This window comes from Papaver somniferum, chromosome 1 (genome assembly GCF_003573695.1).
Source record: "Papaver somniferum cultivar HN1 chromosome 1, ASM357369v1, whole genome shotgun sequence".
Taxonomy (NCBI): domain Eukaryota; kingdom Viridiplantae; phylum Streptophyta; class Magnoliopsida; order Ranunculales; family Papaveraceae; genus Papaver; species Papaver somniferum.
The window spans coordinates 127610717-127682805 of record NC_039358.1 but is presented as its reverse complement, the minus strand read 5'-3'; the positions used below and the strand labels follow the sequence as shown (position 1 = coordinate 127682805).

The 72089-nt window shown below is 37.0% G+C and overlaps 2 protein-coding genes across 2 annotated transcripts; one reads left to right on the top strand and one right to left on the bottom strand.

Moving 5' to 3' along the window:
• The first annotated feature begins 45641 nt into the window (after nt 1–45641).
• On the top strand, nt 45642–47465 carry LOC113300024 (tyrosine/DOPA decarboxylase 1-like). Its single transcript, XM_026549157.1, has one exon. The coding sequence runs from the start codon at nt 45715–45717 to the stop codon at nt 47302–47304; it is 1590 nt and encodes a 529-aa protein (XP_026404942.1). The 5' UTR covers nt 45642–45714; the 3' UTR covers nt 47305–47465.
• A 138-nt stretch (nt 47466–47603) lies between these two features.
• On the bottom strand, nt 47604–52567 carry LOC113300015 (CSC1-like protein ERD4). The gene is made up of 6 exons (XM_026549149.1): nt 52140–52567; nt 51608–51753; nt 50733–51008; nt 49724–50565; nt 48824–49079; nt 47604–48238 (listed from the first exon to the last, which is right to left on the bottom strand). The coding sequence occupies exons 1-6, from the start codon at nt 52405–52407 to the stop codon at nt 47867–47869; spliced, it is 2160 nt and encodes a 719-aa protein (XP_026404934.1). The 5' UTR covers nt 52408–52567; the 3' UTR covers nt 47604–47866.
• Nucleotides 52568–72089: the final 19522 nt, after the last annotated feature.

Here is a 72089-nt window from a genome sequence, read left to right as displayed (position 1 = left end):
AAGATTATTGCTGAAATAGAAGAACCTGCTGATGTTGCGAAGACTGGTGATAAAGGTAAAGGTGCTCTTCGCAGAGAAAAATCAACTGCTTCTCCTTCAAAGAAAAGGAAAGTCCGTTCTTATTCCCCTTCAAATATTCCTCCTCAAGAAAATTCCGAAAGTGACAAGGATGATGAGGACAATGATGATCTTGCCGCAAGTGAAGATTTTCCACCTGAATCTTCTATGGCTAAGCTCTCTGGCCTCTTTTCTGATTCTCTGCAAGGAATGGGAGATAGCCAATTCGCTAACACCTGCAAGGCTCTCGCTACAATTTGCGATGTCCCTTTGCTGGATGGTGATAGTTCTCTTCGTGGAGTTTCTAGATCAGTGACTCCCGACTCTTGCATTCCCTCAATAGCTTGGTATATTTTTATCCTTTTATTTCTTCATTGTCATAACTCAAAATTTCTTTTTATATTAATATTTTTTATATTTTCTCGCAGGCTGGAAAAGCTTCTTTCACTTTTGCCTCGGATCTAGAGAGAAGACGCGAAAATCTTGAAAAGAAGAATCTTCAATTTCGCACAAAGAATGAAGAATTGGAAGTTGAAGTTAAAGGTCTTCGCGAGAAAAATAGACAACTAGAAATTGATTCTTTTTCGGATAAGAACAAAATCTCTAGTCTTCAGCAAGCTAATAATCAACTTTACGGTATGTTACTTTTCTCTTCATTCATTCATCCTGTTGTTTTATCTTATTTAAATGATCCTTTTTGCAAACATTTATGGTCTTTCTGATGAAGCTACTCTTCTTCGTTCATTTCCTAATGCCTTGGATAATGATACCCTTCTTGAGCGTCTTAACAATTCCTTAAATAGCTTCTCAAATGATATAATTTCATCTCTTTCTCTAAATGAGCTTAGATCTAAATTTCGCCTCTTAGAAATTGACCATAGATCTAGTTTAGGCTTATCCAACCGATTTAAGCGTCTCCTTCTTGATTCTAAAGAGAAAACCAATGAGTTAAGAACCAAAATTAGCGGTCTCATAGATGATAAGGATCACATCTCTGATCAAGGTGCTAAGGCTTTGGCGAAATTCCAAGAGACTCTTCTTGAAGTTCAACTTGAACGAGATGAAGCTAACCGCAAGAACATCGAACTCTGCGAAAGGGAAAATCAAATTCGTTTTCGTCTTCTTATAAGTAATGAGGATGAAATTGTTTGGGCTGCGAAAATATTAGATGATGCTAGAAAAGATTTAGGTGTAAATGTTAGTCTCCAAGTTGAGCATACAGCCTTGATTAGAGATATGATTTCTGACAGAGAAGGTTACTAACTGCTCTTCTTTACTAATCTTTTGCTTCTTATGAATTTTCATCAAGTTAATAATTGATTGTCTTTTGCTCGCAGATTCTGAAAATAGATATCGTGAAAATATTGAGGAACTCGAAGCTGAAAAGGAGGAACTCTCAAAGAATCTTTCTTCTCGCAACGACAAGTATTCTAGATTAAAGAATCAAATCAAGATCACTGTTGCGAATTTTAAGAATGATGCCATGCATTTTCAAAATCAAACTATCCAAATGGTTTGTGATGATCATAATATTCCTCATTCTGATTATCCTTGTCTTTTGGAAGAGATCCCACAGAATACTCCCAGTCTGATTATTTCTGATAGCGGAGATGATGATGAAGAATCTGATGGTGATGAAAGTTCTAATGGTGATGAAGATTCTAACGCAGACGAAGAATGGAACAAGTCTGATGAAGATAATTAAGGATCAACTAAGAAGTAGTCTTTGTTTCTTTCTTTGATTCTCTGTAATACTTGTACATTTATTCCTTCTTTCTGTATATTTGTGTTTCTTTCATTTTGACATGCATTCATTAAAACAATTCTTCCTTGCAATACAGTTAATCAATATAATCACTAATTTTTGAATCTTTGAGTAAATATATCATATGGAGTCAAATAACATTTTTTAATTTCATTCATTCCCATACTTGCCTCTGTTATTAGTATCCAAATGAGAGATTTTATTTTATGCCTCAATTTCGCAGTTAATTATGTATAATTTCGCTATCTTATACGAAGTGAATTTTGATTCTTTTCAAAATCTCATTCCCGTGTGGTCTTATTTTGCCTTCCTAATTAAAGGTCTTATTATGCCACCTCTTCTCATTGCGACAAAATCGCAGGACGTCCTTGCACTTTCATGCAAAAACCCATTGATCTTGCCTTAAATTTTTCTTTTGTATTATGGCCTCTTCAGGAATGTTGCAACAATATGACAGGTCTAAATATTCTTGCGAAAATAAAGCCCCATGACATTGCCGTCTTGTGACGAAATCGCAGGACGTCTTCGCACTTTCATGCGAAAACCCATTGATCTCGTCTTATCTTTTTCTTTTATATTATTTCCTCTTCAGGATTGTTGCACAAATATGACAAGCCTTAATACCCTTGTGAAAATAAAGCTCCATGACATTGCCGTCTTGTGACGAAATCGCAGGACGTCTTCGCACTTTCATGCGAAAACCCATTGATCTCGTCTTATCTTTTTTTTTTGTATTATTTCCTCTTCAGGATTGTTGCACAAATATTAAAAGCCTTAATACCCTTGCGAATAAAAAGCCTCATGACATTTGCGTCTTACGACACTTATCAGCTCCCTAATGGAGGGTGCTGCCCTTATCTCCCCCTGGTTGCCCCTTCAAGGAGGCGTACTTCTACCGTACAAGGTTAGCTCCTCCCATCCAGTCTTAACAACAACCAGTTGTTTTCGCATCCTCTTATCCCTTTTACCTATAGGGCTTATGGTTACGAGACTGCACCCTAAGTGGGGTTTTCTTCAGGCCGAGTGCAGTATAAGCCAAGACTTGTCAAGAATGGCAAAGTACGCTTCAAACGTCCCTGGCACTATTGACTCAACCGTGTACCTCGGCGCCTTGATCAGATATGCACTCCTTGGGAGAGTCCTTATTACCTTAGTCGCCCAACCTAAGTCATATGCTTAAGCTGAGAATCCAAGGTGCCTCTCCCGGATGGGCTTTATTGACCCCAAATCTCCATGACTCATGTTCTGGTGGCGGTGTAGCCTTTCCTTGAGCCATGCAACAGGTACCCCCTTATATGACGTACTTTAGGTCTTACATTTGCCTCTTGCGAAATTGTATTCGCGAACTAGGGTGTACGCCATAAAGGTTCGCCTCTTTCTCTTTTGTCATTTTTCTCTGATTATTTTCTATAAAATTCTTTATCTCTGCGAGAGTCTCGCATATCATCATATTGTATTTGGATTTCGCAATCTCAATTTTGTCATTCAATCAAATGTATTTTTGAGAATTTCACTTATTGCGAGAGTGTCGCAACAACTTAATCATTCATACATTTCTTGTTTTTATTACCTTTGTCATCCTCTGCTTCTTCATTATTTTCTGCTACTGCTTCTTTGGTAGTGGTATGTTCATCATTTTTATTCTGAGCTAGCATTAGTTTCGCAATACCTCTTCTTATTTTCTTTCGATTGAATCCACCATCAACCTCTCACTTCTCTGTGTATCTTTGATTTTGTGTCGCCAATTTTCCTTCTTGTTTTCTCTTCCTTCGCAAGATTCTATCTCTGTTTCGTAACACCTCTTTCCTTCAACCCAATCTCCCTTTATGATTCCTACACCACTGGGGTGAGGGAATTTGATGCACTGGTGGAAAGTTGAAGCTACACCTAGAATCCCATGTAGCCAAGGTCGACCAATTAACGCATTGTAGGGTGATTCTACATCAACGACACAGAATAAGATTTCAGAAGATATTCCCTTCAATGGATTTCGCATAGTAACCTCCCATTTAGGCTTGTTAGCAGTACCATTAAAACCATATATCGTATATGTTGATGGTATAAGATCATCATCTCTTCCTCCCATAGTTTTATAAGTATGATAAAATAAGATGTTCACAGAGCTTCCAGTATCGATTAGAATTCTATTAATTGCCCATGAATCTTCAGCTTCATCATCCTCATCTTCTTTCAATTTTGGATTAATTTCTAATTTTACCTCCAATGGATTATCATGCACCACATACAATAGGTTTGTTGCAAACATGGCATTGATAAATGATAATATAAGATATCTCTCATCTACACGGCCAGCCATTTATCTACACATAGTTCTCCATCTTTTAGTCAGGTGTTTCAAACTTTAGCCAATCCTCTGTTTTAATCCAAACACATCTTCTATACCAGGTCGCGAAGAATTATTACTTATATATGCCCCTAAGAATGTAGTCTGCAAATGATTGAAGGATGTTATTGTGTTCTTTGGTAGACCTTCAAACCATTTTAACGCCTCTCCTGTTACTGGATGCGAAATATTTGCACATATGACATCATGATTTTCCTATTGTAACATGCACCTCACATAGGCTTTAATGTGTTGAATTGCACAAGTTGTTCCATCAAAAATGCTGGTTAATGCGGGCAAATTGCATTTCGATGGTATTCCTCCTAATTGTACTTCCCTTGTAAATGGAGTTTTCGCAGCTTCTTCTATTGCTTCATCCAATTGTCTTCTGCCTACTTCTCCTCTATTATTTAGCTTTCCTCTCATTTCTTCTAATTCTTTCAAGATTTGTTTATTTACACCTGAATTTTGATCCATTGGTTTTTTTAATTTCGCCTCTCTTCTTCTGCGTTCATGTCTTTCTTCTCTCGCGAAATTTTGCATTTCTTCTTCATTATCCTCATCTCGTCTTCTTCTGCGATTCTCTTCCTCATCTATATCTTGAATTCGCATATGATGATGCCTTTTATTTTCCCCTCCACGATTTTGTTCATTTCTTATCAATTCCATTCGCTGTCTTTCAGCCATCCTATGTACTCTATCATACTCTTCATTGAGATTACCGTTATTCCGATTTAGTTTACGCTTTCTTTCTCGATTGTCGTGATTGTTCTGGAGAATTGTCTCCTGAAGCTCTTGTTCTTCCATTTCCGCTCTCAATCTTTCACGTTCGCAGATTAAACGTGCTTGTTCAGCATAATGTCTTTCAATTTCTTCTTCAATCGTCTGTTGATTTCTTTGAGTTTCTCTTTCATGTAAAATTCTTCTTCATTCCTCTCGATTTCCTTCGCCATCTTGGTCATTTCGTCCCTGACGTTGTCCGTTCTCTTGATTTCCACCATTTTCCCATCATCAAAAGTTTCATTTTTTGGAACGTAACGATCATCAGCTCTTTCTCTATTTTCGCGATATTCTTCATTAAGATTTGATATTTCTTCTTCAATATTTTTTCTAGCATTGATTGTGGTTGAGTTTCTCCTCATTTCTCTTCTAGTCGATCTTGAATATGATTTTTTAATACTTCTCGATCTTCTATTTTGTAGTCTTATATTCTCCATCCTTAATTCGTGATTTTGCCTTGTTAGATTTGCACGTTCTTCTGCCTCAGCTCTTCTTTATTCATGTATTCTTCGTCTCAACGTTTCTAACGCTCCAATTTTCTCATCTCCATGAATTATTCCTTCATATGCTTCTTGATTTCTCTCTACCTGTCTATGGTTTCTGTTTTGTTGCTCTTCTTCTACTTCTTCTGCCGAATTTGATTGCCAAGTGTGTATACTCACCCTATCATAATATGTATTCCTCTCTTGTACTAGTGTTTGTTGAATTGGTGGTTGAATTTTATTTTCTCTATTACTTCTCATTATAGTATATTCTCCCATTCACTTGTTTCTCTCCCAGCAATTCTCTTGCTTCTTCTAACAGTAGTCGGTTGTTCGGATGTATTTCTTCTTCTAGCCATTTCTTCAATGTTAACAATATTGCAAGAAATTATGTAAAATTCTTAATCAATCACTCTAAATCTTCACAAATCTCAATATTAATCTTCAGCTTTTTCTAGTATAATCTTCAATCCGTCCCTGTTTCTAGCGCCATTATGTAGTTACAGGAAACCCTACACTACACCCCTCATATGATTTCGTTATTACTCAACTCATTTTTAGATTTACACTCTTAATTTTATTCATCAATCTTTGAATGTTCTTACAAGAAAAGATAAAGGAATCAAGAATGACCTCTGCTCTAGACTTTCTCTCTCCTATTTACTTGTTTCTTACTCAAAAAGATCTCTCTCTATTCTTTACAACTTGAACGACTATTTATAGGGAAATACATAGTGGATGACAGTTAATTTGTCCTTTATTTTCGGGTATGGTCTGCGACATTCTCGCAATCTTACAAATGTTAATTTCATAAGCTCTCTAATTTTCGCAGGACTATCACATCTTTCTCGTGATCCTAGCTGACGTCGTTTATCGTATCATTTCTGAAATTGTTCTGCGACGCTGTTGTGTTGTGTTGTTGATAATTTCACTGAGACATTATCGTTGCGAGATTCTGATCCTACAGTATACTTGCGACATTCTATTTCGAGGTTGAAAGTGGATTCAGGACCGATCCTAAATATAAGACCGATCCCAAGTCAGAAGCGATCCTGACAGAGTTCAAGTTCGGTTATACATTTTTCGAAATGTTAATTATCTTTGGGTTTCTGCAAACATCAAGATGTACACTATAAGAACCCGTAAGTTCGTCAACATTATTTGACCGGTTAAGGGGCGATTAAACCGCTAATGACTTGGTTAATTAAACATGAATATTAATTAATAAAAATTAATCATACACTAATCTAGAGATAATATTAGTGTTATTGGATAAATCTTCAAAAGTTGTGCAAAATGAACTACTTGAACGTGTTATTAGGCTACCGGGAGAAGAAGAAAATCATCTAATTATATGAAGACCAAAATGACTATTACACGAACAAACGTGTTCAAGGAAGCCGAGTTATCTACTATGGGAACCCAACTTCCCATAACCAAATCATGAGTTCCTTAATAGGTTTTATTCTCAAAACCAACTCGATCTAGAAGACCAATTCATTTTTTTTATCTTCTTCTGTTCTTCATCTCCTTCTCTCTGTGGCATGATCAGTGGATTACACTCCCTTCGTTCCACTTTAGATGATTGCTTAGGGTTGTTTTTTTGTTCCACAGTACTTGATAGTTTTCATATTTTTCTCACAAAACTACCAACAATAGCTTAATATTTTGTCCTGGAACCATAACTTTATTTTTAAATACACTAATAGCAATTGATGTTTGAATATTTTTCTTAAAGAAATCTTTTATATCTCACTTCATTTCTTAATCTGCGTGAAAACTCCCAAAACATCATCTAAACTGGAACGGAGCGAGTACATGTTATTTCTGAAGAAAATTAGTGAAATGGATGAATCATAAAAGGGTTGATGAGATTGTAGACTTGATTTGATTAAAGCCTCTTATGGTTAAGGTTTGCGGAGTTAATTTCGAGTTTGTGTGAAATTGATTATGGGTTTTCTATTTTGAGGGAAATGTAGAAGAATTAACGATTGAATCTCAATCTACAATGAAGGAAAGGTTTTTCTTAATTCGAAGATCGAGTGTGTGAATTTGATTGGTAAGATGAATAAATTGTGATGGGTTTTAATTAAGTATGCAATAATATATTTACATGAATTTTAATTTTGATTTCAAATGCCACAACCAGAAATTATGTTCTATGAGGTGATTAAGTTGTTATAGAAATTAGAAGAGGGGTTTGTGTGATTTTATTTCTGCAAATTAGGGTTTTGAAGCTGAAATTGAGATGAGTATGGTATGAAGGTGTGAATTGTAGTTTAAGGTAATATAAAAACACATGGAAAAGGAATTGAGACTGGAGGTAATAGTTGTGGCATGATAGATGAGGAATTGGTTGGTGACTGTGTATGGGATTGGATAATTGTACTTGGTGGTTGAAAGAGCATTGCAGATGTTGTTGAATTTGCAGTTGTTGTTTTGTTGAGTTAAATTATAGATGAATGTTAGGATATTGCAGTTGGAATGAATGTTAGGATATTGTAGTGATGATGCAGGTTATGAAAGCAGTTGCAGACCTGAGAATGAATTGATAAAGAAGAAGATGATGGTTAGGTCTAAATGTACATTGAAATAAGGAATTTATAGAGGAGCATATTTGTTGGTGGCTTAGTATGGAGGTAGATGGTGAATGACAAGGAATGCTTTTGTATAAAGCAAGGGTGAATAACATCTGGTGAGTGTGGAAGTTCAACTTGAGGTTGAATGTGCTACCTGTGTTGAATTTTGCAGGAGGCTTGAATGAATGGTAATGTCTCTAATTGCTGGTGGCGATATTTTGATGACTACATAGATTTGGGGATGGTAATGGAGGTGAACTGTCAGTATTGATAGGATGAATAGTAATAGAGGTGATGATGGGATTTCTGGTGGAATAGCTGTGATGATGTGTAGCAACATGGAGCAAGGAATGCGTCACAATAATGCTGATGATGAGGATAATGATGATATTGAAAAGGGATAGGAACTTGTAGATTAAATATCTTGATGTTGGCGTGATTTGTCATCAAATCATGTAAGAACTCTTGTAAACTTCTTGTAATCAGTGAGTTTCATTTTCTCTGCCAGCATCATGAGTTTTTACTATGTATGTTCATGTTTGCGTATATCTTAATATGTGTGTGTGTATGTAGTATACGTTGTGTGATTGTCCTGCGAGAAATGTCTGTGTTTTCCCACGACTCTTAGCTAAGTTGAGTAGGCCGGAACAACCGGTCAAATAATATTAGTAGGTCGAGAACATACGGTCGAATATTATTATACATTATTTTTCTTAGTAGGATGGGAACATCCGGTTGAATATTATCTTATCTATTTTGTTTATTAAGATAGTAGTGTGGGAACAACCAGTTGGATATTATTAGAAAGCCGGGAACATTCGGTTGAGTATTAGTAATATGCCAGGACAACCGGTTGAATATTGTATATACTATTTTATTTTGGGGGAATCGCATGTGTGCACATTATACTTATTTTTTTAACTATCTGATCTTGATGGTATTATTATTATTGATTGGGATTGTTTTAGTATCGTCTTCTCCAATGAGTATGGCGAGGTTAGGGTAACACTTTTTTATTTGATGCATGAGTTGCAGAATGCCTTATTTCATTATTGTGTTTTCACTTGTTATTCTTTTAGAACTGTGAAGCATGTTAGTGGTTACTTGAGAGTTGTATGTTTCCATTGAGCACTCCTTGGGATGATAAGATCACTCATTTTCGCTTCAATTTCAGTTAGAAGAAGAGATAGTGTACGGGAAGACATGCGCTTTCATAGCTTAAAGCTAAATTGACTTTTAAATTATTGTGTATCTTTTTATATATGTACTATTTCTATATCTGTCAAACAACACATTCATATCACTTCATTTATATAGTATCAAAGAGTTTGGGTTTGTTTTTAGTTTACTTTATGTAAGTATGATTCTCAAAATCGATAATATAGATTTGATGTTTCAATTAGGTTGTAATCTTATTAGATACGCAACCAGGTTATTTATTTGGGTCATCATATACACGGATTGAACTTGGAATGTTTATAAGATGTTGATATAGTGATTTGAACATGTGATAAAATCTTATATCCTAATGTTCAAGTATTTACCTTTGATAATCAAGGAAAGATCCTAAAACCAAAATTTTGATATCTATTAGGTATTCGAAAATATATGTTTCACATATGCCAGAGGTTTGCATATCTCTGGCTAATATTAATTGTCAACTAAGAGCGATTTCGGTTCATGAGTTGGAACACATTTGGTAAATTTTAATTTCGGAAATAATATTCTTTGCATATCTTTCAGAACTTTTGGATTTGATTATACCATGTGTTCCAATCAAGCCTTGGTCATAAAACTGTAAATAATGGAGTTTGTATTCTTAAAAATTCATCCCTTGATAAACTGCCTAACCGTTTGTGTGGGAAGCCTATTTGTCGATATATTATTATTTTTAGAAAAAATAAATAATTAGAGAGACTCTTGCAGTTGGATTTCTCAATCCCTAGCACTCTGGTGTCCTAGATGCAAACCTAGAGTCATCCTCTATAATGTAAGTTTCTTTACGAGACTATATTAGGTTACAACTTTGAAGACTTCAATTAAGGATGCGTGAATCCCGGTTAGACTTTCTTTTACTTGACAGTTCTTGTATCCAGATCATGTTCTACTGATTATTATAGTTCACGAAATATAGATCAGGAACAAGATAGATAGAAACCACAAAGTTCTTCTTCATCTCAGATTTTGTGATTCCACAAAATACATATCTAAGCTCTTCATTGAATTTTTTGGATTGTTCTTGTAACGTGGTAGTGATTTAGGTTTTTTTTTTATAAGAATGCAACTATTTCTTATCTGTGAGGTTTGCACTTGTTCCACTGCAAACATATTTTCAAACCTTGAATAAAACATATCGAAAGAGAAACTGATAGGCTTTCTGTTAGAAGTAGATAAGTATCAAAAGTCTCCACTATGGATGAAACAACTCTTCGTTGTAACAGACTCCAGTTAAGAAATCAAGTGCGAAGAACCATATCGGGTTCAAAGATGTAAGGACCACAATTGAAGCTGAGTTCCTTGGAGGGTGAATTCGGTCTCAACAACATTCCAGTTCGAAGCCTGGCAGTAGGATAATGTCTGTAGCTACTTAAAATAGTACGGTTTACAAACTTTTGCATCTGTGGTTTTCCTCGTTAATAAAATTTTGGTGTCTTGTATTATTTTTTTTTTCGCATTATTTTATTTATCTTTATAGTAGGAATATCATAAGTGTTACATAATAAATCTGTATATTTTTCGAGCCTTATTGATTGGGATCTTACAAGACTCGTTCTTGTTTAATTCATATCTTGAAATATATATTACAACTCTTGTGCTTTTTGGAATTTGAAACTTGTACAATTAGGGTACATACTAGATTGATCTTGAATATTTATTTTTGATATCGTTCAAGAACTCTTCTACACAATCAGGTAAACATACCTTTGGCTTATACATATTGATTGTGGAAGAGAAAGAGAGAAAATCTACATACAATCTTACGCAAGGGTCATTACTGTTGACCTTCTTGTGATTGTATTAGGTTTTGTTCATACAGGTTGAATGAAGAAAAATTTGGTGGGGTACTTGGTACCCTCTCTTTTTCAATACTCAGTATCCTCATCATTTCAATTGGTATCAGAGAGCAGGAAAACATGATAAGATCTAACAACTTGTGTAATAATACTTGGTGCAATCCAACCTACAAGACAATGATTCATAATAAAGGTAATGAAAACCTAAAAAAGACTCAGTTAACGTACCACAAGGTATTAATAATATTTTCTCTGAATTAGAAATTGCCAACTGACCAAATACATGTTCTAAATTTATGGCAAGTACAATGAACCGCTATGGTAAATTCTTGAATGAATTTGACTCTCATGATAAAGGAATGGTGAAAAGGAGAAGGTACAACACCAATGTTTTTATTCGAAAACATATATGGATCGACAAACTTGTCACATTCAGTAGCACATATGAACAGAAAGATCCGATATCTGATATGTAGACAAGTTTTACTTGGATGACCTTAAAAAACAATATACAAGTAATAACCTAGTATGTATCCAAACTGTTACATAACCAACTTCCAACAAAAATAAGTCTTGTAATCTTTCTATATAGATATGAATTCTCAAGATTATCTTGTAGGTTTTATACACTCTTTTAGGCTATAAAATTGTTGAGATTATTTAACGTACTACTTGAGATATTTGTATTATAAAGATAAACAAAATAACGCGAAAAAGAAATAACATAAGACACCAGGAATTTTGTTAAGGAGGAAAAATGCAATGCGCAAGAAACCCTGGGACCTATTCCAGAACTTCAACACCACATTGTATTAAGCCTCTACAGACACTAGCCTACTATCAAACTTCATACTGGACTCTAGTTGAGACTGAATCGACCTTACGAGTAATTTAACTTTAGTTTTTCTCCTTTATGTCTCTTGGATATCGCTAGTGCCTGTAGAGGTTTAATGCAGTGTGGTATTCAAGCAGGACGAGGTCTCAGGATTTTTCTGCAGGTACAGTTTTCCTTGTTGATAAAATTTATGTTGTCTAGTGTTATTTTTTTCTACATTATATTGTTTGTCTTTATAATAGGAATAACACCAAGGAGTACGTAAATCAATCTAGATAGTTTAAGTTCTTACTATTTGAGATAAAAAATAATACTTGTTCTTGTTGAATTCATATTTGAAAAGTTAGGTTGCAAGTTTCATACTTTTTAGAATTCATATCTTCCTAATACGGATAAAACTAGATTGATCTTTGATATTGGTTTTTGAGATCGTCCAGGAATTCTTCTATAGAATCATGTACACAAACCTTTGGTGTATACATATTGATTATGGAAGAAAAGGAGAAAAACTCTATATACAATTTTCTTCAAGGGTCTTTGCTTTGACCTACTTGTGATTGTATTATGTTTTATCCATACAGGTTGCAGAACGAAAAAGTTGGTGGTGTACTTGGTACCCTCTCTTTTCAAACCGTTCCCGTCCTTTGTGATCAAAGCAAGACTGGAACAGCTATTTCTTGGTTTATTCCAGGATTGTAAAAACTAATCTCTCGAATCTAAAAGTACTTATATACTACATTTTGTTAGAGCATTGCTCGGTCGAACTCGCATGCGTTGCTATCTCAAGCATGTTTGTCAATGTTAGTGATCAAAACTATAAGTCTAGATTCTAGTCTTCTATAGCTAAGTCTCGGACTAGGATAAAAAGTGTAGTTGAGCTCAAGAACTCCATGACAATCATCATACAAGACGAAGGACTACTCAAGGAACTGGTGGAACTTCATCGACTAAAAGGTATGTGGAGACTTGAACTTATTTATCACTCAAAAGTCTATCTACTCTATCTCCTATTTTGAGACAAAAGTCGTTTTGCTATATAGACTTTGATTATACACATTTGTTATTTCGAGCCGAGTTTATCTCGCCTATCTATTTCTCGAAATATGTGTTGGTAAGCTTTTTCTTTGGCCAAGTTCATCTTTACCTAGTGACGAAAGTCATGATACGTTTCAATCACTTTGAAAATTGCTTACTTTGACCAAAAATAGTTTGTGAATAACAACTATATAATAACGTCCTCTAAGAATGTTTCAATGATTGAAATGAGAGTTTAGATTATATAACCAATGATGGATATAACCATTGTATGGCAACACATATATGTATAAGTCATTTTTCCTTGAACCGAAGTTTGCGAACTTTGTTGATCAAGAGAACCGAAACAAGAGCCGTGAACTCAGTCCGCGAACCCAGTCCGCGAACTGGCGGAAGTTCTCGACCCGAGAAAATCTGCTGGAGTTTGAGAACTCCTTCCAGGAACTTAAGTCCGCGAACTAAGTCTGTGAACTTAAGTTGGTTATATCTAAAGACGATTGTTTGTGAACTTATTTATATTAACTAAGGAATGCAAAATGCAAACCATGGCTATAAAGTTCATGAACCGATTCGAGTGAATCAAATCGTTTTTGCTTCGGTAGTGTCTTGTGTACTTACATAAGATTTCCTTGCTATTGAAAAACTCTCTAACTAGTTCATTTGAGTCATTTGAACTAGTTATGGTGAAGAAGAATACGGTTGATATGAAATTGATCATATGGTTAACCATTTGGTTAACTATTGTTGAACCAACAAATGTACATGTTTGGGTACGGTTACACAAACCTAAAATCGTGCATTTCATTTGTGTGTAACAAGCTACGTTTTCGATCCAACGGTTGAAAGATATTAGCTTGAATATAATCAGGTTTTCATCTAACGGTGAATATTGAATTCTTTGTTACCAAGCTAACATTGGTTGCAAACCCTGATTTGAAAGACTATATAAGGGAGAACTCTAGCAACTGGGAAACCTAATCCCCACACCTCCTGTGTGATATTAGTTGTATTAGCTAGAGTCGATTCTCCTTTAACCTTAAGATTCTTCTTATAAACCAGGTTAACGACTTAAAGACTTCATTGGGATTGTGAAGCCAGACCGATACTACTGTCTCGTAGTTGTGTGATCTGATCTTGCTGATTCTATAGTTTTGAGTACAATCGTAACGATTGGCTTGAGATTTATATCTCCGATAGGCAAGATAGAAAAGTAGTCACAAACATCTTCGTCTCATCGTTTGTGATTCCACAATATATTCTTTCTCCGCGTCGATTAAGATTATTGTGAGGTGATTGATAATACTAGGCTGTTCTTCGGGAATATAAGTCCGGTTTATCAATTGGTTCATGTTCACATTGATTTATCAAAAGATGGAACAAAACTTGTAGGTATTTCTGTGGGAGACAAATTTATCTATTCCTGTATACTTTTCTGTGTGATACAAATTTGTTTATTAAAGTCTTCGACTTTGGGTCGTAGCAACTCTTAGTTGTGGGTGATATCAGCTAAGGGAATGAAGTCGTAGTATCCTGCTGGGATCAGAAACGTAAGGAGCACAATTGTACCTTGGATCAATGTGAGATTGATTGGGGTTCAATTACAGTCCAGACCAAAGTTAGTTTGTAGTAGGATAGTGTCTGTAGCGGCTTAATACAGTGTGGTGTTCAATCTGGACTAGGTCCCGGTGTTTTTATGCATTTGCGGTTTCCTCGTTAACAAAATTCTGGTGTCTGTATTATTTCTATTCCGCATTATATTTTGTTATATAATTGAAATATCACAAGTTGTGAGTTTGAATCAATCAATTGGAAATCCAACCTTTGGTTGTTGATTGAAATTGATTGATCCTTGAACATTGGTCTTTGGTACCGTTCAAGTGATTTCTCTTGTATTCAATTAGACTCGCACATTTCTATTTGCTTGAGAAAGAATTGAATCAATAAAGAGAGATATAACTCTTTGATATAATTTATTAAGATTGAGTCTAGTTGATTCTCTTGAAAGTATATTGGAGTTTGTCCATACAGATTGCTAATCGAAATATTGGGTGAGGTTTTTGTACCCCCGCTATTTCACATTTGTTTTAAGGGTTCAGAGGCACTTATCACACAAGCATCAGCTTACCACCCCACCCCCACCACCACCTCAATTTATTCACTGTAGACGAATATTTTGAATAATATTATGGTTTTAAACACATGTTCAATGTTATGTCGATCAATGTCTACAAAAACCCATGAATATAGCAGACATCCCGAAAATATGAAAACAAGCCAGAATATATAACCAGGATCGGTCCTGCCACTAAGGATCGGTACTGGGATCGGTCTTACTTCTAGGATCGGTCCTGAAATCCATTTCCGAATATGAACTAAGTTTCAAAATTAAATTACTTGAACATATGTTTCTGAAATCGCTTTCAAATATATTTATTAAAGTTCAAAATTACCCGGAAGTTCAATACACTAAATAATAACAAGTTACCGATTGTGAAATGTCGAAACACGAATCTATTGATAAATTATTTTTCTTAACTTCATATATATAAGTTTTTGAAACAACTATTGTATATCTTTCTTTTCCATACTTTGATCATAGTATAATGACCAAGTCACCAATACTAAAGTTATTAATGAATAAAAACTTGTAACAACAAAAATGGAAATGGAACAAGTCATGTCTATAATTACTAACCTCAAGTTGAGTGATGATTTTTTAGTTATATGTAATACATCTTCAAGTTTTCATGAGCGAATAAAGAAAGTACTAACATTTCTATGTTCCTAATTTAACCTAACGAGTTTACTTTAGTAAGTGTTACGACTTAAAAATGCCTCTGCAAATTTTCTTAAGCTTGTAATCAGCAACATAGTGGTTTTATGCGCAATTTTATGGCCAAAAGTGTTTCAACCTTATATGTTTGCACTACCAAGTACAAACGGCAACAATCCTTCGGAATGGCAACGAAAAGACTTAGTATTTTCTCTCTTCAACTCTTATCACATCCCATACTGTGCAAGAAGGTTCTCCATGTTACTTGCTTGACGAGTTTAAGGGAAAGACAAAATAACAAATTCCAAAGCTATGAAAACTGAATCCATTTTATTTCATAAAGGGCAAGATTACAAGTTCGTACAACAAGGGACTTTACAATCTTATTCACTCAAATGAAAGTTAACTCTCAATCTACTAATAAGGGGTTCTTCTACCAAAACGAAGCCTTATGAACTTATTATTATTCTAGCCTATTTATAATGCTAAAGCAGTACCAAAATCGTGTGCTAACAAGTACACAACCCTATGTACATCCATTTATCGATAGACAGTTTATATTTTCGCCAATGTGCTTTTAGACTTACATGCTTTTGTTTTATCCTCCAATTGATGATACACCTTTACTTGGTGGTTAGGTTCTAAAATGAAGGTTATAAACCCATTTTGTAACTGTTCCAAGCCATCTTCATACTCTGTTACGCGTTATGCGCATAACTGACTTATAACCATCATCCTGAGTCGTTCATGCACCATCATGGCGCAATAGTTGGTCTGGCCATCCACTTAAATCACTTACATCGTAGTTATTATATGAGTAAAGTCATTCCATCCCTTGTCTAAGTTTGCTGCTTGGCTCAGTTCCATATGGTATGTACATCACTTGCATTCTTTTGGTCGAGCAATATGCAACAATGTTGTGTTTGGCATCTCCATTGTTGCACATGCACTGCCAAGGCCTAAACCAATCCTTGGATCAATTCCTAAGTCATTTCTTAATTTGTCTTGTGTCCTTAATTCATTCTTTGAGATGGGCCAACTCATAATTTTTGGTCATGCGTCATTGTGCCACCAATGATGCATATGTGAATGACATTGATTGTCTCATCTTCATGTTGCTGCATCACCGGATAAATATAGATTCATTTGCTATGACACTTGACAATCCATTCATACTAAGCCAATCAAGTGACTCGAATGTTTGAACTAAATTTGACATAGCAACGCTTGGTTGGTTCAACCGAGCAATGCTCTAAAAAATACAAAGCAAGTTCATGAACTAGTTTTCATGTTTTTGAATTACTTTGATCCCTAGCAAACTTAACCTCTTAATACAGACTGATTCAAAAGAACGAAAATCATGTAAGCACGTGAGAAGTTTACCTTGTAACACAAAGAAGAATGTGCACATGAGTATTTGTCGATTAAGAATCGTGAAAAAAGTTTAGCCAACAAGATTATATTATTAGACTCGTGAACCTTCAAGCAAGGTTGGAGTTCAGGAACACCCAAACACATGGTATTTCGCGAACGAAGAAAATTTGTTCATGTAAATTAGATTTTTGGAGTGTTCAGTAACATATTGAAAATTACCTAGTTCACGAACTAATAAATATGTTCTTAAACAAGAGAGATTTTGAAAAAGTTCCATAAACATACCCAAAATTGCGTAGTTTGCGAACCAATAATAAATTTGTCAATGTAGGAGCAAATTTACAAAGTGTCCAGTAATACATTGAAATTGAATAGTTAGCGAGACAAAAAAAACTAGTTTGTGAATACTTGTGCACCTTGGAGTTTAGTAACATCAATAAATTGCCCAGTTTTCAAATCAAAATTCAGTTCGTAAACAAAGGTGCAGTTTGATGTTTTCAGGATTATATTTTAAAAACATAGTTTTTAAAGCAATAAAAATCGTTCTCGGCCTCAAAAGTGATATGACCTATGAACATCCAATGCCTGAGTTCATGTTTCGAGATCTTCGAGTACAAGCTTGAACTCGAAACTTTTTCTTTGCAGTTTATTGTATACTAAAAGCCATACGACGTTGTCTCAGTAGATAAAATGGTAGAAATATTGAGTAAATAGGATAGTCGGTCTTCACATACTTTCGTTAATGAAATTTCTCGTAGATATCTTTGTTGTTCGTCAGTCTTCAATCTTCGAGGAGATTTGATGACTTCTGATTCTCAACTATCATGCTCTAATCATAGTCAAACACTGACTTTAATAAACTATAAATCAAGATATACTTTTGGTAATATAATATTAACAACAATGTAATGGCCCGACCCTCCACCGATATTGTCCAAACTTAGCCATTGTAGCAGCTTCCCGGGAAGTAACCCATCACTGGATTAATCCCTTCTGAGCACGCTTAACTGCGGATTTTTATACCAACTCTGGAGCCAATTGTGCTGAAAAGGCCTCGGTATTAGGAAAGGAAAAATAATTAACTGTATTCCTTTGGTGAACCCTACATGCCGAATTGGGGTATTACAATACCACCACCTGAAATTGAAGTCGTCCTCGGCTCCAGAATATATATATATATAAGCCCATATCTCCAATGTTCCCTGCCCCTATTGAGACAAGTACCTGACATATCCCGTCCAGAGTACTCTCTCATCCCCGACTCTCCACATATATTGTCCTTACTTAGACACTACGGCTATCCGATAGTGTGGGATTTCTGACGGGCACTGCTATTATCATCCAACATCAGCTTTCCAGGAGGTCACCCATTCCTGGATTACTCCTGCCCGAGCATGCTTAACTGCGGAGTTTTGTTCCAACTTTGGAACCAATTGTGCTGAAAAGGCCTCGGTGTTAGGAAAGGAAAAATCAGTACCTATATTCCTTCGGCGAACCCTACCTTCCGAATCAGGGTATTATAAAAAATTTGATACACCAATACTCGTAGGTTCAAACGAGTGATGCTCTGACATAAACTACTCCAGATGTAATTAACCATCACTACTTCAATTGCTTATATCACTACAATGTCAATGAATGGAAGTTCTAAGCTAAAACTATTGCCACCGGGTTTTGCATATTATCTCATTAACTAAAAAGTTTCCAATTTCAAAAGAAGAGGGTATAAAGTACACCGCACATTTTTTCGTTCTGCAACCTGTATGGACAAAACCTAATACAATTTCAAGTAGACCAACTTAATGATTATATATATATATGTAGTTTATACGTTTATCTCTTCTCAATCAGAAGTCTAGACAATAGAGTCCGTGAACCCGATTGTTAAGAAGAGTACTTGGACGATCCCAAAAATCAATATCGAAGATCAATCTTCCAAGTATGAAACTTGTTATCTATCTTTCAAGATACAAATTCTACAATAACGAGTCTCGTAATCGTTCACAATTAAGGTGGATGTAACTAAGATTGAATATGCACTACTTGTATAAATCCTATTACAAAGATAAACAATATAATGCGGAAAGGGAAAAACACAAGACATCAGAAGTTTTGTTAACCAGGAGCCGCAATAGTATAAAAACCTTGGGACCTCTTCCATATTTGAACTATGTTAGAGCACTGCTCGGTCGAAATCGCAAGCGTTGCTATCTCAAGCTTGTTTGTCAAGTTTAGTTGCCAAAACTATAAGTCCTGATTTCTAGTCTACTTATAGCCAAGTCTCGGATTAGAATAAAAAGTGTAGTTGAGCATTAGAATTCACGGCGTTCGTCGATTGAAGACGAAGAATTACTAAGGGGAGCTTGTGGAACTTCATCAACAAAAGGTATGTAGAGACTTGAACTCATCTATCACTCAAAAGTCTATCTACTTTATATCATATCTGAGCCAAAAGTCGTATAACTATATAGATTTCATGTTTGCACATTTGATATTTCGAGCTGAGTTTAGCTCGCTTACATATTTATCGAAATATGTATTGGTAATCTTTCACTTTAACCAAGTTCATCTTATATTCTTGACGAAATTCAAAAGATGATCATGTAAAAATTGCCTGGTAACATCTTCCATGATTTGTGTGAGACATTCATTTGATGTAGACTCGGAATGTTTCATATTAATCATTCAATCACTTGAAAATTTCTTTGAAGCTAATAGTTTGTGTGAGACAACTATTGTCGTCTTTTAAGAATGTTTCAATGGTTGAAATGAGAGTTTAGAGCAATTGGATATAAGCACAGTACGCGTACTTGCATATGTGTAATCCAAGTCCGGGAACCATGGTATGCATACCCGTATGCGTACTGATTGGTTTACCAGAGGTCCGGGAACTAAGTACGCATACCGGTACGCGTACTGGCGTGAGGTTCAAGTTCCGGGACTTTACTGAGTTTGGTGGTATGCGTACACGTTCGCATACTGGCAAACCCAAGCTTAGTCCGGCCACTAAGGTATGCGTACCCGTTTGCATAGTGAGTGGGTTATGTTATAAAATCGGTTTGTTCATGAACTAATACATTTATATAATAAGGAATGCAATCTTTTGCAAACCATGGCTATAATGTTCATGACTTGATTCGAGTGAATCAAAATCGATTTTGCTTCAATTGTGTCTTGTATACTTCTATGAGAATATAAACAAATGAACAACTCTAGAACTAGTTTTATTTGAGTCATTTGAACTAGTTATGGTTAAGATGAATAAGGTTGATATAAAAGTGTTCATATGGCTAACTTCGGTTAACTATTGTTAAGCCAACAAAGGTGCACACGTTTAGGTTCGGTTACTCATATCTAAATAAAGTCACTTTTCATTTGTGTGTAACAAGCTAAGTTCGATCTAACGGTTAAAAGATATTAGCTTGAGTCTAATCAGGTTTTCATCTGACGGTGAATATTGAATGCTTTGTTACCAAGGTAGCATTGATTGCAAACCTTGATTTGAAGACTATATAAAGGAGAACTCTAGCAACTGGGAAACGTAATCCCCACACCTCCTGTGTGATACTAGTTGCGACTAGAGTCGATTCTCCTGTAACCTTAGGTTTTTCCAAAACCCTGTAGGTTAAAGACTTTAAGAATTCATTGGGATTGTGAAGCCAGACCCAACTATTTTCTCTGTAGTTACGTGTTCTGATCTTGCTGTTTTCTATCGTGATTGAGTACTATCTTCTCTAAGATTTGCTCGAGATTTAATCTCTGATAGGAAAGATAAAAAAGTAGTCACAAAGATCTTTGTCTCATCGTTTGTGATTCCACAATATCTTGTTTCGCTACCATACCATTAATATTATTGTGAGGTGATTGATATTTCTAGGCTGTTCATCGGGAATATAATTCCGGTATATCAATTGTTTCGTGTTCACCTTTATATATCAAAAGACGGAATAAAACTCATAGGTATATCTGTGGGAGATAGATTTATCTATTCAATAGAATTTTCTGTGTGAGACAGATTGGTTTATCAAGTCTTCGACTTTGGGTCGTAGCAACTCTTAGTTGTGGGTGAGATCATCTAAGGGAATCAAGTGCGTAGAGTCCTGCTGGGATTCAGAGACGTAAGGAGAACAACATTACCTTGATCAATGTGAGATTGGTTAGGGCTCAACTACACTCCAGTCCGAAGTTAAGTTGGAGTAGGCTAGTGTCTGTAGCGGCTTAATACAGTGTTGTTTTCAAAACTTCTGGTGTTTGTATCTTTTGGAGTAGGCTAGTGTATGTACCTTTTTCTGCATTTGCGGTTTCCTCGTTAACAAAACTTCTGGTGTCTGTGTTATTTCTTTTCCGCATTATATTTGTTTATATAATTGAAATATCACAGGTTATGTGTAAGTTCAATCAATTGTGAATCCAACCTTTGGTTGTTGATTAAATTGATTGACACTTGGACATTGGCTTTTTATACCGTCTAAGTTATTTCTTATATTCAATCGATCTCGCAAATTCCTATTTGTTTGATTGCAGATTGAATTGAGAAATTGAGATATAACTCTTTGATATACTTTTCTTAAGATTGAGTCTGAATGTCTAGTTGATTCTCTTGAAAGTATGTTGGAGTTAGTCCATACAGATTGCTAAGCGAAATATTGGGTGCGGTTGTTAGACCCCCACTTTTTCAATTGGTATCAGAGCAGAAAAACACGTTTAAGACCTCATAAGTCCGTGTTTGTAGCGATCTGACTCTATAGACAAAAGTGTTATCTCTGATAAATGCAACACCAGAGACAAAAGTTTTGTTTCAATAAAATCTATTAAAGAGAAAGATTCGTCTATCTCGAATTTAGATGAACATTATGTTCCAACGAAACAGGATTCCACTGATAAGTGTTTTCTCGATTACCTTCCGAATGAGTCTGACTCTGTTGAAGAAAGGGATGCAGCCGAAGAAAGTAAAATGATTCTAAATCTTGTTACAATCCAGGCTGATAGAATCAATCGAATGCAAAACAATGTCAATGCACTCACTGGTATAACTCTAATTGAAAGGCTCTTAGCAAGGAAAACTGCAAAGTTTTCTCCTCTCTCAAGGCGATACTCAAAAAGGATGCCTTGAAAATTGAACATCTTTTGAGTAAACTCTCTATTCAAGGATGTTTTAAAGAGTCCACTATACCAATCGCTTCTATCCCAACTGAAAATTCAGTTCCAGAAGCTAAATCGCAATCTCTTCCGATTAGAAAACATGTGCTTGTATCTTCCTCTAATCAAGGAAACTTCACATCGCTCGGAAGAAAGAAATATCCTAACAACGTTGTTAAGTCTGGTCACTCTAATCACTCTGGTGATCAGAAAGTGTGTCTCTTTTATGATTCCAAAGGACATGTTGAACGAAAAAGCAAATCTAGGTTGAATAACAATTCTATTGTTAAGCTTCAACACACCTTAGATTTAATTCTCAAAGGTGTAACTGACATTCGGATGTCTAAACCAATTGGTTTTAGTACTCACCCTATGAAGTCTTCCAGGAGAGTCGATTCAATTTGCTCATCGAATGTTCGGACAAATTGTAACTCTGGTAAAATTTGGTCAAGGAGATTTCAGAAAGGTCCCTCTCAACCTTATGAGAAGAATGATGTTCAAGATGTGAAAAAGGTTCCAGTTGATGGGAGTAAAAGTGGAGTTCTGAAGGATAACTTAATCTGATAATTGAAAGATACAAGGATCTTATCAACAGGCTGTCAAAATCCTCCACAGAAATCTCTTCTGGTAAAGATTCTAACTTAGTCTCATATTTTGACGACAATAAGTTTTATGATGTTTTTCACATCAAAAAGGAATTTATCCTATAATTGGAAGAAAGAAAAAACTCAATCGTGAACACCATTCATTTAATGGGCGTAGGGCTCATACTTGTGATAATTAATCACAAGGGTTGAATGCTTACTCATAAAAATCCTGTTGAGCAAGATTTGCTAACAGTCAGGTATACTTTTGGCAAAATACTTTCTGATTAGTTGAGTTATTTTCTTATCTTCCATATCTAAACTATTGTTCACGAACAACTTTACCTAAGTATTGGTTGTGTCTCGAGAATTTCTTCGACTGTCTTATTTTGGTTTTTTGAAAAAGTTTTTTGTTGCAACTATATTGCCTGCTACTCTTGTGCTTTAAATTATTTCTCAATTAGAGATATAAAATTTTTTGATCCAAAAATTTGTGAAAGAAAATCTTCACGTATCAAAATTATATTGTTTTGTCTTACCATGCAAAAAGGAACATTTCGTTTTGTTTTTGTTTTTTTTGGGGGTTCGGATTGTGGTCGTACGTGTACCCATGTCTTACTTATCACGAACTTCCTTTAGAAACCTTAAAAGTTACCCTTCTTAAGAAACCATTTAAATACCAAACCTATTGAGTCACGTACGCATACTCTAGGTTATTTTATTTTTGTCAAGAATGTCTTCACCTTGTCGCGCTGGTGGTTTTGCAAGAGGTTTTCTTGATAAAGTATTGGTTACGAGTCCAAAGGGAGGAATAAAAGAACCCTAGTAGTAGATGATGATAAAAATCCTGATGTCTCATGCTACTATGCCTATACTCATCAGGATGTTGAGAATGGGGATATGGTTTCTGCTGAAGTGGTTCATGATTTTCTTAAATACTTTGAGGAAGCAAAACTGCAACTTGTTGATACTATGAAGGGTATTGATGTGTTAAGAAGTGAGTTGAAAAAGGTTAATTCAGACCTTGTTCTCATGAAGACACATGTTAAAGATCTTCTCAATGAGGATATCTTCTCTGAAGAAGCAGTGGATGTTGTCAATCACGAGCTCAGAGGACTCAAGACTCGTGGGGGTTCCGGAAGTAATCTTTGATTTCTGTTCATGATCGATTTTGTTGGTTTAGGAGTCTTTTGATTTATGCTTGCTGTCTTTATTTTGTCTAGGAAATTTCTTATGAGAATTACTCTTGTGTTTTAAGAAGGATAATTAGGGTTTGGAATATCAATTTATTGTGAGTACACATAGCTATTTCCAATGATTTTCATCTTGCAATGTTTTTAGATTTATTTAAATTCTAAAGTTTATTTGGAAGATAATTTTGCAGTATTAATCTTTATGGTTTTATATATTGCAACTTGTTATGGGATATGTGTGTTTGCTTCCATGAACGTTGATTGTCCCATACTTGCTCAAAAGTTAAGTCTATCATATGTCTTTATGCAAATATTGATAAAAGATAGAATGAAGTTTTGACAACAAAAGTGAAGCCTATTATGTCATTATGCAAATATTGATGGAAGATAGGATAAACCATTGTTTACAAAGATTAAGTCTATTTTTTTTTGAAGCATGAATATTATTGAACTACTTAAACGGAGCAATTACACGAGGGTATATGATACCTAGATATTCATCGATTACATTTGGAGTGATATGCCATAATTCTAAAAAAGCAAAACAGTGGATCATAGCGCGATCAATGGTCTTCGAATCAGAATTGCATCGGGAGGAGATGTTGGAGTCGAAGGTCGGAAGGCCTTCGTTCAATGCTTTCCACAAGAAAAGTTGTACTTTTGATGGACATTGTAGAGTCCATAAGAGCTTGATTGATGGTAAGGTTGTTTGATTCGCTTGATTGAAGGTGCTAGTCATGCAAATGCGTCCATGTGATGAGGTGTACTGCCGGTATGATAGATGTCTATCTCCTTTTTTTTTTTTTTCATTTTGATCCATCAGGAGGTGATTATCGGAGAAGACAGATTTTACTGCTAATAATGTTACTAAAGTCATACTAGAGGATTACAGACTCTACTAAAATATTACAGATACAATAGGATTACAGACTCAATTAGATAAAACTAATTATGCTATTAAATCTACTACCACTATCAAGTAACAATTACTCGCTAGATGTGCTTTATAGATGAGCACTTACAATTAAAACTACAATAGAAAAGTGATAAGAATCACTGATCCCTACTAGAAAAAATTTAAAATTACATATATTTAAACTAATATGAATAAGAATAAAGGAGATTAACTTTGAGTTACTTACCGGGGCTGAATATTTTTTTCCTGCGCTCTTGGATCATTGTCAAGATAGTGGGTGTTCTTTAGGATGATGGGGAATTTGGGTTGACTGATAGGTAAAAGTCTAATTATAGGGACTCGGAAGATAAAAGCACGGATATGCCGAAAGACAAAACAAGAACTTCAGTTGATCTCCTAATATTCATGCATACATAAAACCCTCATGAGACACAAAACAAAGTCCAATAACTTAAACCTAGATGATCCATCTATCACGTTGAGACACCTAACAAATCCCAGTCTAAATGGGATATCTATAAAATGTGCAAACACGTCATCACTTAAATTTTTTCTTTTACTTTTTTGTTTTTAATTATTATTTTAATCCCAAAACTTGCAGAAACAAAAAGCAACAGTGTTGCCGGAGATTTTTTAAGGAGTTGTCGGAGACTCGCAACACCAGATTGGGAAAACACAGGATCACTAATTGAACGAGATGTCTTCTATCAATCAATTACATGTAAAACTCAAATGGAATTCCAACAACCAACAACAACAGGAATTCGGAACATAAGGTTGGACAACAAAACAAACTCTGAAACAGATCCGAAGAAGAAACCAACAGAGAAATAAAACAAGATACTGATTCTAAGGAATAAAGAAGTAACATAACAGACAAAAAAATAAAATCAAATCAACGAAATGAATCATGCATGATCAAGGATTAATTTGGAGTCCAACTGACCTAATTAATTGATCAGAATAAGAAGATCGAAAATATAACTGGTGCAATTACTTCTGAGGATGAATAGGAGATAAAGATTAAAAGCATGAATCCCCTCATACTCTTACCTTAACCTTACAACAGAACCCATTCATAAAAACAAAAGATTCATCACCGTCTTTGTCTCCAAATACAAAAATCTTAACTTTTTTTTTCTTCATTATGAGTGTTAGGATTGTATTTCATCCCCAGCAAGCATCGATTACTCAGATCTTATTATCGGGATCAGAAATTTCATGGAAAAGAGGAAGTCGGTGGTGGTGTTGAGAGAAGAGAGGAACATTTACGACTAGTTGTAGTAGAAGATGACCTATGCACAAAGGGAAGATTAAGTCTATTACATGTCTCTATGCAAATATTGATGAAAAATATAATGAATCTTTGAATATTCTGTAGTATTGGTCTTTTCCTGATCCACATCTTTGTGTAAGTACTCTGCGGCTCCATAAGTTCTCTTATGTTGAGCATTTTCGTTAAATTAATCATGGGTTCTCTTGTGGTTAATTTAAATGAGTATTTTGGATACAAATTCATGTTTTATGTGATTTATTAATGTCCAAATAAATCATTCTTTTCTTGTGAAAGTAAGGTCGCTCTTGTTGTTCTTTCGGGAATGACATTTTATGGGGGAGAGTTCTTAATTGAACTTGTGCTTAATTGCCAAATCTTTGTGGGGAGTGTGGTTGTGGAATATTGTAGGAGTTTTCTTGTATCTTTATAAACTTCTTCATGAATACACTAGTTTCGGCTATGTGAAATCATCGAAACAAAGTTGATATGTTCTCTTTTGGTCATGAAGTATCTCTATGGAAATTTCATTAGGATCCCACTAGTTTTCATACCTTTGCCAATTTATATTGAAAAAAAATGGGAGAATTAATGTGTAGTTCACACTACAAATATATATGGTTTACGAATCATTATATAAGGGGGAGTGGTTTTTATGTGAGATGAAGTATTGACTAAGGGGGAGTGATACATATCACCACAGTGTTGTTGTCAAAGTTGTGATACAATTGGACTTTGATGTTGTATAATAATATTATGACACTGTATAACAATGATTAAGAGCTACTGTTTTCTCATTGTTATAGCTACGGATCTTCAACAACTATGATGTTGAGTTCAACACGTTCAGAATCACTGGAGTACTTGGAAATGATGAAGATTTCGAGTAATGTTGAAGAACCAAGGAAATCAAGCATTTGTATTGAGAGCTACAAAGTTTATTTATTTTGTATTTCATATGTATTGATAGTTTTGTCACTAAAATTGATAAAGGGGGAGATTGTTAGATCACTGCTCGGTCGAACACGCAAGCGTTGATATCTCAAGCTTGTTTGTCAAGTTTAGTTGCCAAAACTATAAGTCTTGATATCTAGTCTACTTATAGCTGTGAATACCAATATTCTGCGGAGCACATGTCACGATCTTAGTGGCCGCATACAAGATTAACTGTGTAGCTCTCCCTATACAGAGAAGCCTGAGTAACAAAGGATACCTTTGCAGATCTACTTTATCCCATCCTAAGGAAGGATGCCTCGACGGTTGAAATGAGAAGAGTAAAAGCCTAGTCTACATGGAGGCAGCTGGCAAAGGGACAAAGGTAGATGAGATTTCTAATCAGCATTAAATGCACAAATCTCTTATCTACACGCATAATCAGAGCACGTGGAGAGAGACTATGTGGCAGAACCCGATTGGCATAAGCAGGTGGTGAACGAAGGTACAACCTACACTAAGGTTGGGGAGTTCCCGAAATAAGGTGGGTTAGTTGAGATGGAAAGGTTCGAATGGATAAGGCAAGCGGCGAACGAATGTACCATTTGTACGAAAGGTATATCAGCAGATGATGGACCCAAAGGCAGCAAAGATATACCTGGAGCAGAAGGGGCTATAAATACCAAGCCTCACCAACAAACTAAAGGCATTCAATATCTAGGAGAGAAGATCTAGTCTTAAGCTTATACCTCTTTAATGTTTTGAACTTAAGTATTCTTCAATTTGAGTTCTCTCTATTACTTTGGGAAGTATTTAAGATCTTTGTAACCACCATACTTAATACAAAATAATCACTCATTACCCCGTGGACGTAGACGAAAATCGAACCACATAATCTCTTGTGTCTCATGATAACTTAGAAGCTCTTACATTATATTTGTGTTCTTCGTTATTATTGTGATCTTGAATACCTTTTATTACTTAGTATTATCAGTTCAACAGAGGTATCAATACTACTTAGTATATGATTCTCTGAGATGTATACATTACGTAGACTACGGGAAAACGAGTAGTCACAGTTTGGCGCCCACCGTGTTTTGCTCACAAGCTTGAGTTTAGACATAGTTTTATCTTTAACTTATGTGTCTTCTGAAACGAAGGGATCTGTGTTCCAAAATGATGAATCTCACTTTCTAGTGATTTGTTCATCCGTTATTTGTGTATGGTCTTTGAGTTCATAGCCTCTAAAGACGCACCTTGTTACAGATCTACAAAAATTTTCACAAAAACGTACTCATAAAACGTTAAAATCTTTGCTTTATACTAAAACAACCTTTTCTAACAAAGCATCTTTTAGATCTGAGAACCTTTGACTGACAGAGGAATCTCGATGAAGATTTGAAGGAATAAAGATCTTCTCAAGCATTTAATAACCTTGTTTTTTGCGAAAATCTGATACCCCTTTTTAATTGGTTTTCAACGTTTAAGGCTGTTTTTTCCAAGGGTGTCACAAGCACTTAATACCTGTCTTTCAAAGACGTTATTTCAGTCTTTTTTCTGAAAAAGCTGCTTAGTCGTCTTCTGTGTCAGAGCATTAACTTATACTTTTAATGAAGGCACCCAAGTAGCAGATTTTGTCTACTTTCTGTGAACGCAGGATAACAAAATCCGAAGGCATGCAGAAACCAAATGATATACCAACAAGCTCACGACCAACACTTACCAGAGGGAGATCTCAAAAGCCGTCTCAAGCGAATCAAAGAACCGAAGCAGAGGACGGACAAAGCGAAATAGCAAGAAGAACGATTGCTAATAAATCACCTGTTCCTGCTGAAGGGATGGGGAAAAAATCGGGAGCTCAACCGCTTTACGGCATGCCGCTACCAAAGCATCCCATCACTACGCAGCCACCTGCGGCCAACGCATGGTTACCCAGAATCTTAGTTCCGGCAGGAAGAGGGTTGGGAAACCTAACTCCAATCAAGATAGATCCAGAAGCACCGGTTATAAAAGAAGGAGCGGATAACTCTGAGGATCCGGCTGACAGCACTCCTCAGGGTGGTGGAATCCACAACGAAGACCAAATGGCGGCACAAATAGTAGCCTTGCTACTCCGTAACAAGGAGCATGAGGATACAATGCGTGAGATTGCCCAAGAGAACCAGAACCTCAAAGGTATGCTGGACATACAGATCGAAGGCTCCCAAGCTCACCTTTCACCAAAGAGGCGTGAAAACGGATCTATCTCAGGAAGACGCAGGGTGGATCTCAACCCACCAAAGGCCAATCAACCTAGGGGATCCAGAAGAGCGCACCACGATCCAGACGATACGGATTCAACATACAAGCCATCTCAATCCTACTACGACAAATTATTTTCCAAATACGCTCACAACGTGAACATGGTTATGGAGCAGATGGACAAAATGCGGAAGGAAATACAAGGGATAAAAATTGGTCATGCAGGCGCAAGGTTAGAAGAAGTGCTTCAAGAGGAAACCACATCCCCATTGTCTTTTCGCATTTTGAGGGAACCCATCCCTCCGAAATGGCCGGTGCCTACGTTCCAAGCATACAACGGTACCTCAGATACCGCAGCCCACCTACGGTATTACACTCGTGTCATTTCCCATTGGGAAAGAGATGAGGTAGTACTTTGTAGGTACTTCCCTGCAAGCTTAACGGGATCCGCACTAACCTGGCATGAAAATTTACCAGCAAACTCAATTGACTTTTTTGAGCAATTGTATACGGTGTTTTTGGAGACATACATGTATAACAAATCAACAAAGTCAGGGTTAGATAGGCTATTTTCTTTAGCTATCGGACCCCAGGAAACATTGATGCAGTACACAGACAGGTGGCAAAAGACGTGCCGAGCAATTGGAAAAGTCAATCCAGAAATTAGCATTAACTGCTATAAGTATGGACTTGATAGAACCTCGGCCATCTTCGTGGACCTTCACAACAGATCCCTCGATTCCGAAGGAGAGCTCATGGTTGTCCAAGACCGTTACATCAGACTCGAAGAAATCCAGAAGGAAAACCCCAGGGCACAAGCAAAAGCGACAACAACTCCACAACGTACCAACTCTCTGGAACCAATTCCGGAGATAACTAAGCGACAAAACGAAGCCGGGGGCAGGACCATCTCTCGAGACAAACAATACAAATACGGAGATGGAAAAAGAGGCAAAGGAAGAGAAGAATTCGTAGATAAAATCTACACGAAGCTGAATACAACGTTCTCTCACATTCTCAGCAAGGAGGGAGAAAAGTCGGGCTTTCCTAGGGGAAAGCATCCAGACAAAATGAAGGAGGCCAAGGAGTATTTTGCTTACCACCAATACTACGGACATACAACTGATGCATGCTACCACTTACGAAACGTGATCCAAAGATTCATAGATGAAGGAAAATTCATGAAGTACGTACAGCTACAGCCAGCTGAAACTGTGGATGCCCCGAAGAAAAGGGTAGAATTACCTCAGGACGGCAAATACATCAGCGTGATCACCTTTTACAGCGGAGGTCAAGAAAAACTGCTCGAATATATCCTCGAGTTAGCTCGAAACAGAAAAAAAAAATCTAGAAGCCCACGAGGTGTTCAAGCTAAGTTGACCACCTACTAGCACTTGGGAAGAATGGATGGCCATGCCATTAACATTCTCAACAAAATACGTCAACCAGGAGGTCTAAATGCACAACGATCCACTAGCGATCACTCTTCCAATACACGGATGGAACGTTACGAAGGTCCTTGTTGACGGTGGTAGTTCGTTAAATGTACTATTTTATGAAACCTACCTATGCATGGGTTTGACAGCGGACCAGATGGATTCTTCTACTTGCAAAATATACAGTTTTAATGAAGCAGTCTCTAGACCAAAGGAAGAAATTGTCTTGCCAGTACATGCAGGGCCCTTAGTAACCAATACACGGTTCTGCGTGGTGGAAGCACCTTCGCCCTACAATGTAATCATGGGAAGGCTATGGGTCCGTAGATTACGAGGAACAGCTTCGACATATCATAAGTACCTACAATTTCCTACACCCATGGGTGAAATAGAAATCAAAGGTGACCAGCAAGACGCAAGGATATGCAATCTAGCAGAGGTCAGACTCAACGAACAAAGAGCCGCTGCCCAGCATCATGAAAGAAAAAGACGCAAAGCAAACACTAAGGAGGTGAAGGATGGATCCTTCTCAGTACCCGAAGCCATCTCAGTTCCAAAGACAAGCACCTCCGCCACTCCAAGGGCAGACGTCTTCGCCAAATGACAATTACAGAAAAGCAATCCTCAGCGACCTCAACAACAAACATGCTCACCGGTGGAACCAACGAAGAAAATCAACATCGGAACGGAGACAGAACCAAAAATGCTCAACATTGGAACCTTACTTGAAAAGGAAGAGGAGATGCAACTACAAAGGTTACTATGAGAATACGCAGACGTCTTCCATGGTCAATAGAAGATATGCCAGGAATTGACCCAATTTGGTCTCACACCACCTTCGGCTCAAACCGGAAATTCCACCATTCAAGCAACGCATCCGCAAGGTGGCAGACATCTATCATGAAGCGGTATAAAAGGAGTTGCAAAAGATACTTGCAGCAGGATTCATACGAGAAGTCAAATATCCTACGTGGATATCTAACATGGTCATCGTACCAAAAAAGAACGGAGGCGTGCGCATTTGCATTGACTTTAGCAATCTCAACAAAGCGTGCCCCAAGGACAACTATCCACTGCCAAACATCGACCAACTGGTCAATGCAACCGAAGGCCACCAGAGGCTATCCTTCATGGATGGATACTCAGGCTACAACCAAATAGCCCTTGCAGAAGAAGATCAGGAGCATACTGTGTTCTTTACCCCACAAGGCTTGTATTGCTATACAAGGATGCCTTTTGGACTAAAGAATGCAGGGGAAACATACCAGCGATTAGTAGAAAAAATCTTTAAGCCATGGATATGCAAGATACTGGAGGTCTACGTGGACGATATGCTCGTCAAGAGCAAAGAAGCAAAAAACCACCTGTCAGACCTAAGGGAAATATTCGATGCCATGATAAATTTCCACACGAAGGTGAACCCGGAGAAATGCGCATTCAGAGTAACCTCAGGAAAATTCTCGGGATACTTGGTAACTAAGCGAGGAATAGAAGTAGACCCCGAAAGGGTCAGAGCAATAATGGAGATGCCATCTCCACAAATTTTAAAAGGAGTACAAAAGTTAAATGGAATATTAGCTTCCATGGGAAGATTCATAGCAAGGTGTTCGGATAAATGCAAAGCATTTTTCGATGCGCTAAGGAAAGGAAACAGGTTTACATGGACCGCATAATGTGAACAATCCTTTCACAAGATCAAAGAGTACTTAGCATCAGTACCCATCCTGTGGAAACAGGAGCCAGGTGAGGTGCTCACCGTATACTTAGCAGCAACAAGCTACGCTGTGAGCGCAGTATTGGTACGAGACCAGAGGCAAGGAGAAAAGCCTATATACTACATCAGCAAGACACTCAGTTCAGCGGAGTGTAACTATACCAAGATGGAGCAACTCATATACGCCTTAGTAGTGGCAACACAAAAGCTAAGGATATATTTTGACGCACACACCATACGAGTCTTCACAAAAGCTCAGATAATTCAAATCCTCGACAATACGGAGAAAATTGGAAGGGTGGCGAAATGGAATGCCATGATCAAACAGTTTCACATAATCTTCGAAACAAGAAAAGATGAGAAATCACATATCTTAGCAGACTTCCTAGAGGACCTACCTCTCAACGACGAAGCAGAGATAGACAACATCCTAGGAAATGAGGAAGATAAGCCGGAACCAGAAGATCTCTTGGAACCACAAAATTAACGAAGGTGGGAGATATTCGTAGATGGCTCCTCCAACAGAGAAGGCGCAGGCATAGGGATTGTAATAACAACCCATACTGGAGACTGACTCATCTATGCATTCAGGTTAGAATTTGAACAATACACTAATAACATCACGGAGTATGAGGCGGTCATACATGGCCTACGCCTGGCACATGAGCTAGGCTTATCAGATGTTCGCTTAACTAGTGACTCATAGTTGGTCATTAGACAAATCGAACTCAAATATCAAACTTTGGATCCAATATTGTCTTCGTACCTAAGATTAACACAGGAGTATGCGTCAAAAATCAACAAAGTCACATTCAGACATGTCTTTCGGAAAGACAACAGGCACGCAGACGCCTTAACATTCATATATCAATGCTGAGAGACAGAAATACCACCTCCGTGCAAATTGGGAGGATATATGAACCTTCGATAGAAGGACCAATCTCGGGTGTTCAGGAAATGTTGGCCGTCCAAACTCGGGCCATGAAGAAAGCAGAAAAGGAGAAAGAAGACGAAGAGGTAGAAGAACCAGATAACGAAGCTGACAAAGACCAGTCCATGTCGGACGAAAGCAACAAAGACGAAGCGGAAGATGATTGGAGAATCCCAATTCACCAGTACCTTGACAAAGGTACCTTACCAGCATATGTCAAAGAAGCTCGGAAACTTGAGTCAAAGGCAACAATGTATAACCTACGTGATGGAATACTGTACAGAAGGTCATTTCTCGGACCTCTGATGCGGTGCCTCTCACAAACCGAAGGCAGAAAAATACTACATGATATACACAGCGGAGAAGCAGGTCATTGGCGATCAAAGCCAAGATGCAAGGATACTATTGGCTAAGCATGGACGAAGACTCAAAGAACATGGCTAAGCGCTGCGAAAGATGCCAATGCTTTGAAAGGAAGGTTAAAGCACCAACAACGGAGCTCAACTCAGTTATCATCCCATGGTCGTTCGTCAAATGGGGGGTTGATATTGTTGGACCTTTGATAGAGAGGACATCGAAAAGAAAATACCTTATCGTGTCTATGGACTACTTCACCAAGTGGGTGGAAGCAAGGGCTTTGGAAAGAATTAGAGACACGGACGTCTTTAAATTTTTTTTTTGAGCAAATCATCTGTAATTTTGGGATACTAGCCGCCATAGTCTCTGACAATGGTGCAAGCAGTTAGAGGGAAAGAACATAGACATGTTGTTCAACACTTTCAACATTCAGAAAAATAAGTCCACTCCGATATACCCTAAGAGAAATGGACAAGCGGAGGCAACTAACAAGACGATAACGATGAACTTAAAAAAGAAGCTGGGGGCATACAAGAAAAGATGGTGTGAACAGCTACACAATGTCCTATGGGCCTACCGAACTACAAGAAGAGATGCTACGGGAGAAAATCCGTTTTTGCTAACCAACGGAGCCGAAGCAGTCATCCCAACGGAGATAATACTGCCAACAACAAAAACAGAGGCGTGGAAAAAGAACATGACGACGGACCTGATGCTGGAAAAGCTTTATGATATTGAAGAAAGACGAGAAGTGTCTTTGCAAAAGATGGTAAACTACCAACGAAGGCTAACACGTGAATACAACAAAAGGGTTATCCCAAGGAGCTTCGTGGTCGAAGAATACGTGCTACGACAGATACCACCATATCAGAGGAAGGAGGATTGGGGCAAACTAGCTCCAACATGGGACGGGCCCTATATCATACACGACATTGCCGGGAAAGGTTCATACTACCTAAGGAACCTTAAAGGTGAAGTATTGCAACACCCTTGGAACGCAACGTATCTAAAGAAGTACTACCCGTAAGTGAATGGTTATTACTCAGGAGAAGAAGGGAAGAGGCAATGTCCCACCATGTTCTATCCCTGATCGAAGGTATTATAAACCTAACTAATCGATGAAAGAAACTTTTTGCTAAGAAAAAAGTCAATTTTGATTAAATACGAACTGGGTTAGAATAGACACCCTCCGTCAGAACTGACGATGAGACAAGGAAAGTCACAACTGCGCATGTGTCAATACTCGGATCCTCGGAGTGATAACTCCATTCATTAGGCAGTAAGAAAAAGTAAGATATCCCCTATAGTGATACCTTTTCGAAGTAAAGCATCCTTCGCGCTGAACGCGTAGGGTTACAGGAAAATTATTGCCCACGTAGGAGCCCTCGCCACCACGGTACCTTCTGGCCAAAGGATACTTGGGTAGGATGATGAATGTTCCACCAAAGGTTAAGAATACCTTAGCACCTTGTGATAACTCGAATGTGCAAATAACTAGTCACAACACGTCTACACATATTCATGCAATACTAAGGGTACCATAATGTTACCAAAATACGACTAACACGTCTTAAAAGTTGCAGATGACAAAGGTTCAGAACATAACAAATCATTGTTTCAAGGAAAGGAGACAACAAAGACCCCTCAACTGGGAGCATAACACAACAAAGAGTTCAGTTAAGGAGGAACGGGACACATCAAGGGTAAGGAAGACGAGGAAAGACAACTCCTTTGGCTTGGAGATCGGCCTCTGCAAAGGCATTGTTAATGTAATCAATAGACGAACGCTCGAATTGTACCTTCATCTGAGAAGCCTGAGCTTCTAGATCCGAAACCGACTTCTGGCGAAGTTCTATCATCTGAGCGCTAACCTGATCGTTAGCTTGCTGAAGCGCCTCAGCCTTAAACTTGGCAGCAACATCAAATCGGCGAGAAATCTCCAACGAAGATATCTGGCCTTCAAGACGGGTAATCTTAGCATTTGCACCCAATAGTTGTTCCTGGAGACCTGCAGAAACGAAGGGTATAAGCAGTAAAGAAACAAAGCAATTAAAGGTACGAAGGATGCTGCGGAAAAATAAGGGCCCTAAGCTACCTCCTGCCTGGCTAAGGGATCCTTCTAAACTATGTTGAGCCTCAACAAGATCCACCTCAGCGGCGTCGAGATCTTCCACAAGCGTATCTCGTTCCGTCCGAAGATCATCAACATCAATCCGAAGCGAAGCATTCTCAGAGGATAAAGCTTGGTAAACATTTTCTAACTCTTCCAACCTTTTTACTAAAGACGCATGAGACATGGAAGAAGACATGAAGCCAGCTTCGATAAGTTTGTTCTTAAGAGAACAGACCTCAGAAGACAGGATGTTTCATTCTGAAGTAACCTTAGCTAAGGAAGCGCAGGCATCTTCAAAATCTGCATGATACTTCTTGCGGATAACTTCTTGCGGATAACTTCTTGGGCTGAGAGACGTTTCCCGACTAAGGAAATATCCTACTTTTGCTTTAAAATGAGACTCTCCTTCCAATTAAGGGCTTCGTCACACTCCTTACGAAGCAAAGCCATCTGCTTCACTAAATCCGCATCATGAGCAGACTCAAGGGAAAATTGGGCCTCATTATGGACGGTTACATTCATCAGCCTATCAGATTTCTTCTGATAATACCATACATCGGAAGTTAACTTGGCTACTTGATCCCGGAGGAATCTAAGTTCACTAGAACTACCAGCTGGCAGGCGAAGGATATCTTAGAACTAGGTAGCCAAGCAAGAACGACGAAAAAACTAAGGTAAAGAAGAAACGAACCTATGGCTTTAGAAGATTCAGCATCTAAGGCAGAGTCGGCAGCTTTACGTCTGTCTTCAACAACTTTGGCAGCATTATTGTCCCTCTCAAGAGCCAACAAACAAGCCTCCAAGGATCTCTGAGTATTTCTTAAATCGTCCTCCAACGAAGATATCTTAGCGACAGTAGCAGCATTACTTGACGAAGGTTGATGTGCGAAAACGAGGGCATATTCTTGACGAGAACGTTCCAACAGAGCACTCAAATGAGTACACTTAGCTCTATAAACCTTGAATAAGGTATAACCAACATCGATCTGCTTACAAAGATGCCAACAAATAAGTATAAGAGCAGATGAAAGACAAAGGCAAGAAGCAAAATAGTAAGGAAGGAATTAATTACTGAGAATGCTGAAAGACGAGGGAGGAAATCGGCGTAGATGTCCATAAAAGCCTCCATCTCCTGGATACTACCCCTGCGGATCTCACCAAAGATCCGACTAGAGCGAAGGCAATCCGGGTCAAAGAACAAATCTTTAGTCGCACGATACTGAGAAGATAGCACATCCAGCTGAGAAGCCACCTCAAAAGAACTACCAAGATGATGGTGATCAACCCCAACATAAAAAGGACCCATAGAGTTCCGCTGGTTGGCTTCGAGGATAGCATCATCAGAACTACCGAGGCTCAAGTTCTCAGGAAGCTTACCCTGGCTAGGCTCAACAACAACTCCCTCAATCACTTGAGAATGAACAAGGGGCACGACGGCTTAGCCCTCACCACGACGAAGAGACGGCATGGTGGATGAGCTAGGAACTGAAGGGAAGGCCTGAGCACCACCTAGATCCATGTCACCAGCAGAAGGAAGATTACCCAGTCTGGTCCAATCTGGTGACGAAGGCAGAGGTCCAGCAGCTTTACTAACAGGGGCGGCGGATACAGACTGTGCACTCCCTAACGAGGTTGGCGTAGCATTGAAGGAGAAGATAGGAAGCGAAATCGCAACCTTCCTATTCGGCTGAGAATCTGAACTGCTAACCTTGACTGCTGGGGTAACCACCTTAGCAAACGAACTACTTTACTGAAGTGAGGTAGCAGGAGATGAAGGAAGACTCTTAGAAGCTCCGGCAGCAGCCGACACAGCAGGCAATGCTCCGCCAGAGGCAGAAAACGAAGGCATTTTCAAAGATAAAGTAGGAGATGTAGCTTGAATACTAACAGGCTCGACCAACTGAGCACAAGTACCAGCAAGAAGATTCTCACCCTCGACTGAGACAGCTCGGGCAGGACTGGGGATATCTTTGGAAAAATCCTCCTCAATGTCATCCAAATGGGGGTTGAGGACAGTATCCTCGATATCCTCCATGTCTTCATCATCCGGAACCTCTCCAACAGCCTTTGGATCCTCATCCAAAGCCTCAAGATCAATAACAGTCTTCAGCTTACCCTTTCTCTTGGAAGACTTTAAAAGAACAAATGCGTCAGCTAAGGATCAGGGGAAAGATACTAAAGAACCTACAAACACAAAGGTATGATAATGATCCTTACCTCCGCAGGTGTTGGTTTAGTTGTTTCAACCGAAGCTTTCCTCTTCCTAGTCCTGGTAGCCACGGAATTACCAGCAGAGCCCGGAGCAGTCCCAACAGACGAAGCAGGGGCAGGCTGCAAAAGAAAGCCATCGGAATATCAAACAAAGATATTAAAGCAAAGACATTCGAAGCAAAGAACCTTCAAATAAAAACGAAGGTTACCTCGTGAGAAGCAACAGAGTTGAAAACCCAATGCTGATATCCATCGTACTTCTCAGGCAAAGAAAAAGTAGTGCGGGGAACGAGGGGATCAGCGGTAGTAAAACCATATGCCCAAGGACCCACCACACGAAGAGTAGTACGAGCCCAACGATCATCATGGTCAAGGCGGATGCGATCAGACTTCGGCAAAGGTAGTCTAGCTGAATAAGGAATAACAGTCAAACCAGTCTTATTGATCTCCTCCAACAGACAAAGGCTATTACCCTCCCTGATTTGCTTAGCAGTAATATGGATACGACGAGGGCGAACACTCCAAGAAAGAATATTACTCTTCTGAATAGCATCAGCATACGTAAAATTGAAGTTGGCGGGGGTAAAATCCTCTCGCTTAGACCTCCCCTCAGCAAAGGGATCATAAGACTCCAGAGTTGTTTTACCCTTGCTACGGTTCCATCTCTCACGAAGGACACGCCAGAAGTTACCAGTATACTGCATAACTCCTCGGAACTGAGTCTTGTTCACCAGGTCGTCCCTCGCAGACAAAAAGTCATAGTAGAAAGGATCCTTTCTACTAAACAAAGGAAGGATCATACCTGCGGCCAACTGGCCAACACTGATCAGGAGGTTATTCTCATCATAGGGAAAATCCCGGATAAGAGACTCGGTGAGAACATCAGGACCATTGATGAACGAAATCTCGAATTTATGGAGACGAAAAGACTTGGTGATCTCAATAATGGATAGATGAACTAAGCTATCCTTGTCACGTAATTGAAGCCTATGAAGCTCATAGTGAGGATGAGGAGGTTAAAGGTCCTCAACATCAACTTCTTCAACCTCAGGGTCCGCAACATCCTCAGCAACCATAGCCACCTCAGTCCAGTAGGTATCTCAGGGTCCTCAGGGGGCGAGGATGGCGTAGCATCAGGATGATCCATCCGCGGAGGTGGATCAGTTGACGAAGATATCCTCGGACCCTTACGTGCAGGCTTCTTCGGGAGTCTCGTAATTCCTTGCACCAACAGGAAGAACACCCCAATCAACAATGGCGGACGAAAATCACAGTCCATACCAAAAACAAATGGAGGGCAAAAACCAATATACTTTGGGCATGGGTTTTATTAAACCAACCAAATGAGAGGGTTTAAACTCATCATGGGGCAAAATCAAAGATCATTCATCACATAATCAAATATGCAGACGAAGAACAATCATGGCAGAATCATCATCAAAACGCGAAATGGGATGAAACCCAAGATCTCATACAACGTGAACAGGTGAAAAAGAACTATAATTCTTACATGCAAGCACCACAACAACATCAACCAATCAAAAGAGAAGATACAAAACCGAGCATGAAGAAATATGAAAATAACAACAACGGGTAAGAACCACTTACTTGTATAATCAAGCGCTAAACCAGAACTCTGAAGAATCGCAGGAGAATTGGAGCAGTTAGCGGCAGGAGAAAAATCTCTGTGAAAGAGATGGAGAGCGACAGTTCGAGGAAGGGGAAAAGGAGTTAATGAAAATTCCTTCTCTTTATTCCTTCTTATAGGAGGCTGGAGAATCCAAAAATTTGGATGTCCCGAAATTCAAGGGGAAGTTATTGCATGAAAGGACATGTAGGGACCACCCAATCGGTACGTGCAAAATGGCGGCGTAACGGAAGTTTTCTTCCAATCCTACCAAACGGTAGAATATGAAAGAAAAAGGGAAAACTGTGAATACCAATATTCTGCAGAGCACGTGTCATGATCTTAGTGGATGCATACAAGATTAACTGTGTATCCCTCGCTATACAGAGAAGCCTGAGTAACAAAGGATACCTTCGCAGATCTACTTTATCCCGTCCCAAGGAAGGATGCCTCGACGGTTGAGATGAGAAGAGTAAAAGCCTAGTCTACAAGGAGGAAGCTGGCGAAGGGACAAAGGTAGATGAGATATTTAATCGGCATTAAATACACAAATCTCTTATCTACATGCATAATCAGAGCACGTGGAGAGAGACTATGTGGCAGAACCCGATTGGCAGAAGCAGGCGGTGAACGAAGGTACAACCTATACTAAGGTTAGGGAGCTCCCGAAGGAACGTGGGTCAGCTGAGATGGCAAGGTTCGACTGGATAAGGAAAGCGGCGAATGAAGGTACCATTTGTACGAAAGGTATATCAGCAGACGATGGACCCAAAGGCAGCAAAGATATACCTTTAGCAGAAGGGGCTATAAATACCAAGCCTCACCAACAAGCTAAAGGCATTCAATATCTAGGAGAGAATATCTAGTCTTAATCTTATACCTCTTTAATGTTTAGAACTTAAGTATTCTTCAACTTGAGTTCTCTCTATTACTTTGGGAAGCATTTAAGATCTTTGTAACCACCATAGTTAATACAAAAAAATCACTCATTACCCCGTGGACGTAGACGAAAGTCGAACCACGTAATCTCTTCTGTCTCATGATAACTTAGAAGCTCTTATATTATATTTGTGTTATTCGTTATTATTGTGTTCTTGAATACCTTTTATTACTTAGCATTATCAGTTCAACATAGGTATCAATACTACTTAGTATATGATTCTCTGAGTTGTATACATTACGTAGACTACGGGAAAACGAGTAGTGACAATATCCAAGTCTCGGATTAAGATAGAAAGTGTAGTTAAGCATTAGACTTCACGACGTTCATCAATTGAAGACGAAGAACTACTAAGGGGAGATTGTGGAACTTCATCGACAAAAGGTATGTGGAGACTTGAACTCATCTATCACTCAAAAGTCTATCTACTTTATCTCGTATTTGAGACAAAACTCGTACAACTATATAGACTTCAATTATGCACATTTGATATTTCGAGCTGACTTTAACTCGCTTACATATTTCTCGAAATATGTGTTGGTAAGCTTTCGCTTTAACCAAGTTCATCTTATATTCTTGACGAAAGTCAAAAGATGATCATGTGAAAATCGCCTAGTAACATCTTACATGATTTGTGTGAGACAATCATTTGATGTAGACTCGGAATGTTTCATATTGATCATTCGATCACTTGAAAATTGCTTTGAAGTTAATAGTTTGTGTGAGACAGCTACTGTCGTCTTCCAAGAATGTTTCAATGGTCGAAATGAGAGTTTAGAACAATTGGATATAAGCACAGTATGCGTACTTGCATATGTGTAATCCAAGTCTGGGAACCATGGTATGCATACCCGTACGCGCACTGATTGATTTTGTAGAGGTCCGGGAACTAAGTACGCATACCGATACGCGTACTGACGTGAGGTTCAAGTTCCAGGACTTTACTGAGTTTGGTGGTATACGTACCCGTTCGCATACTAGCGAACCCAAACTTAGTCCGACTACTAAGGTATGTGTACCCGTTTGCATACTTGAGTGGGTTATGTTCTAAAATCGGTTTGTTCATGAACTAATACATTTATATAATAAGGAATGCAATCTTTTGCAAACCATGGCTATAATGTTCATGACTTGATTCGAGTGAATCAAAATCGATTTTGCTTCAATTGTGTCTTGTATACTTCTATGAGAATATAAAAAATTGAACAACTCTGAACTAGTTTCATTTGAGTCATTTGAACTAGTTATGGTTAAGATGAATAAGGTTGATATGAAAGTGTTCATATGGCTAACTTCAGTTAACTATTGTTGAGCCAACAAAGGTGTACATGTTTAGGTACGGTTACTCATATCTAAATGAAGTCACTTTTCATTTGTGTGTAACAAGCTAAGTTCTATCTAACGGTTGAAAGATATTAGCTTGAGTCTAATCAGGTTTTCATCTGACGGTGAATATTGAATGCTTTGTTACCAAGGTAGCATTGATTGCAAACCCTGATTTGAAGAATATATAAAGGAGAACTCTAGCAACTGGGAAACCTAATCCCCACACCTTCTGTGTGATATTAGTTGCGACTAGAGTCGATTCTCCTTTAACCTTAGGTTTTTCCAAAACCCTATAGGTTAACGACTTGAAGTCTTCATTGGTTTTGTGAAGCCAGACCCAGCTATTTTCTCTGTAGTTGCGTCTACTGATCTTGTTGTTTCTATCGTGATTGAGTATTATCTTCTCTAAGATTTTCTCGAGATTTAATCTCCGATAGGCAAGATAAAAAGTAGTCACAAACATCTTCGTCTCATCGTTTGTGATTCCACCATATCTTGTTTCGCTACCATATGATTAAGATTATTATGAGGTGATTGATATTTCTAGGCTGTTTTTCGGGAATATAAGTCTGGTGTATCAATTGGTTCTTTTTCGCCTTGATTTATCAAAAGACGGAACAAAACTCATAGGTATATCTGTGGGAGACAGATTTATCTATTCAATAGACTTTTCTGTGTGAGACAAATTGGTTTATCAAGTTTTCGACTTTGGGTCGTAAAAACTCTTAATTGTGGGTGAGATCGGCTAAGAGAATCAAGTGCGTAGAGTCATGCTGGGATTCAAAGACGTAAGGAGCACAATCGTACCTTGATCAGTGTGTGATTGGTTAGGGCTCAACTACATTCCAGACCGAAGTTAACTTGGAGTAGGCTAGTGTCTGTAGCGGCTTAATACAGTGTGGAGTTCAAATCTGGACTAGGTCCCTGGGTTTTTTGCGTTTGCGGTTTCCTCGTTAAAAAACTTCTGGTGTCTCTGTTATTTCTTTTCCGCATTATATTTGTTTATATAATTGAAATATCACAAGTTGTGCGTAAGTTCAATCAATTGTGAATCCAGCCTTTGGTTGTTGATTAAATTGATTGACACTTGGATATTGGTTTTTGATACCGTCCAAGTTATTTCTTATATTCAATCGATCGGACTCGCAAATTCCTATTTGTTTGATTGCAGATTGAATTGAGAAATTGAGATATAACTCCTTGATATACTTTTCTTAAGATTGAGTCTGACTGTCTAGTTGATTCTCTTAAAAGTATATTGGAGTTAGTCAATACAGATTGCTAAGCGAAATATTGGGTCTGGTTGTTAGACCCCCGCTTTTTCAAGCACCAAACATATTATGCCGCTACAGACACTAGCCTACTATCATACTTGGGACTGGAATGTTCCACCCTCCAAGTGATTCAGTTATAGTCGTGCTCCTTACGTCTCTTGAACCTCGCAAGACTCTATGCAATTGATTCCCTTAGCTGACGTATTGTACGTCCTAAGAGTTGCTTCAACCTAAGTGGAGACTTGTGATACCAATCTTCCTCTAGCAGATAAGCCTATTTGATTTCTCTTTAGATCAAAAATCAAGGCTTGGAAATCTGTTTGGGATAGACATAGCTAGAAAGCCTCACAAATCCGGAACACTTACACTCAATTAGATGAGAAGGCTGGATTATTAACCACCTTTCATGAACAATCTTGAACTAATCAATTAAGAGAAATTTTCATATATCTATCTTGAGAATCACAAAGTCTTAGATGAAGAGAATTTTGTGATTTCTATCTATGTTGCCTGAAAGAAATTATGAAAACCTCGATAACAGAAAAATTAAGATCATGAAATGTAAAGTAGTGTCACCGTGATACAAGAAGCCAATAAGAAAATCATTAACAGATGTTGTAGTAGAACGGCACAGGGACCGAACTAGGGGTTTTTTCCGTAGTACAAAGTTTGAAAAGCCTTAAATCTAATAGAAAATAATGTCTTTTTCAGCTACTTGTCAAAAACTATTTACTTAAGCCAAGCACTACTTGTCAAAAACTATTTACTTAAGCCAAGCACTATGGTGCAAGACTTCCCTTTTCTATCTCTCAAATAATGGGAATGGATATAGGTCACAAGACAGCTCCACTATGGTGCCCTTTTATCCCTTCCCTACATGATATGAAAACTGAGTTTCCGTATGAATAGTGCTATACGGAAACCGAGTTTCCGATATTTTTTCACAATTTCTTTTCCGTTGGAATATGTTTGTTTAGGTAAAGAAAGATAATTTAGAGTAAAAAAAGAGATACAATATGTAAAAAATAGATATCATAGGTAAAAAAAGAGTTTTAGTAAAAAGAAAGAGTGAAAAAAGAAAGTTTTAGGATAAAACTAAAAAAACCAAATACGGAAACTCAGTTACCTTCAAATATGCTACGGAAACTGAGTATCTGCTTCAACTACTTTACGGATATTGAGTTTCCGTAAAGCAGAAATTTTGACGGAAACTGATCAGATGTGATCCACTTAGTAGGGAAGGGAAGGGATTTCCCTACTTTTATAGAGATATGGAGACTATAATAGTTGTCAATTTGAATTTTTCCCTACAAATGAGGAATAGGGAAAGAAAAATGGGACACCATAGTGCTTGACCTTAACACTCACTTCTTTACCAATTATACCTCCCTCACCCGAAAGACTCCACTACAGAAGTGGAATCAAATAAAATCTTCTGCTGTCATCTGATGCTGAAGTACGTAATGTATGTTTTTATTTGCTAAAGTTGTCGAGGATATGCAGTAGTGCCACGGGGAGCCAAAATAGTGATAACTTTGTGAATGGAATTATCACGAAGCTGCTGCCCATCTACGGCTTCTATACACCACCTTATTACACCCCTATGTGTCATCTTCATCTATCATAGATTTCTTCCTCACCCTACCCATCTGAAAAAAAACAGGAGGTCCATTTTAAAGTGAGCCAATAAAGCGCCGACACATAGGGGTGTAAAAAATTTGGGGGAAAATCGGGAGGATTTCAGCATTTTCGGAATTATCACGGGCCAAAACAGAAGATGCAGGCTGAAAAGCACTACTTAATTACTAGTGTACTACACTGAAAAGCAAAACTTTGGCAGCACAGTATAGCTTATCATATTAGTACTAAATACTGGAAAATATATCATTATATCAACTATACTACACTGTATAGTAGTACTACACTGGAAACATAAAATTAGAATGTTAGGTAGCACTTTATAATTTATCGATTACATTAGTACATTACTACTGTTTTTTTACTAGTTAAAAGAGTAAAAAAGTATTGAGTATAAATCGGACTTTTTGCAGTCTGAACTGCTCTGAAGTATCCCACTATTTTGGAACACCCTTGACCGTTTCAACTCATAGGAATTATTTAATCTATATTTCCACAGATCTGTCCGCTCTCTCGTTTTAAATGTGTGAAAATAACCTTACACTCCAGACAAATGGATACGCCATTCAGCCATTGCCATACAATAATTGACTGACACCACGCCACATCACACCACTCGTTATTCAACCCTCAACGTGATTCATCAGGACTAATCTGATTTGCAACATTGAAGACACCTTCACGCGTCTCATATATCAATTTCTTCTTTCTATATAAGCTCTCACTTCTTCCATTCTTCACACTCACTAACTCACTCTTTCCTACTTCTCCATTCTTCTGCTTCACTCACTCCATCTGTCCCAGCTCATTAACCCAAGTAAATAATACTAATGGGTAGTCTTCCATCTGATAGCCTTGAAACATTATCATTATGTTCTCAAAATCCACTAGACCATGATGAGTTCAGAAGACAAGGTCACATGATCATTGATTTCCTGGCCGATTATTACAAAAATGTTGAAAGTTATCCAGTCAGAAGCCAAGTCGAACCTGGTTATCTCAGCAAACGACTACCTGAATCGGCTCCAAACGATTCTGAATCCATAGAAACCATTCTTCAAGATGTCACAAATGATATTATCCCTGGTCTTACTCATTGGCAGAGTCCAAATTACTTTGCTTATTTTCCTTCTAGTGGTTCTGTTGCCGGATTCCTTGGGGAAATGCTTAGCACTGGATTTAATGTCGTTGGCTTCAATTGGATGTCATCACCAGCTGCAACGGAGTTGGAAAGTGTTGTTATGAATTGGCTCGGACAGATGCTTAACCTTCCAAAATCATTCCTCTTCTCATCAGATGATAATGCAGGAAGTTCAGGTGGAGGAGTTTTGCAAGGGACTACCTGTGAAGCAATTTTATGTACATTGACTGCAGCAAGAGATAAAATGCTGAACAAAATCGGTAGAGAGAATATCAATAAGCTAGTTGTTTACGCTTCTGATCAAACTCATTGTGCACTTCAAAAGGCTGCTCAAATTGCTGGTATAAATCCTAAGAACTTCCGTGCTATCAAGACGTCCAAGGCTACCGAGTTCGGGCTCTCTCCAGATTCTCTCCAATCAACAATTACCGCTGATATAGAATCCGGGTTAGTTCCACTTTTTCTTTGTGCTACCGTCGGTACTACATCATCGACGGCAGTGGACCCAATAGGGCCACTTTGCGATGTTGCAAAGAAGTACGGTATTTGGGTTCACGTAGATGCTGCTTACGCTGGCAGTGCTTGCATTTGCCCAGAGTTTAGGCACTTCATAGATGGTGTCGAGGAGGCGGACTCATTTAGTCTTAATGCACACAAATGGTTCTTCACTACTTTGGATTGCTGTTGTTTATGGGTTAAAGACTCTGGTGCTCTGGTTAAGGCCTTATCAACCAACCCTGAGTATTTGAAGAACAAGGCAACTGAATCGAAACAAGTTATTGACTACAAAGATTGGCAAGTAGCACTAAGCAGAAGATTTAGATCAATGAAGCTTTGGTTAGTACTTCGCAGTTATGGAGTTGCTAACTTAAGAAGTTTCCTGAGGAGTCATGTAAAGATGGCAAAGTACTTCCAAAGGCTCATTGGTATGGACAAGAGATTCGAAATTGTGGTTCCTAGAACATTTGCTATGGTGTGTTTTCGAATTAAACCAGCTGCCATTTTCCCTCATGAAGGTGAAAATGGTGGGGAGGTTTATCTGATAGAAAATCAAGTGAATGATATCAATGCAAAGTTGCTGGAATCAGTTAATGCGTCAGGGAAGATATATATGACTCATGCTGTGGTAGGAGGGGTGTACATGATTCGGTTTGCTGTGGGTGCTACTCTCACTGAGGAGCGACATGTCACTTCGGCATGGAAGGTCGTTCAAGAGCACACAGACGCATTACTTGGTGAATTGAATGGTAATACTACTAATCTTGGGTTCCTGGATTGAGGAGTTCAGACGGAATAAAGGAGAATTCTTTTAACGATTTAATTTTCAATTAGATGAAGGTTGTAGTCTTATTGCAATTTCTTGCAAAATGATTTGTGTATTATTCCAAATTGGAAATTTAATTTTAAGTGCAGCAACTCTATTTAGAATTTATTTGATTCTATAAGTAAGCCTGTCAAAAGCAAGACCAACTGTTCTTGAGCTTTATAACGCATCTCTGTTTGGAGTATTTTCAGTATGAGTACCACACTAAGATTCCAGGAAATCCAATGCTACTAGATTGGAGAAGAAAAAAAAAAGAAAAGAAAAAAAAAGGATCTGAATTATGAACACCACAATAATTCCATGTTACAAACAAATCATAAGAAAACACAAAGTTTTTTATAAAAAAAACAAACATAAATTCCTAGTCGCACAAAGACTATAAACAAACCCAAGTGTTGCACAGGGTTTTTCTATTTGACTAATCACTAAAAAATAACACAAAACGGTAACTAAACACACCATACATACACACTTACCGTATATATACTACATCAATCATGCAAATGAACCCATCCTCTTAGATTTGTTCAGAGAGAATGTCTGCATAATGGGAAACATGACCCACATTTTCAAACTTCTCCGAACCCAGACATGATGGAACGTAAGACTTGAAGATGGCGTCCATATCAGTATCCGACTTTTTATCGTTACAGACAACTTCAAGAGGAGTGGAGGCAAATGAAGCGTAGAATTTCTTCGAACAAACGAAAGAAAACACCAAGGATGATATGGGAAGGGGGATGAGTAGGATACTGTATGGAAATTTCTTGATTCCAAAATAACCTATCATGGCAATTTGATAGATAATTAGTGCAGCGAGAATGCGAGTGTGTATGTGAGGCCACATTCTTCCGTAGCTCTCATATCTCGGCATGTAAACTTTCAGTGCCTGCAATAAGAAGAAAAAGAAATACGAATAAGAAAAATACTAAATAAAGAAGTTGAAGAAAATTAAAAAGGCCAACAACCATGAACATGGATAGATGGATGCAACAAAGCAGTTCTGTATACAGAAGATATATGGATGCTATGATTTTAAGTTTTTATGGGTAGTTTTCGCAAATATGAATTGAATATAAATAAAAACTGCATGATCCACTATACAAACATTACACATTGTATACAGAAGATATATGGATGCTATGATTTAAGTTTTTTATGGGTAATTTTTGCAAATACGAACTGAATATAAATAAAAAATGCATGTTTCACTATATAATATCTAGCATTACACATTCACCTTCGTTTATACTTGCGAAAAATAAAGCAGAAAATAGTTTGACTTTTGGTAAAGGGTCAAAGAAGAGAATGCGGAAAGATAAGTTTTGCTGCACATTAAGGAACAATATGCACTCAATTGAGTTTTTCAGAAAGAACTAAACGGAGATGGGAAAGGGGGGGAAAAGAAAACCTCATGTATCAAAACGGGTGACTGAACTACATATCAATAAAACACAAAGTTCACCAAACCTACCTGATTCCGTTGAATAAGCCATCCAAGGCCAAAGTATACAGCACTGAAGGGAATGATTAGTGGCGCTATTACAGAGTAGCAGAGGGTAATTGTGATGATCAGCATGTCATTAGGAACCCTAGTCGCATAGCTGAAATCTCCAGGAGCCCAAGCTGCTTTCACATCTGCCTCAGTCTTGCACAGAAACTTCTTCTTAATGTGGAAAACAATCAAAGGAAACAACCTTGAAATCTCAAGGCCATAGCCGACAAAAAACCTGAAATTACGAAATTGAAGAAGTTGGTAAATGACTGCTCCTTGTGGCAAAAACATAGAGAAACTGGTGACTGGAAAGCAAAATGAAAAAGATAACTGCCAATGCACACCTTTACAGCATTGCAATACAAAGTGCACTAAAAAATGCTAAAAACTACAATAACCCTTTCTATCATTGATTTATAGACTTCTATAATTGCCCACACTAACCATTTCCAATAACAAAGTTCACCCTAATTATCACCAGACACCAGCCAAAGTATGAACAAACAAAATTTTCATTCAGTAATGCTGCAGAATGGGTGCTTTATCATATATAAACACTTGGTCATATGACTACAATCACCTTAAAAGAGTAGCAAAAATCCAACCTTTGCTGTTCTCTGTTTTGTTTCTCCTAAATATATCCCTCAAATTTTCCTCGCACATCATCACTAAAATTGTCCCACTTTATCCGCTAGAGAACTAAATAATGTATTATGAAAATACTCATAAAGATAAAAAAAGCTCTCAATATACCTTGGTGAGGGAACTCTTTATTATTAAGATAAACTTAACTGGTAAATTGTCTCTTTATAAACTAAATTTAAGAAAGAAAGGTAGTAGAGAGGAAATGCAAATTGCCAAATTCGTGTGAAAAATTACCTCAAAGCCACAAAAGTGAGGAAGAAGGTTGCATTGTCTGGAAGGCCATCTCCTAACAGCTCTATGATCATGTCGGGCTGATGCTGAATAGTCTTAAACGTACGGAACAAGGTTCCACCTAATGTAACACCGAGAAAAACATTTAACACCGAGAAATAGAAATATTTTCCAGCGCTCGCTCTAATGATGTGACTTTCTTCAGGGATCCCTTCGGTCTTCGAGAGGAACATAAGGAACCTCGGAAGTAGCATCAAGAATAGAAGGAGTGCAAGCTGAGGCAGAAAAGCTTCTAGCACTGTTTTAAGTGCTGGAATATCGACGATTACCTTCATGAATGGGAGAAGCTTCTTCAAATTGTCTAGTGTCGTGAATGCAGATATAAAAGTAATAGGGATCATGTAGAAGAATATGGTCACAGCCACAATTGCGTAAACTATGTATTGACGTATTTCTCTGTGAAAAAAGTTTATTGGAAGATTGCCCCATACAAGTTGTCGGGGTTCGGGAGCTTCCATCACAGTCCATGTGTCGAGCTTTACAGCATGAATAGTCTGACCTGCAGAGACAGCTGCAGACCTGCTGGTAAAGAAGACTAGAGATGCATCTTCTTGCTTATCAGTCATTGTGGTCTTCTGTTCGGATACCCATTTGGGGCCCAATTCAGCAATCTTCTTATTGCAGTACTCTATTGTGTCTACTTTTTCTCCCAACAGACCAAGGAAGCCAATTTTGTGCATGGGTCTTGTTCCCTCCGGATTCTTTTCTTTCGAGGAAGCAAAAATAGCTTCGGCGCGGACAAGCTTCTGCCTGTAACCATCCAACTCTTCCCAAATTTTATCGAGCTACAAAAAAAAAAACATGTGTAAGATACACTATTTTTATTCACTTAGATTAGGAAGTGGCAGTTTGGGAGGTTGACTAAAGGCTCAGGAAGCCCTCGTATTCCCTTTATTGGGACTAAAGGCTTAGAAGAAGCAGATAAGGAAGTGGCAGTTTCAGATAATTTTACCTCTTTGTTGTTGGTGACAACCATTGATTTATAAAACGTTTCTGGATGAAGTTTCCGGAAGTACGAATCAACTTGTTCTTTTCGGTTTTGACCCGGCTCAAGCGGGGGAAGGTCTCTAACAAGAATGGCATATTGTTCAGGTTTCCCTTCAGGGGAACTTAAAGCTTTAGCTCTCAGGTTTTGAACATGTCTGTATGCTTTAAACAGCATGAAAAGTGTAACGATGGAAACCCAGTAGGTGCCCAACAAGAACGCCCACAACCTAGGACTTTTATTCTGAAACGTGAAAAAAGACGAACTTTAGAGAAAACAAAAGATGAAGACATAGTACGTAATAAAACATAATTACAACAGCAGAGAGACGGAAAATTTTCTTGAAGATGGCAACCATATGGATCCAGGAGGGTTCATATTTGGTACAGTTCAAAACGTATTTTCGTAGTATTAGCATTAACCTCAAATCAAAATTCACATAATATGTCACGAGGTCAAAAACAAAGAAAGAATGCACTAGGTACAGGTGAACCTCTATTGACTAGTCCTGACCCATGCACAACCATAACACAATGAACTGCTTCAACATTAAGAATGGTATAATACTTGGTGCCTAACTACAAAATGCCTTGCATCACAAAAAAAACTACAAAATGCTTTGATTTTTAAATGAGGAAAGCATATATATATCTTGGTGGTGCAATAATTAGGATCTCAACAACACTCCATCAGCAAGTCAACGAATTCAGGAAGGCACTTTGTATTTGAAAAAGAAACACAGTAATTAGCAAAGAAATCAAATACATTGCTGTATTCTGTATTTAAAAATTTCCATTAAAATAAACCATAAAGTTGAAGAAAAAAAGATGGATGTATCTTACTCTGATGTTTCCCATCGCAAGCTTGTCAAGGTTGTTGAAGGTCCCATTGCTAGTAGTCTCAGATGGTTTAGCAATACGCTCCGTAGCAGCAAGAGGTAAAAGCACCGGGAGCAACACCACACCAGAAATCACCAGTATCCCCAACACTGAAAATTTAGTAAAATAAAAAAAACATTCAAATTCAAAACTCTAATGTGCACAAACCCACTAACAGAGTAACATACCATAGAATCATAAATCAACAGGAATTACAAGAAATAGCACTATATGTGCAAACAAATTTTTTAAAAACAAACCCTAAATCCAACGATAATTCTCATTCAAAATTCTCCAAATAGCAAAAACATATTTTAGAAAATGTACGAAATTAGGAAATCTTTAGCAATCCTGACCATCATTTAGCATAATTGAGATACTAGTTAAGGAAGAAACTTAAATAAGCCTGCAATTTGTAATTCTATAATATTAAAATATGAAATCCACCCATAATCAGACAAGAAAATAGAAACAAAATTATAGTAGTAGTACTAACCAGTGCTTAAGAAGACGAAGTAAACAGCAGTATCAACACCAGAGGTAGCAACAATATCTTCTTCTGTTGATTTCAAACATTCTACTATCCATGTAAAGGGATTTCTAGTTTTTGCACTTTCTGTTGGTTCTAACCCTCTAAGAATCCTACTTGGATAATAAATCACATGATTTGATGGGTTTTTTGAAAGCCAAGCAAATAATAACATCAGAACCACAAATATTATACATGATGTTCCTAGTGATGTTAAAAACGAATTGAAATTCATCTTCTTCTTCTTTTTTAAAATCCGCTATAGAAAATCCTTCTTCTAAACTAGCCGTACATAAATTTCATTTAAGATGAATTAAAGTAGCCGTTGAAAGAGGTTGGGATTTAATGTACAGGAAATCTGAACGGCAACAATGAAGAAGAAGAACGTTAGGGAAAAATCAGAGAGAACAATATGTCTATATATAGTGTGTTAGTGTTCTCCTACAGGGTTTAGTGTCTACCTCAGTTTATCATCGTTGGATCGATTGAGTTGTGATCTCGAAGGACATCGAGTGAAGATAAAGGGATGATTAGCTGTACTAATAGTGGAATAGTGTCCACTTTTATCTTTTTGTATGAAAGAGAGAGTTGGGACACATGTCGGCTTCAGTATTTTAGGGTTGTAAATATGTGGATAAGATGAGTAGAGTGAGTGTATTCTGTTGAATGACCGAAACATCCTTCAATAACTACCAAGGAAATGTCGGTACGACCTAAAGGAAGTGTATTTGATATGCCCTTTGATTTGATTTTATAAGACTTTTTAAGGCTCACACCACTCACACGTAAACGTAGGAATAATTTAAGACGGGATTTTTGAAAAGGGCTCCAGCGGAGGAAGGGAGAGATCATATGATGGTGTGAATATGACGGATCACACACTAGTGGCAGTAGGCACGAATACTTTTTCATAACGGTAGTTGTCGACCATCCTGGTTATTTTTTCATAGTACATGAAACACCCGGAAAATCGTATATCTAATATATTTTGTAGAAGAAATGAGCCAAATGTTGAATAATGGCGTCTTCAATATAAGGGGTAAAGTGAAGTACGCCAACTCTTCCAAAAGTCACAAATTGATGGTCGTAGTCCTTGATTCAGGAATTCAATCATCGTTAATCATTCTAATTTACGATCTTTGGATCGGTTTTCGGTGATATTTGGTTAGGGTTTCTGATTGTCTTCTAAGTCGGTTCTAGAATATGGTGGTTAGAAGCTAATCAGAGAGGAGAGAGAAGTATTTGAAGTCCGATTTGTATTAATAAAATGACTATGTCCGCATTCTTAGTCTTTCTTGCTATTTATACATTGTAGGAACATGATGATTACATGTAAGATGACTAATCACGGAGGTGGGACCCAATAACATTTTCCCGTCTTGCGCGCATATTCAGACTTGGGACAACTTTTTGTTATCAACACCCAGCTTTCCAGGTCTCCACTCAGCTGACAGCATCGAGATTCTTCCGAGCTTCGTATATGGACTCGGGTCTTCGGCGTTTGTCTCCGTGTCTCTGTTGTGTTTGGAAACCTGTGGCTTGATCCTTAAATATCTTCTTCAGGCCTTCAACATCTGATCTTGAGTCTTATTTCACGCTTCAGTTGTATTACTCTTCAACTGTCAGTTCTCAGGTAGATGTTATATTTTGTCATCTACATATCTGTCTCCAGTTTAATTAAAGTAAGTCTGAGGACTTCTTTTATTAAACTTCAGTTCATATTTTGTGTGTGTGAATTAAATTAGACGGGAGACATCGAAACCATGTGAAAGCATCCTCTTGAAGACTGCTAGGGAAGAACCTCGTCATTATCCAGGTATTATCCAAGTAGAGAGCCATCATCTGCTCGAAATGAAATATGTGCTCGTTTGGATCTGAGTCACCTTTAAACCCTTTGAAGGTCGGTAAGTGAAACTTTTCCAGCAGTCGGCATTCACGGATTTTCCTGGACAACGGATTTTCTAAACATATAAGTTTGGTCATATTTTGATCTGCTGACCATTGATTTGATCTTGTCCTCATGAGCTTTCATCATTCTTTCAATCTTTGAATTTATTAACTCTTGTACCAAGTTAACTGTGACAGCTGGCGTTGGTTCAAAAATTATGTGCTTTGGAGTCTGCATGTATTGGTTTGCGAGTGAGCTGTAATTCCCGAACTCTTGCCTCAGTTTTGTTTGTTGCTGACTTGGAGGTTGATTTAGCATTGAGGATTGAGCTGGGAGAGGTGGGATATCGGGATGCAAACTTGTTTGTTCTGTTTGTAAGCTCTGAGGTGCTTGTGGAGCAAGTTGTGGCACAACTGATGTGGTACAAAACTGCGGTGGTGGTGGTGTCAGCTGGATGACCTTTTTGGTTAGGGAGCTGATTGATCTTAGCAGATTTTTGAATATTTCACCAGATATTTGTACCACAGGTGTCGTAATTAGAGTTTGAGGTCTTTTTAAGCTTTTGCTTTGCTCAGGTGTCACAGCTGTCACAATAAGAACAACTCGAGGTTGTCATGCTACCATCACTGTTGATGATGTGATTATTGGTGGGAAATTGTCACCTCTGGTGTTGGTGTTGTTGGATTTTCAGCCGACATTGGTGTACCTATTGTGGTTGTACACTCTGGTGTTCCACAATTGGTGATATCGGAGTTTGCCGCAACAACGAAGTTACACCTGGTAGAGGTAGTAGTAACCTTTTGCATTGGCGTTCCATTTTTTAGCTTCACAAATAGAGAAGTTCTCATATGGGTAATCGTTATGGAAAACATAGTCAAGATGATAATCATTGACCAGGTATGACTTCGAAAGATCACTGCCTCGCATTTTTTGCATTAAAACTTTTGATTCGGCTGATTAAGAATCAGAATATCATTGATTAGGCATAGCTTATTTATTAAGCAACATGGTTAATGTAAACTCAGATTGATTAAACACTGATTATCATTTATTAAGAGGAAGGATAGTTAATTCATATCAGAATTTCGAGATCTTACGAATCTAGCATTTATGTTAACTATTATTGACAGTAATCATGCATTTAATATTATTTCCATACATCGAAACATTGAAATTAAAGTTTGTTGGTTAAAACCGAACAATATGTTAATTCTACATCTTCAAACATGTGATTTGGAGCTAGCCATAAATTCAGATCTAGACTACTTAGAGATAGCATGATCATATTGGTGATAAGTTTATGCAGAAATTAATATAGATTCTCACGCTGGATATTATAAAGATTCTATGATGAAGATTATATATGAATCATCATTAGCAAGTACGGATCTATAATTATTTATCAAGAAGATAACATGTTTCTCTAGATTTTAATTAGGAAAGGAATTAAAAATGAAAAAGCGGGGGTCTAACAACCACATCCAATATTTCGTTAGGAAATATGTGTGGACTAACTCCATTATAATTCCAAGAGAATCAACTAGACGGTCGCACTCAATCAAGGAAAATATATCCAAGAGTTATATCTTTGTTTCTCAATGTAATCAGCAAATCAAACAGATAGAAATCCGTGAGCCTGATTATTATGAGAAACAACTTGAACGGTACCAAAGACTAATGTTCAAGTTTCAATCAATTTCAATCAACAACCAAAAGTTGGATTTACAAATTGATTGAACTACGAACAACCAATGATATTTCAATTATATAAACAAATATAATGCGGAAAAGAAATAACACATACACCAGAAATTTTGTTAACGAGGAAATCGCAAATGCAGAAAAACCCCGGGACCTAGTCCAGATTTGAACACATGTATTAAGCCGCTACAGACTCTAGCCTACTACAACTTAACTTCAGACTAGAATGTAATTGACCCCTAACCAATCTCACACTAATTAAGGTATATTCGCGTTCCTTACGTCTCTGAATCCCAGCAGAACTCTACGCACTTGATTCCCTTAGCCGATCTCACCCACAACTAAGAGTTGCTACGACCCAAAGTCGAAGACTTGATAAACAAATATGTCTCCCACAGAAAAGTCTATTCTGATAGATAAATTTTTCTCCCACAAAAATACCTACGAAGTTTTTGTTTCGTCTTTTGATAAATCAAGGTGAACAAGAACCAATTGATAATCCGGTCTTATATTCCCGAAGAACATCCTAGAAATATCTGTCACCTCACAATAACTTAACTATATGGTAGTAGAACAAGTTATTGTGGAATCACAAAGAATGAGACGAAGAGCTTTGTGATTACTTTTTATATCTTACCTATCAGAGATAAATCTAGAGCAAATCTTAGAGAAGATAGTAGTCAATATGATAGAACAAGTAAGATCAGAACACACAACTATAAAGAAAATAGTTGCGTATGGCTTCAGAATCCCAATGAAGTATTTAAGTCGTTAACCTATAATGGTTTTAGGAAAAACCTAGGTTAAAGGATAATCGACTCTAGTCGCAACTAGTATCACACAGGAGGTGTGTGGATTAGGTTTCCCAGTTGCTAGAGTTCTTCCTTATATAGTCTTCAAATCAGGGTTTGATACCTTTGAAACAAAGCAATCAATATTCACCGTTAGATGAAATCCTGATTTAAGATTCAAGCTAAGTTTGCTTAAAATCAAAGAAATATCTCTCCACCGTTACATGGTCTTAGCTTGTTACACACAAATGAAATATATCTTCCTTTAGATATGGGTAACCGTACCTAAACGTGTATATTGAGTTGGCTCAATAATAGTTAACCGAAGTTAGCCATATGAACACTTTTGTATTAACCACGTTCATCTTAACACTTCTAGATCAAATGATAATCAAATGAATCTAATTGTGTTACTCATAGAGTTGTTCAATTGTTTATATTCTCATAGAAGTATACAAGACACGAGTGAAGCAAAATTGGATTGATTCAAAAGAATCAGTTCATGAACATCTTAGCCACTGTTTGCAAATATTACATTCCTTAATATATAAATGTATTTTTTCATGAGTATGAAGTCATACTTAACCGATTTTATATCTTAACCACATAAGATTGCAAACGGGTATCCAAACTTATGTTCCGTACTTGATCTTTTCCGACAGTTCGCAAACGGGTAAGCATACCGTCGTTCCAGACCGAGCTGAGATGAAACAATTTGCAAATAGTTATGCAAACTTAGTTCCCGGACTTTGACAGTTAAAACCGTTTGCACACGGGTATGCATACTTACCCGGACCTGAATCATTATTACAACAATTTGTATATGTGTATGCATACTGTGCTATACCTAGACAATGATTAATAGGTCTAAACTCCCATCTCAATCATTGAAACATTCTTAGAAGACTACAATAGATGTCTCACACAAACTATTAGCTTATAAGCAATTTTCAAGTGATCGAATGATCAATACGAAACATTCCGAGTCTACATCAAATGACTGTCTCACACAAATCATGTAAGATGTTACAAGGAGATTTTCACATATTTATCTTTTGACTTTCGTCAAGAATAATGATGAACGTAGTTAAAGCAAAAAGATTTCTAACACATATTTCGAGAAAGATATAAGCGAGTTAAACTCAGCTCGAAATATCAAATGTGTATAATGTAAAGTCTATATAGCTATACGACTTAGTCTCAATAGGAGATGGAATAGAATAGACTTCTGAGTGATAGATGAGTTCAAGTCTCCACATACCTTTTGTTGATGAAGTTCCTCCAAGATCCCCTTAGTAGATCTTCGTCTTCAATCGATGAACGCCGTGAAGTCTAAATCTCAACTACACATTCTATCCTAATCCGAGAAATAGCTATAAGTAGACTAGAAATCAAGACATATAGTTTTGACAATACTTGACTAACAATCTTGAGATAGGAACGCTTGCGAGTTCGACCGAGCAGTGCTTTAATAATCTCCCCCTTTGTCAATTTTAGTGACAAAACTATCAATACATATGGATTACAAAATAAATAAACTTTGTAGCTTCTCATCCAAATGCTTGATTTCCTTTGTTCTTCAACATTCCTTGAATTCTTCGTCACTCCAAGTACTCCAGTGATTCTGAACGTTTCCAACTCAGCATCATAGTAGTTGAAGATCCGTAGCCATAACAATAAGAAAACAGATGTTCTCAGTTATTGTTATATAGTGTCATAGTATTATTACACAACATCAAAGTTTAATTGTATCACAATTTTGACAATAATACTACGGTGATATGTATTACTTCCCCTTAGTTAATACTTCATCTCACAATGAAAAGCACTCCCCCTACATAATGATCCGTAAACCATATGTATGTAGTGTGAACTACAAAATAATTCTCCCCCTTTTTGTCAATATAAATTGGCAAAGGTACGAAAACTAGTGGGATCAAAGAGATTATTCATGACTAAAAGAGAACATATCAACTTTGTTTCGATGATTTCACATAGTCGAAACTTAGTGTATTCATCAAGGAGTTTATAAAGATACAAGATAACTCCTACAATATTCCACAACCGCACTCCCCACAAAGATTTGATAATTAAGCACGAGTTCAATTAAGAACTCTCCCTCATAAAATGTCATTCCCGAAAGAACAACAAGAGCGACCTTACTTTTATGAGAAAAGAAGGATTTCTTTGGACATTAATAAATCACATGAAATATGAATTTGTATCCAGTAAACTCAATTAAATTAATCACAAAGGATCCTTAATGATTAATTTAATCGGAAATGCTCAACAAAAGAAAACTTACGGAGCCATACAATACTCTCACATAGAAGTGGATCTGGGAAAGATCAATACTGCGAAATTCAAAAGTTCATTCTATCTTTTAGCAATATTTGCATAATGACACAATAAACTTAACTTTTGACATATATGGGACAATCATAGTTCATGGACGTAAACACACATATCCCATAACATTAATTGCAATATATGAAAACAATAAAGATTAATACTGCAAAATCATCTTCCAAATACCTTAGAATTTAAATAAATAAATCTAAAACATTGCAAGATGAAAATCGTTGGCAATAGCTATGTGTAATCATAATATATGTTATATTCCAAAACCTAGTTGCCCTTCTTAAAACACAAGAATAAATTCTCATAAGAAGTTTCCTAGACATAATGAATTTGGGTTTGTTTGATAACTTCATACCTCTCCATGACACCATCATAAAAGGTATTTTCGATATACTTGATCCTTTTGACCGTAAAAACTCCATGTTCATGAGTTAGAAGATTCACCTTTCGATCAACAATGCGGGCAAGCTGCCTGGCTTTGATGCAATCAATATGAGCTTCTTCTGGTTCTGTATCAAGACCTTTTGATTTTCAAGGATTTTGGTCTGACCATCAAAGAGATGATTTATTTGCAGTTGAAGATTTGGAAAATCAACCTTTGAGTTATTCTAAGAATGAATTAAATCCTTGACAGATTCACCAATCCAGGAGTTGTACTCTTTCCTTTCAATCATCTTTTTCAAGACAAGTTCTTGAACTGAGCATCCTTTAATGTCTTCTTGCATCTCAAGATTCACCACTTCCCGAGGTCTTGAAGAGTTCTCCATATAATTTTTTTCTTAGGGATGGAAAAATAATATAATATAATATATATATAGGTTTACGAACAAGAGAAGGACACCCTTTTTTTTTCTTGTTATGGAAACCCTATAAACTCCCATGCATAAGACACGGACGTTCGAGGACCAGTTATGGAAGGTTAATGGATCATAAAAGATCCAATAAGGAAATGCACTCTGTTTTCAGATATCTCATATTTTCATAGCTCAATAATTAAAAAGATTTACTTTAAATCATAGCATACGAAAAAGATACAACGGTTACTAGGAGTCAAGATATGCCTCAACATTCACAAAAGAAGAAAACAACTATTTTAAACACAAGACATATGGTAACCTGCAGTAAACTTGAGCATCTCGCAAATATCATCCTTGCAACTCTCAAGTTAGATTCAAGGATGAAATTACCTAGAGCTAGGTAGCAGAGTGAGATGTAATGCCATCATGAATATTGAGATACGAGTTGTAAATACCATCTGAATGTTTGAGCCTTGTATTCCTTCCCTTCCTTCGGTTATTTCTTATTCCAGATGAATTAGACATAAATCTTTCTATAATATCCATCATAGGGATTTTTCTGAGGATTAAGCCTAGGACCTCTAGAGATTGGTTCCAGAGGATCTCCGTTTCCTAGACTTAGATTTACTAGACTTATTCTCATAAGCACCGGGAATGTGTACATTTTCGGCGTAGAGATTAACACCATTAAAAGGGACACGATTCTTATAGAGATTTCTAGAAGAGTGACCTTGGAAACCTTGTGCATGAGAGATCTGGTTTTTTGCAGGACTAAAATCCACTGTAGATCTTGTCAGACAATTTACTCTGTCGACGGTAAAAAGAAGTAGATTTGAATATCATAAATCTGTTTCTTTATAGCAAACAATGTTAATCATAATGATTTCTTTTCCCGCAGAAGGAACATGTTTGTGGAAGAGAGACATCAGAAGGAATCTGTTTTAGACTCGTTGCCCTTATAGAAGACTGCAAAAAGTGTAAACAATTCTTAGCAGATACTTCATTGAGAGTAATTTTCTTCATGCACGGTAATCCCTCATGAGTATTAGAGATAGGCACATAAGATAGTTTACTCACTAAAACTGAGTTTTCCTTTTTCAAGGTTTTGCATTTTTCTTGAGCTAGACTGAGTGAAGAAAGCAGTTTCTCTTTTTAAACACGAAGGTTGTTCAGATCAGATGAATGAGTCTCGATTAAACATTTTTATCTAATTGAATCTTCTTTAAAAATATCTTCAAGAACACTAATATTTTCACGTTGTAGAGTAGTTTCTTGAACAAGGTTTTCGATATTGTTAGAGAATGACTCAATAATACTATAGAGTTCCCGTTCTCGATCAAGAGACTCCTCAAGTTCACCAATGAGCTGAGCATGTTTCTCTTCAAGAGACAAATTTTTATAATCTTGAATATCAATAATCTCAGCTGATTTTTTTAAGGTTCTGGTGAGTTCCATTTCAGCTTCTGACGTAGTGTCAAATGTCACTTTAGACGAATTATTATCAGCATTTGATAGCAAAAATTTTCTACCCCGAGATTCGGAAGAATCATCTAAGGAGTCATCCTTTGAGGTAATACCAAGATATTTGGCATAATAAAAAACTTTGGAGGAAATATCCATGTGTACAAGAATGAGATAAGTTTTTATCCACAGAGATTAGATTGCTACAAACACAGACTTATGAGGTCTTAAACGTATTTTCCTGCTCTGACACCAATTGAAAAAGCGGGGCCTAACAACCATACCTAATATTTCGTTAGACAATATGTATGGACTAACTCCAATATAATTCCAAGAGAATCAACTAGACAGTCAAACTCAATCAAGGAAAATATATCCAAGAGTTATATCTCTGTTTCTTAATGTAATCAACAAATCAAACAGGTAGAAATCCGTGAGCCTGATTATTATGAGAAACAACTTGAATGGTACCAAAGACCAATGTTCAAGTGTCAATCAATTTCCATCAACAACCAAAGGTTGGATTTACCAATTGATTGAACTACACACAACCTGTGATATTTCAATTATATAAACAAATATAATGCGAAAAACAAATAACACAGACACCAGAAATTTTGTTAACGAGGAAACTACAAATGCATCAAAACCCCAGGACCTAGTCCAGATTTGAACACCACACTGTATTAACCCGCTACAGACTTTAGCTTACTACAAGTTAACTTCGGACTGGAATGTAGTTGAGCCCTAACCAATCTCACACTGATTAAGGTACAGTCCCGTTCCTTACGTCTCTGAATCCCAACAGGATTCTACGCACTTGATTCCCTTAGTTGATCTCACCCACAACTAAGAGTTGCTACGACCCAAAGTCGAAGACTTAATAAACAAATCGGTTTCCCACAGAAAAGTCTATTTTTATAGATAAAGTTGTCTCCCACAGAAATACCTACGAAGTTTTTTTTCCTTCTTTTGATAAATCAAGGTGAACAAGAACCAATTAATAATCCGGTCTTATATTCCCGAAGAACAACCTAGAAATATCTATCACCTCACAATAACTTAACTATATGGTAGTAGAACAAGTTATTGTGGAATCACAAAGAATGAGACGAAGAGCTTTGTGATTACTTTTTATATCTTACCTATCGGAGATAAATCTCGAGAAAATCTTAGAGAAGATAGTAGTCAATACGATAGAACAAGTAAGATCAAAACACGCAACTACAGAGAAAATAGTTGGGTCTGGCTTCAGAATCCCAATAAAGTCTTTAAGTCGTTAACCTATAATGGTTTTAGGAAAAACCTAGGTTAAAGGAGAATCGACTCTAGTCGCAACTAGTATCATACATGAGGTGTGGGAATTAGGTTTTTCAGTTACTAGAGTTCCCCCTTATATAGTCTTCAAATCAGGGTTTGATAGCTTTGAAACAAAGCAATCAATGTTCATCGTTAGATGAAATCCTGATTTACGATTCAAGCTAAGTTTGCTTAAAACCAAAGAAATATCTCTCCACCGTTAGATGGTCTTATCTTGTTACACACAAATGAAATATACCTTCATTTAGATATGAGTAACCGTACCTAAACGTGTATATTGAGTTGGCTCAATAACAGTTAACTGAAGTTAGCCATATGACCACTTTTGTATTAACCATGTTCATCTTAACACTTCAAGATCAAATGATAATCAAATGAATCTAATTGTGTTAATCATAGAGTTATTCAATTGTTTATATTCTCATATAAGTATACAAGACATAATTGAAGCAAAATCGGATTGATTCAAAAGAATCAGTTCATGAAAATTTTAGCCACGGTTTGCAAAGATTGCACTCATTAATATATAAATATATATTTGTTCATGAGTATGAAATCATACATAACCGATTTTAGAACTTAACCACATAAGTTTGCAAATGGGTACGCAAACTTAAGTTCCGGACTTGATCTTTTTCGGCAGTTCGCGAACGGGTACGCATACTGTCGTTCCATACCGAATTCAGGTGAAACAGTTTGCAAACGGGTACGCAAACTTAGTTCCCGGACTTTGACAGTTAAAACCGTTCGCATACGGGTATGTGCATACTTGGTTCTTGGACTTGAATCATTCTTACAACAGTTTGTATACGGGTATGCATACTGTGTTATATCCACACAATGATTAATAGTTTTAAACTCTGATCTCAATCATTAAAACTTTCTTAGAAGACGACAATAGCTGTCTCATACAAATTATTAAATTATAAGCAATTTTCAAGTGATCGAATGATCAATAAGGAACATTCCGAGTCTACATCAAATGACTGCCTCACACAAATCATGTAAGATGTTACAAGACAATTTTCACATAATCATCTTTTGGCTTTCGTCAATAATAATGATGAACGTAGTTAAAGCAAAAAGCTTTCCAACACATATTTCGAGAAAGATATAAGCGAGTTAAACTCAGCTAGAAATATCAAATATGTATAATGTAAAGTCTATATAGCTATACGACTTAGTCTCAATAGGAGATAGAATAGAATAAACTTCTGAGTAATAGATTAGTTCAAGTCTCCACATACCTTTTGTTGATGAAGTGACACTAAGTTACCCTTAGTAGATCTTCGTCTTCAATCGATGAACGCCGTGAAGTCGAAAGGTCAACTACACATTCTATCCTAATCCGAGACATAGGTATAAGTAGACTAGAAATCAAGCCTTATAATTTTGACAGCTAAACTTGACAAACAAGCTTGAAATAGCAACGCTTGCGAGTTCGACCGAGCAGTGCTCTAACAAAAAATATTCTCGTCCTAGAACTCAAATTTTCGTTTTCATCAAAAAACGTACTATCAAACTATAGATCTGGTGATGGCGAATCCAATTTTATGATTCAAGTTTTTTGAATCATCGTTTTAAGGTTCTATTTTATTTAAAATCATCATATTATGCTAAAATTAACATTCAGATTATCAAGATATGTGCATATTTTGCTTTTGTGCAAGTTTCTCATTTAATTATACTGAACCATGCATTGAAATTACTTTTATGATCTGCTTAATGATTAAAATAATGAATTTTTATAACCCTAGTCGGCGTCGATGAAGATACGTGAACTCTACCGATAAGCTTACCTTCATAAATTGATGATCATAGTCTTTGATTCGAGAAATCAATCACTATTAATCACTTTAATTTATGACTCGTTCAGTTTGTGGTGATGCTTGGCTAGGTTTTCTGATTATCTTCTAAGTCGGTTCTAAAGTAAGACGGTTGAAAGCAAATCAGAGAGGATAGGGGAGTATTAGAAGTCCGATTTCTATTAATGAAATGATTATGTCCACATTCTTAGCCTTTCTAGCTATTTGTACATTGTGAAAGAGAGAGGGTCTAACAACCACACCCAATATTTCGGTTAGCAATCTGTATGGACAAACTCCAATATACTTTCTAGAGAATCAACTAGACAGTCAGACTCAATCAATATTAAAAGTATATCAAAGAGTTTATATCTCAATCTCTCGATTTGATCTTTACTCAAGCAAATAGAAATCTACGAGTCTTTATCAAAGAGAGATAACTTGGATGGTACGAAAGACCAATATCCAAGTGTTAATCAATTTAAATCAACAACCAAAAAGGTCGGATATTCTAATTGATTGAACAACACACAACCTGTGATATTTCAATTATATAAAAAAATATAATGCAGAATAGAAATAACACAGACACCAGAATTTTGTTAACGAGGAAACCGCAAATGCAGAAAAATCTCGGGACCTAGTCCAGATTGAACACACACTGTATTAAGACGATACAGACACTAGCCTACTCCAAATTAACTTCGGTCTGGACTGTAGTTGAACCCCAATCAATCTCACACTGATCCAAGGTACATTTATGCTCCTACTCCTACTCCTCTGATCTCAGCAGGATACTGCGCACTTGATTCCCTTAGCTGATCTCACCCATAACTAAGAGTTGCTACGACCCAAATTCGAAGACTTTAATAAACAAATTTGTATCACACAGAAAATTCTACGATAATAGATAAATCTGTCTCCCACGAATATACCTACGAGTTTAATTCTGTCTTTTGATAAATCAAGGTGAACAGGAACCAATCAATAATACCAGACTTATATTCCCGAAGAAAAGCTTAGTATTATCAATCATCTCACAATAATCTTAATCGACACAGCGAAAAAAGATATTGCGGAATCACAAACGATGGGACGAAGTTTGTTTGTGATTACTTTTCTATCTTGGCTATCGGAGATATAAAATCTCAAGCCAATTATTTCAATTGTACTCGTACGATAGAAGATGCAAGATCAGATCACACAACTACAAGAATAGTAGTATCGGTCTGGCTTCACAATCCCAATGAAGTCTTTAAGTCGTTAACCTGGTTTAGAAGAAAAAACCAAAGGTTAAAGAAGAATCGACTCTAGCTTAGCACAACTAGTATCACACAGAATGTGTGGGGATTAGGTTTCCCAGTTGCTAGAGTTCTCCCTTATATACACTTTCAAATCAGGGTGTGCAATCAATGTTAGCTTAGTAACAAAACATTCAATATTCACCGTTAGATGAAAACCTGATTAGATTCAAGCTAATATTTCTCAACCGTTAGATCGAAAACTTAGCTTGTCACACACAAATGAAATGTCCAATTTTGGGTTTATGAACCGTACCCAAACATTAAAATTTGTTGGTTCAACAAGTCAACCAAATGGTTAGCCATATGATTACTCTCATATCAACCTTATTCTTCTTCACCATAACTAGTTCAAATGACTCAAATGAACTAGTTAGAGAGTTGTTCAATTGCAAGGAAATCTTATGTAACTACACAAGACACAATTGAAGCAATATCAGTTTGATTCACTCGAATCGGTTCATGAACTTTATAGCCACGGTTTGCAAAAGCATTCCTTAGTTTATTTAAACATTAGTTCAAGAACAACCGACTTTAGATATAACCTGCTCAAGTTCGCGGACTGGGTTCGCGGACTTAAGCTCATGGAAGGAGTACACGAACTCCAGCAGAAAATCTCGGGCCGAGAAGTTCCGCAAGTTCGCGGACTTGGCTCACGCCACTTCCAACTTCTCTTGATCAACAAAGTTTAGCAAACTTTGGTTCAAGGAATAGGACTTATGCATATATGTGTTTCCACAATAATGCTTATATCCATCAATGGTTATGTAATCTAAACTATCATTTCAATTATTGAAACATTCTCAGAGAACGTTATATAGTCGTTATTCACAGACCATTTTTCGTCAGAGCAATTTTCAAAGTGATTGAAAGATAACATGACTTTCGTCACTAGGTAAAGATGAATTCGGCTAAAGCGAAAGCTTACCAACACATATTTCGAGAAATAGATAGGCGAGATAAACTCGGCTCGAAATAGAAAATGTGTATAATGAAAGTCTATATATCAAAATGACTTTTGTCTCAAGAGTAGGAGATAGAGTAAATAGACTTTTGAGTGACAGATAAGTTCAAGTCTCCACATACCTTTTAGTCGATGAAGATCCACCAGTTCCTTGAGTAGTCCTTCGTCTGGTATGATGACTGCCATGGAGTCTTGAGCTCAACTACACTTTCTATCCTAATCCAAGACCTTATCTCTAATAGGCTAGTAATCAAGACTTATAGTTTTGATCACTAATATTGACAAACATGCTTGAGATAGAAACGCATGCGAGTTCGACCGAGAAATGCTCTAACAATCTCCCCCTTTGCCAATTTTAGTGGCAAAACTATTAATACATATGGAATACAAAAAATAAATAAATTAACTTTTGTAGCTCCTATTCCACATGCCTAATCTTCAACATTACTCGAAATCTTCGTCACTTCCAAGTACTCCAATAATCCCAAAGGTTGTAAGTTTAGCATCATCGTTGTTGAAAATCCGTAGCTATAGCAACAAGAAAACAATAGTTCTCAATCATTGTTATACAGTGTCATAGTATCATTATACAGCGTCAAAGTTCAATTGTATCACAACTTCAACAACAATACTATGGTGATATGTATCACTCCCCCTTAGTCAATACTCCATCTCACATGGAAACCACTCCTCCTTACATAATGGTCCGAAAACCATATGTATTTGTAGTGTGAACTACATATTAATTCTCCCCCTTTTTGTCAAAAAAATTGGCAAAGGTACAAGAACGGGATCCTAATGAAATTTCCGAAAGAGACATTTCATGACCAAAAGAAAGCAAAAATATCAACTTGTTCTTTAGATGCAATCATAAACCCGAACCTAAATGCATTCATCAAGGAGTTTATAAAGATACAAGATAACCCCTATAATATTCCACAGCCGCACTCCCCACAAAGATTTGGCAATTAATCGTAAGTTCAAAAAGAACTCTTCCCCATAATATGTCATTCCCAAGGGAACAACAAGAGCGACCTTAATTTCGAAAGAGAAAAGAAGTATTTCTTTGGACATAACAAATCACATACAAGTATGAATTTGAATCCAAAATATTAAATTAACCACAAGAAGGTCATGATTAATTTAACCGAAAATGCTCAACACAAGTAAACTTATGGAGACTTAAGAGCGCTCAATTAGATTAATCACAAGTAAACCCATAATTAATCTAATTAAAATACACAATCAAACTAATCATAAAAGTAATCAATTTAATTGGTCATACTCACATAAAAGAGTCTATGGAGCAATGACTAAGTTAATCATGAAAACAATCAACAAGTCATGAACGCTCAAACATAAGAAGACTTATGGAGTCATAACTAAATAACCAAACAAGATGATTAACTTAGTTGAAAATGCTCGGCATAAAGTACCTTACGGAACAACAACATAGCTAATCAAAAATAATCAACTTGGTTGTTTAATGCTCAACATAAGACACTTTATAGAGCCTCACAATAATACATAAAATATGGATCAGGGAAGATCAATTACTGCGGAATACACAAGGATTCATTCTATTTTCCATCACTATTTGCATAACGACATTTAATAGACATAATCCTTGCAAACAAAAGATTTTAACCTATCTTCCATCAATAATTGACAATATAGGCTTAACTTTTGTATTTGTCAAAAGTCCATTCATTCTTTCATCAATACATGCATATTAATTCATGAACGACTTTACTTTTGACAAGATATGGGACAATCAAGTTCACGGACGCAAACACACATATCCCATAACAATATTGCAATATATAAGACCATAAAGATTAATACTGCAAAAATCATCTTCCAAACAATTTAGATTAAAACCAATAAATCTAAAAACATGAAGATGAAAACGTTAGACATAGCTATGTGTAATCACAATAATGGCTATTCCAACCTATAGTTATTCTTCTAAACAAAAACAAAAATATAGAAGATTTACTTGAAAAAAAAAAGAAATCAACAAGCTAGGGAACCAAAGAAGACTCCAGTGCCATGTCCGAACACGAACTAAGTTCAAATAGACGGTTCAGGATCCTCACGAGTCTTGGTGTCTTTGAGCTTGTGATTAGCAGCATCCATTCCATCTTCAGAGAATAGATTCTCTTTGTGAAGATCATTTATGTGAGATTTTATGAGACCAAGGTCAGATGAAACCTTTTTCAACTCAGTTTTCAACACATCAAGATTTTTCAGAGTATCCACGAGCTGCAGTTTTGCTTCCTCAAAATACTTAAGAAAGTCATGAACCACTTCAGCAGAAATCATATCATCCTTCTCAATATTCTCATGAGTATATGCATAGTAACACGAGGCATTAGGATGATCTTCATCTACAGGGGTTCTTTTCTTCCTCCCTTCGGATTCAAAACCAATACCTTTATCAAGAAAGCCTTTAGAAAAACCACTCGATTGTGAAGAGGACGACATTCTTGATAAACCAAAATAACCTAGAGTACGCAAACGTGACTCAGTGGTTTGGTATTTATATGTTTTCTTAGGGAAGAAGACCTTTAGGGTTTACAAACTGTTGACTCGTGATGGTAACGCACGTACACATACGAATACAACAAGACCCACAAAGAAAAACTAACAAAAACCTTTTGCTACAAAAATGGCTCAATAAATTTCATAACAGGAAGAAATCTAGAACACAAGTGTAGCAGAACATAAATACAAAAAGTCTTGCATCAAAACAGAGAAACGATACTAGACAACACAAATACTTTTTAGGAAATATTGTCTGTAGACACTAGTTTAACTATAAACGATAAGAGGATAGCTCATCTAGTCAAAACATCAAATCTCCACAGTATACCTGACTTTTACACATCTTGCTCAATAGGATTTTTATGAGCAAGTTCTCAACTCTTGTGATTAATTGGCACAAGTATGAGCACTGAGCTCATTAAGAGAATTGTGTTTCTGATCAAGTCTCTTTTTCCTTATAAATTTAGAGAGGGATCCCTTTTGATGTGAGAAATTATCATAAAACTTACTATCATCAAAATATGACACATAATTTGAGTTTTTACCTGAAGAGTTTTGGCATGAGAAGGATGAAAACCTGTCGACAATTTCTTTATACCCTTCAATTATCTCTATCCAATTATTTCTCATATCATAAATTTTTCTTCTTTCTCCTGAAATTTCGTTCACATCAAGGTTAATGTTATTTCTCGAGGAACCGACTTGATCTTTCCTTAGACAATTTTTGTTAAGACTTCTGTTCTGCTTTAGAACATTTGAGGAACTCAACGAACTGACTTTCCTGGTAACATACACAGGGTAAGTACGAAAACCAACTGGTTTAGACATACGTATGTCAGTTACACCTTTGAGAATTAAGTCCAGGGTGTGTTGAAGTTTATTCAACCTAGAGTTGCTCTTTTGTTTAGCAGAGCCTTTTGCACTGCAAAAGAGACATACTTTCTGATCACAAGAGTGACTAGACACAGTAGTCTTAACAACCTCGTTAGGAGATTTCTTCCTTTCATGTGATGTGGAACATCCTTGATCAATGGGGACTTCAGACACATCTTTTCTGAGTGGAAAGGATTTCGATTTTACTTCTGAAGTTGTAACATTTTCAGTTGTAGCAGAAGTACTTGGTATGTTAAACTTCTTAGAGCACCCTTGAAAAGAGAGTTTACTCAAGCGATGTTCTATTTCCAAAGTATCCTTTTTGAGGCTAGCCTCAAGCGACATACATGAAGAATGATCTTCAGTATTTTCTTTGAATTTACAGTCTCTTACAACACCAAAAAGGACTTCAACATGATGTTTTAACCGATTAAATCTATCAGCTTGGATTCTAACAAGATTTATATTCAACTTACTCTCTTCAGATGTTTCCCGTTCATTTAGAGAGATAGACTCTTTTGAAGGGTAATCGGAAGTACACATGTTGGAGCCTGTCTGTCTTCTTTGAACACAAGGTTCATCTATCTTTGAGATTGAATAATCTTTCTCATTAATAGAAGTAGACGAGACAGAGATTTTATTTCTGGTGACGCGTTTATTAGAGATACTATCGTCCATCCTCAGACCGCTACAAACACAGACTTGTAAGGTCTTGAACGTGTTTTCCTGTTCTGATACCAATTGAAAGAGTGGGGGTCTAACAACCACACCCAATATTTCGCTTAGCAATCTGTATGGACAAACTCTAATATACTTTCTAGAGAATCAACTAGACAGTCAGACTCAATCTAGATTAAAAATATATCAAAGAGTTTATATCTCAATCTCTCTATTTGATCTTTATTCAAGCAAATAGAAATCTGCGAGTCTTTATCAAAGAGAGATAACTTGGATGGTACGAAAGACCAATATCCAAGTGTCAATCAATTTAAATCAACAACCAAAAAGGTCGGATATTCTAATTGATTGAACAACGCACAACCTATGATATTTCAATTATATAAACAAATATAATGCGGAATAGAAATAACACAAACACCAGAATTTTGTTAACGAGGAAACCGCAAATGCAGAAAAACCCCGGGACCTAGTCCAGATTGAAAACACACTGTATTAAGCCACTACAGACACTAGCCTGCTCCAAATTAACTTCTGTCTGGACTGTAGTTGAACCCCAATCAATCTCACACTGATCCAAGGTACAGTTATGCTCCTACGCCTCTGATCCCAGCAGGATACTACGCACTTGATTACCTTAGATGATCTCACCCACAACTAAGAGTTGCTACGACCCAAAGTCGAAGACTTTAATAAACAAATATGTATCACGCATAAAAGTCTACGATAATAGATAAATCCGTCTCCCACGAATATACCTACGAGTTTTGTTCCGTCTTTTGATAAATCAAGGTGAACAGGAACCAATCAATAAATTCCCAAAGAACAGCTTAGTATTATCAATCACCTCACAGTAATCTTAATCGACGCAGCGAAAAAGATATTCCAGAATCACAAACGATGAGACGAAGTTTGTTTGTGATTACTTTTCTATCTTGCCTATCGGAGATATAAAATCTCAAGACAATTATTTCAATTGTACTCGTACGATAGAAGATGCAAGATCAGATCACACAACTACAAGAAAAGTAGTATCGGTCTGGCTTCACAATCCCAATGAAGTCTTTAAGTCGTTAACCTGGTTTAGAAGAAGAAACCAAAGGTTAATGGAGAATCGACTCTAGCTTAGCACAACTAGTATCACATAGAATGTGTGGGGATTAGGTTTCCCAGTTGCTAGAGTTCTCCCTTATATACACTTTCAAATCAGGATTTGCAATCAATGTTAGCTTAGTAACAAAGCATTCAATATTCACCGTTAGATGAAAACCTGATTAGATTCAAGCTAATATTTCTCAACCGTTATATCGAAAACTTAGCTTGTCACATACAAATGAAATGTCCAATTTTTGGTTTATGAACCGCACCCAAACATTAAAATTTGTTGGTTCAACAAGTCAACCAAATGGTTAGCCATATGATTACTCTCA

Coding starts and splice junctions, on each gene's coding strand:
- LOC113300015 (XM_026549149.1), bottom strand. CDS start 52,407: ATGAATTTCAATTCGTTTTTAACATCACTAGGAACATCATGTATAATA. Junction 50,566..50,732: donor TTGTCACCAACAACAAAGAG/GTAAAATTATCT, acceptor TTTTTTTTGTAG/CTCGATAAAATTTGGGAAGA. Junction 48,239..48,823: donor GGCTTATTCAACGGAATCAG/GTAGGTTTGGTG, acceptor TTCTTATTGCAG/GCACTGAAAGTTTACATGCC.
- LOC113300024 (XM_026549157.1), top strand. CDS start 45,715: ATGGGTAGTCTTCCATCTGATAGCCTTGAAACATTATCATTATGTTCT.